The following is a 55,464-nucleotide window of genomic DNA, read 5'->3' on the forward strand; positions in this document are numbered from 1 at the left end:
AAAACATTTATCACTAGTATAAATCAAATTAAGCTACCTTACTGAAGTGTGCTGAAATATTAAAAATACCTCTTAAAAACTTGTAGATCAAGTGAAAAAACTTATGCCTGCAAATAAAAGAGTGAAATAGTTATCATTGAGTTTGGTTAGAAGATTTACACAATTAATGAGCTTCAGAAATCTATATCGGATTCTGAAAAAATTGAATATAATCACAAAAAAGAATTAGGGAACTGTAGAAGTCTTTTAAGAGACTGAAAACTTGAATACCATCAACATGTGCTTCTAATAAGGCACCTAGACCTAATGGTTACATTCTGTCATTAAAGCTGGTATGTTTATACACTAATGTAAAATGACCACAAAGCATCACAAAACAACTCTCATTCAAATGGAACATTCAGTTACCTGGTATGTATAACACTAATTAATGCTACAAGTAGATTTAAATAAAGGTTAAAATAAGAAATAGAACACACATGGTTAAAATCCAAGAGTTACTGATTGTAATCACCGTAATTTGAAAAACAAAAACTACAGAAAATACGGTGAAGATACAAAAGCAGATTATCAAGCACTAGTCAGTATCTATGTCTTCTTCAAACTCTTCCTCTTCCTGATCCTCTTCATCCTCCCCAGTTTCCTCGGTTTCATATTCTTCAAACTCTTTCTCTTCCTGATCCTCTTTGTGATTCTCTTGCAATAAACCATCATCAATGGGTTCATATCCCCATTTGGATCATTTAAGAGTATGTCTTCATCAATGGAAATAGTCATATCTATCTCGTGTACTTCAACTTCATCAACTTGGAATGGACCATTATGTTCTGAAGTTGTCTTCACTCCCTCATCAGGTAATTCAATAACATTTCGAGGTGTGACCTTCAATACGGCTACCCAGTCATCTTTGGCCTTTTCTTGTTGGGATACGACACATAACACACTTGAGTTGCTTGCATTGCCAGAATAAAAGGTTCATATTTTTTATATCGACGACGTTGATTAATATCAACCAATTTGTACTAATTATGCCTTTTGACACCAACATCCATAGTTGGTTCAAACCATTCACATTTGAATAATACAGTTTGCTTCAAAGGTGCTTCAGGGTATTTCCCTTGTATAATCTCTTTTATCCGTCCAAAATAATCACCAAAATTTGAATCCGAGATACAAACTCCACTATTCATTGTTGATCTTACGCTAACATGACATTTTGTGTGAAATTTGTATCCATTAACAAAATAAACAAAATGACATGTAGCACTTATTAATGGTCCACGTGCAAGACTACTCAAGAATTTATTCTCTATGGGATTGCATCAGACCTATTTTGAAAAAAATGTAAGACTTAGTAAAATTTGCGATGTCAAGTTAAGCACATTACCACATAAAAGATAATAGTTTTGAAATCTTACAAATTCCTTGAACCATGTAGAGAAATTAGCATCAAGGCTCTCATCTATTTGACCCTAAGATAGATTCGGAAATTCTTCTTGCTAACGTTGCATGAACATACTTTATCATAGTAAAATAAGTTTAATTTAATTGTCGTGAATAACGATATGTTTATATCATTAAGAAAATACCTATAACTTTTGTTACCTCACAAATGGCTCAACCTCCTCACAATTTAGTAAGATATAAGTTTGGGCAGCCTTGATTTCTTCAAGGGATAAATCCCTTTTTTTTGCTTCTCTCCATACTCGACATGGATGGGAAAATATTGATAAATTTCCTTCAAGATCTTCCACAACACCACCATCATCATTACGTTCCACATTATGATTACGTGTCATGACATAAGGTTCAAAATAATGAGAAAACAATTGTGTTGACTCTGTCATTAAGTACGCTTCACAAATAGAACCCTCTACACTAGCTTTATTCCCAATCACCCTTTTAAGAGTTCCCAAATACCTAAATAGAGAAAATGGATGGAATGATACATTAGAAAAGCAATGTATGGCAAACTAGTCATCAGTGACATAAAGTTTCACATTTACCTTTCAAAAAGATACATCCATCGATATTGCACTGGTCCAGCTATCCTTGCTTCATATGGAAGGTGCACAGGAAAATGTTCCATTGAGTCAAAGAACCCAGGAGGAAATATATGTTCTAACTTGCACAAGATTTGTGGGATATCTCTCTCCAATCTCTCCATGTCATCCAATCGTAGAGTGGTGAAAGTAAGATCTTTAAAAAATAAGCTCAGCTGTGTAAGTGCCTGCCACACATTACTAGGAAGTAGTTCACGAAAAGCAATAGGCATTAGTCGTTGCATGAACACATGGCAATCATGACTTTTCATGCCAAACATCCTTTTCGCATTTGTGTCTGGACATCTACCCAAATTCGAAACATACCCATCTGGAAACTTTAAGCCTTTCACCCAATTGAACAAGATAGCTCGTGCTTCCTTGTCTATTATATATATAACTTTGTGATATTTTCCACTATTGTCTTTTGCCAATTGAGGTCGATCACAATAAAATACCATATCTTGACGTGATTGTGGATTGTCTTTGGTTTTGTCATCAAAATTAAGAACTGTGTTAAACACATTATCAAAGACATTTTTCTCAATATGCATGACATCAAGATTATGTCGAATCATGTTAGAACTCCTATAAGACAAATCCTTAAAGATGCTTTTCTTTTACCATCCACAAGACTTACATAATCTTCAATCAACTTCGTTTGCATCTAACTCTATTACTTTCCTTATGCCCAAGTAACAAATTTGGTTCAATAATTCTGCTCCTGTTCTATAGGGTGGTGGTGATCTTTGGACAGTCTTGCCTCTACGAAAGTTTTTACGATCTCTCCTAAATGGGTGATTTTGGTCGAGAAACATCCTATGACAATAAAACCATGATGTTTTTCTACCATGTTTTAATCAAAGGATTATGTTTCCTCCATACAATAGGGACATGCTAAATTACCCCAGTACTCCATCCCGATAACATAGAATATGTTAGAAAGTCACTGATTGTCCACATTAAAGCTGCCCTTTGTTGAAAGTTTTGCTTTTTTGAGATGTCAAATGCTTCCACACCTGTCTCCTACAACAAAGTCAATTCTTTTATCAAAGGCTGCAGATAAACATCAATTTTATGTTTGGGATTGGTTGGTCCTGGAACAATAATTGTTAAGAACATATAAGCCTCTTTCATAAAAATCCCTGGAGGTAAATTGTAAGGACTGACAATCACTGGCCATGAAGAGTATTTACTCCCAGATTGACTAAATGGTTGGAAACCATCAGTACATGACCCCAATCTTACATTTCTTGGTTATGCAGTAAAAAACGATGAGTTTCATTGAAGTGCTTCCAAGCCTCGGAGTCTGATGGATGACACATTACACCATCCTCTTTCGTATGCACATGATGCCATCTCATGTCAGCAACAGTAGCAGGGGATGCATATAATCTTTGCAATCTAGTAATCAAAGGAAAATAATACATTTTCTTATAAGGGATCAATTTCCTTTTACGAGAGCCGACACGACGCTTGTATCTCTCATGGCCACAGAATGTACAACATGTAAGGTGTTCATCATCATCCCAATATAACATATATCCTGATTCACAATAATCAATTTTTTCAATCGGTAAACCCAAGCTACGCACTAGCTTCTTGGTCTGATAATAACTATCAAGAACCATATTATTTTCGGGTAAAGCCTCTTTCAACAATTGCATCATTTGATTAAAACTTCTCTGTGACATATTGTTCTCCATTTTAATATTTAACATCCAAGAGACAAGTGCAAGTTGAGAGAGAGAAGAACTGGGATACAATTTTTGATCAGCTGCTTGTAGCAAATCATATAATTTTTGAGAGTCGGGATTAGGATCTTCCTCCATCAAAGGTTCACAGGGATGAGTTTGCTGAGGTTCAATATTGCTAGAAGATTGCCAACTTGAACCTTCGGGAAAGTTGGGACACGAAGCATCTAAAACCATTTGTCGGTATGGATTATCATATGTTAATTATGGTTGAGCACTACCATTCAAATCTTGACCTGAAGAAATCTTATTGATCACATCTTTTTCCCATTGATGCTTCAAACAAAATAATGATCAACAAATCCATTCTTATAAAGGTGATGTTTAACAATTTCAACATCCATGAATTTAAAGTTGTGACATTTTTTACATGGACATCTAACTTTGTCACCACTCAAGCGATGCTGTTGTGAGTATGCAAATTGGATAAATTTATCCACACCGGTTATAAAACTAGAGTTTATAGCCCCTCGACCATCCAACCTCTCATACATCCAACCACACTCTAGATTATTCATGTTCCTATTAATGCTTAAACAAATAGAACTATTAGTAAAAAAGTACAATTTGATTTACCAAAAGGTACTCTAATTCAGCTTACAAAATGCATTCTATTTCCAGAAACATCAAAAATATCCATTCCTAATGAGAGAATTCCACCAAGTCTTTGCAGCGGCATCTACTTCCCCAACAATGACTCTAACTAGCAGTATCGCACAATAGAAATTTTAATTGCTAAATGATAGTACACAACTAGTAGATTAATACTATAGATATTTCTCATAAGAAATAACATTAACAAACTTGTTCTTTCAAAATGAAATTAATTTCTTTTATGAGATGGTTGAGGCAACATTTTCCTTTTCTAACTTTAACATAAATTCTTTTCATGAGATCTGAAAATGGGAACAGTAGGAAGGATGATGACGGAAAGAAGATGAAAAAGGGGAAATAGAACACTTACTAGATGTCAATGTCTTTCTTCGAGTTTCACATACACCGGATGTCAATGTCTTTCTTTAGAGATGGAAAGCTGAAACGAAAAGCTGAGGGAGAGAAAAAATTCAATCAAAACGCAATTTTAAACCCCAAATCACCTAAATCAGTATATTCAACACCAAAATACTCAAACTAAATTAGTTCTACAAATGAACCATACAACACTAACCAACTGAAGCGTGATAGATAAAACCAAAAATCCTTCCTACTTTCATTGAATCAAATCATTTCAAGGTGAATTTTAAAGCATAAAACGTATTGTGACAAAATAAGTAAATAACAATTTTGACTTGCGTGCATGAATAAGAAAGATATATTACAACTTTGGTTACTATTCTACATTTTTTATGAATTTCTACTCTAATAGAGGGTAGGTATTTGTTGTTTAGAACTCCAAAACCGAAAAGGAATTAAAAAAAATATGGTATAGAAACATAGTCTATATAATTACAGTTATGATTTAAGAGTATACATTAACTATAGTCTAAAAGATATAGACCATCAATCAGTTGATTTTATCTCAATCTGTAGGTTTTTCATACACTTAGTAAAAGATTGCAATTAAAATAAAGAAACAATTTATCTTTCCAATCCAATCGAAGGAAGCGTTTTGTGACAAAGAGTGAGCTCGAACCACCGATTGAATTTAAGACATACTCATCCACCTACTCACACAGAAATCCACTTACGTATGGGACATAACATACTATTCTTAATTAACCAACCTAATAGTGGAATCATGAATTTAGATCAAAGCTTCAAATATCTATCTGAAAAAGAAATAAGAAGTAGAAGCAGAACATATTACAAATAAATGTACTCTACCAAAATTGGTTTTCTGATTAAGGACATAATAACAAAAACATTTGCAGCCTTTTTCTGTGATTGGGCACCAACATAGAAACTCGACCTAGATATTATGTCACTATAGGCAGTTTAAGTCCTTTCAAACGATTGTAATACTCAAATGAATAATCAGAATTGGAGTTTTGAGAATCTGTTTTTTTAACTTTGACTTATTTACTGAATTTGGACGTTAAACAACGTAGAAAAGGACATCGACTACCATGCTTATTATAGGATGCCCCAATCCGACAACTTATGATTTTTACTATCAAACATGTTTATCTGAACTTAACTATTACAAAATTCTTCTAGACATATAATTAGGCTTAATATAGTTAAACTACGACAAATCCTGTAATGACTACCAACGATTCACATAGTTGACACCAACTAGTTTCAGAATTGGGTTTGAGGCATTATTGATTGATTCATGAACCAAAAGAGCCAAAATAAGAACATATCAAACCTCAACTCAGCACAGGACATATACAGTTTGCTCATATGATTCAGATACCACCAAGACTTCACCATCAACAAAGATACAACAAGTTAAGAAACACAAAATCTGCAACTCCCCACTTGGGTAATAAAGCAATATCCCTAAAAATTAAAACTTTAAACAAATAACACCCATACCACAAGCACCATTATAATCCAAATCTAACAAAGCACCCCATAAATGAAACATTTATCAGTATAGAGGAGATGAACATCAATATATTTTGTAAAAAGCATCACCAAACAAAACTCTATCTCCAATGGTAAGAATTTCAATTAAAATGAAAAATATTTTATTTTCTCTTGCAAATACAACTTCCACCCCTTTCAAGGGTTTCTAAAGAGTTTTGCATCCCGGCAACCATAAATCTCGGCAAGAGAATCACGGCACAACCATGCCTTGCATAGAGGAGATGAACATAGATGAACAAAGAGAAATTACCTTTCACCTAAGGCAGCAGAAGCGTGGGAACATTTCTGAGATGGGAGCTGAGACAGGAGCTGTGATCGGAGCTGAGACCGGAGCTGAGACGGGAGTTCACCTGAGGAAGAAAACCCATTTTTTTAGGGAAAATGTTCCTTTTTGTTTTGAGTAGAAGCGTGGGAACATTTCCTTTTTGTTTTGAGCTAAGACTATAAGTTAAGAAAGTTCAAACAAAGTTAAAAAATATTTGCAACAAACTTAGTGCCGGATTATGACATCCGTTGCTACTAAAAATAATTATTTATTTAGAATACATTTTAGCGATGGAAAATTCCGTCACTATATAACTTAAAATCCATAAAAATATATTTATTAATCTAGCAACGCTTTTCCATCACTAATTCCGTCGCGAAATATTAATAAATTTCATCACACCTACTTTGTTGCAAAATTCGTAGCGAAAATTAGGGCGCCAAAGTTTCGCGCTATTTTATAGCGACCAAAAAAATAATCCGTTGCTATATTATACCACAAAAAATTATTAGTATTTTTTGCAACAGAATGGCTATTTCGTTGCTAATCCATTGCTATTTAGTGACGAAATATACGTTGTCACTAAAACACTATTTTTTTAGTTGTGCTAGCTGATTCCTCCACAAAAATTTCACGGAAGCAACTTCTTTATTTCTAAACTTCTTGACTTGCCGGTCTAAAATCTCAACCGGTACTTCCTCATAAGAAAGATTCTCCTTAACTCTCAAATCTTCTAAGGGGACTATAGTTTTCGAATCACCAACACATTTCTTCAAAAAGGAGACATGGAAAACTGGATGCACCGATGCCAATTCATTAGGCAATTAATGTTTATAAGCAACCTTACCAATGCATCTCAAAATTTGATATGGGCCTACATATCGGGGACTAAGATTCCCTTTCTTACCAAACCTTATTACACCCTTCATGGGTGAAATTTTTCAGGTACACCCAATAATTCACATCAAACTCAAAATCTCTTCTTCTAACATTGACAAAGGACTTTTGTCGACTTTGAGCCATTTTTAACCTTTCTGTAATAAGCCGAACTTTCTCCAAGGCCTCATGTACTAACTAGAGACCTATCAAAGCAACTTTACCCACCTCAAACCAACCTATAAGAGGCCTATACCTCGTACCATAAAGGGCCTCAAATGGAGGCACACCAATACTTGAGTGATAGCTATTGTTATATGGAAACTCAATCAAAGGAAAATGGTCATCTCAGTTACCCTTGAAGTCAAGTACACATGCTCTCAACATATCTTCCAAAGTTTGGATTGTACGCTCTGCTTGCCCATCGGTTTGGGGCTGAAAGGCCGTACTAAACTTGACACAACTACCAAGACGCATTTGGAAAGTTTTCCAAAATTGAGAAGTGAATTGAGTACACATTCGGAGATAATGGATACATGCACTCTATTCAACTTTACCATTTCCCACAAGTACAACTTAGCATAGTTCTTCGCCGAATAAGAAATCTTGACGGGAATGAAATGAGCCGATTTCATCATTCGATCCACTATAATTCGAATCGAGTCATGTTTCCATCGGGTATTAGGAAAGCTTATGATGAAGTCCATATTCAAATCTTCCCACTTCCAGGTAGGAATGCTAATGTCTTGGGATAAACCTATAACACCCCAAAATTTCTATGACTTAAGTTAGAGCCTCACCTTATGTATAATGACTTAAAAATAGTTAAAATGATGTTTCTAAACCTAAAGTAATGTAATTGACTTGGTTTGGAAGAGTAAAAGTCTAAACGTCAAGAAACGACCACGACGTCCGGAAACTAGAGAAGAATGTGTTCTAGTGTGTCCTTAGGTTTTGGGCAGGTTTGGGAGTGTCGTATGATGGTATAATCTAGATTAAAGGTTTAAATTAGGTAAATATATGTTTATAGGGTTAAAACGTTCGAATACGACTCCCCGGGGCTACCCTAAGGGGCCCCGAGAAGGACCCCAACCTTGGCCAAGCAAGCTTGCAAATTAAACTTACAAGGAAGAAGTGCGCGTCACGGACTAGATTCCCCAAGGAGAAAAAGTTTAGTTCACGACGCAGTCGTGTCGCAGACTCTACTATCTCAAAATTTAATTCCAAATATCTTCAGGGAACAGCTCCGCGTCGCGGACTTGTTCTGCGACGAAAATGCAGAAATTAGAAATCGTTTTTTACTTCATTAAAGAGTCCACTAAGTGAGGGGTATTTAGGGTACTTTAGGGGACGTGTACATAATGATTTTAAAGTCAATTTACCTCACTTTTATCACTCAAACATAACACCGCAAAGTTCTAAACCTAAAGTTCCTCCGTTTCCCTACTCTATCTATCTCTTCTCAAGAACTCCATCGAAGAAGATTGGAGCTTCAAGAAGAAGACAAACTCTCCAAGGTTTCAACTCGGATTTTTGTGGTTAATTCATCAATAAGGCATGGTTGCTTATCACTCTTGGGATTCCTTTCCCCAAGAGGCCCTTTCAATATGAATTTCAAAATCTCCAATTTCTAGGTTTCAATCCAAAAATGTGGGTTTTCTTTCTAAAGTGAAATTGACGTTATAAACTGACTTTGATTGATGTTATACGAACAATTATGAATGAATTTATGTTGTATTGGTGGTTTCAATCAGAATTCCCCATGAGACCCATGTTTCTCCTTCTTTTCCTAAATCTAACCTTAGTTTGTGTTGGATATTGATTGAAGGCTATGAATTGAATGTGATGTTATGTAATTCATGTTTGTATGATGATTCTACCCTAGGTTATGTATAATTTCTATGAAATTAGGGTTGACTCTTTGAATGAAGCCTTGAAGTCTATGAAGGGAATATGTCAATTGCTTATATTAGTGTTGATTATGTTATTACTTCATGAATTACCTTGTATTATGTATTGGTTATGAATTGCGGGTAATTGAAGTATAGATGTCCCACAAAGGGAAAGAAGGTATGAAGGTTGGTTCTTCTTTGAACTCAAGTATGAAAGGTGAATTACTTAGATTGTAATGATGCTATACCTAATGTGTTGTTATGGTGTTGATGACCTAGTTTCCTCATCCTTAACCCTCTACACTTGAATTAGTTACGAAGTATGTATGTATGTTATGGTATGATTGTTGTATGATTGAAAGGTAGTTCTCATGATTATAATGTAACGTAAAGTGAAAGGGTTACTCACTTGCTAACTGTTTCTAAAGTGAAAGGATTGTTACTCACTTATGAACACAGATGAGCTATTATGGTAAGATGTCTACATTAGAGTCTAGTACAGGCTATTGTGAACTTATGTGATGACTAAAGATGATTACAAAAGGGAATTAGATACTTAGCACCAAAAGGACATGTAAATGATATGGGGATCTCACGTTTAGTAAGTCCGGCTCCTCACATGGGTTTCCTCACATTTAGTAAGTCTGGATTACCCACGGTATGTGTTGTCTCATGAGATGGCAACCCCCACGTTTAGTAAGTTAGGGTTTCTAGAAAAAATCTTCTTGACCCTTAACTATGTGCCCACATAGGATTCTAGCTTAGTGGATCCAGCTAGATAGCTATGTACGAATGGTTACACCTTAGGCAAGTGTTAACCCTCTCTTTTTGGTGTGGGTGTAGAACACCGGATTCCATGTAGCTCTCATGGTCTATGTCGGTTATTGCAATATTTCCCTAATGTAAAAGTAAATGAAGGTATGAAAGGTGTGAACTCTTACTAGGGCTTTCTTAAGGGTTTCTACATAGTGTAAGGGAGGGTATGGGACTTCTCTTGCACATTGCACTTGTGGGATCCTAAGAGATGGTTGTAGTAGTGTTCTCTTATGATTATGATGATTATGACTTATGTATGTTGAAGCTATGTTATGTATGATCATTATGAATATTGTAAGTTATGATGAAATATGATCTTTTGAATGTATGCATGAAGTAGGTTGCTTAATGTGATACTTGGCTTTGAATAGGATTATGAGGTTCTATTCTTTGCATTGCACTAGTATTGCTTGGGTTGTCTACATGTTGAGATGATATTATTTTGGGTTGGACTATGATGCTTACTTTGTGTGCATATTGGATTTACTTGGTAAAAAGCATGTATTGACTAAATATCCTTTTATGCATGTTTCAATGGTTTTTATGCATAGTATTCATACTTAGTACGAGTGTTGTACTAACCCATATTTACTCCCTTTTCCCCAAACATTTAGGTTCGGGCCGTTGAGGATTCAAGCTTACTTCTCAAGACACTTGGAGTTGCTTCCCTAAGTTGGTGAGTCCTCAAGTCCGAGGACAAGACCCTATGATCTTGCTTCTATGTTTAGTTCTTTGCTTATGTTGAAACATAGTTGTACTTCCTATTTTCAAGACTTCTTATTGATGTAAGGGCTAAGTCCCATTTTCGATACTTCTATGTCTAGATGGTGCATTGTGACGAAGTTAGATTCTATTTTTCATCTATGAAGTGAAGTTGAACTTCCAAAGTAAAAGTTTTAAATTTTCCATGATTTTATTCTATGATACATGTTATGACGAATGCTAAGGGCTTGTATAAGACCTCTTCGTGGTCGAATACGCCGGTAACGACTAGGGGATGCTCTCGGGTCGTTACAAACTTGGTTTCAGAGCATAAGCTTGAGAATAATGTATGATTCATGTCACAAGATACCACGTCGAGTAGAGTCTTGTTCATGGGTGTGAAGCGTGCCACTCTTATGAATGAGAGGCTACGAGATGCTTAGGAACTTTCACTCTTTTGTTATTCCATAGTCGTGCCTAAGAGTCTTAACTCTATTTAGTCCTTTTGTTCTAATCCTTCTTTTGTGATTATAGGCAATGAATACAAGAAGGAACAATGCAAGGAGGGCGGGTGAGGAGAATTTGAATGAGGTGGTTCCCCCTCAAGCTCCTCAAAACCTTCAAGTTCCTATTGAAGATGGGGCTATGTCTAATGTTGAGATAAGGTTGGCTATTCATAATTTGACTCAAGTTTTGGCCACTCAAATTGCTAGGGATGCTAGGGTGCAAGTGAACCCCAATGCTAGCACTACCGCTTCTAGGATAAGGGATTTCACAGGATGAATCCCCCTACTTTCTTTGGCTCCAAAGTGGAAGAAGATCCACAAGGCTTCATTGATGAAGTGTTTAAGGTTCTAGAGGCTATGGATGTGTATTCTCAAGAAAAGGCGGAGTTAGCCGCCTATCAACTCAAAAATGTGGCACAAGTGTGGTATGAACAATGGAAGGAGGGGAGACCTATTAGAGAGGGTCCGATAAGTTGGGCTACATTCAAGATGACTTTTGTTGATAGGTTTTTCCCCTTGGAACTAAGGGAGAGGAAAATGCAAGAATTCATCAACCTTCGTCAAAGGGGTATAAGTGTGAAGGAGTATGGCCTCAAGCTCACTCAATTGTCCAAGCATGCTCCTACTTTGGTGTCGGACTCTAGAGCTACAATGAACAATTTTTTTATGGGGGTATCCGATCTTATGGTGAATGAATGTAGGTCGGCTATGCTAATCCCAAGCATGGACATTTCTCGTCTTATGGTTCATGCCAAACAAATTGAGGAGCAAAGGCTTAAGCAAGTTGGTAGAGAATTGAAGAGGTCAAGGGCCGATGATGGAAATTCTTCTAAGGTTAGGTTTGAAATCCAAGAAAAGCCAAAGTTCAAAAAGAGGTTTTCCAACCAAGGTCCTCCTAACACTCCAAGGGTCAACAAAGGTAAAGTGTCTACCCCCAAGCCTCAAGAAGCAAGAGGTGGTGGTCCTTATGTTGACAAGCCTATTTGTACAAAGTGTGGTCGAAAACATGAAGGCAAGTGCCTAGTTGGCACGGGTAATTGCTATGGTTGTGGTAAGAGCGGCCACATGAGGAGGGACTGCCCTATGCTAAAGGCTCAAGGAAGGGAAAATGCTCAATCACAAGCAAGTGTCCAAAATCCCGATGCTCCTAAGAAGAGTCACTTCTATGCTCTCCAATCCCGAGGTGATCAAGAGAGCTCTCCGGATGTTATGACCAGTATGCTACAAGTATTTTCAATTAATGTTTATGCATTGTTGGATCCCGGTGCCACTTTGTCTTTTGTAACACCTTTAGTGGCTATAAAGTTTAATATGCTTCCCGATGTCTTAGATAAACCCTTTTCGATTTCTACCCTGGTGAGTGATTCCATTGTTGCTAAAAGAGTTTGTAGGGGTTGTCCCATATCTTTGCCCAATAGAGTAACTTTGGTTGATTTGATGGAACTTCATATGTTAGACTTCGATGTTATATTGGGGATGGATTGGCTTCATGCTTGTTTCCCGTCCATAGATTGTAGAACCCAAATTGTGAAGTTTCAATTTCCTAATGAGCCCATTTTAGAATGGAAGAGAGGAAATTCCGTTCCCAGGGGAAGGATCATTTCATGTCTAAAAGCTTGTAAGTTGATTTCTAAGGGTTGTCTCTATCATATTGTGAGGGTCAAGGATCTTGAGTCTGAGATTCCTCCTTTGGAGTCGGTCCCCGTAGTGAAGGATTTTCCGAAAGTCTTTCCCGATGACTTACCCGGGATTCCTCCCGAACGGGAAATAGATTTTAGCATAGATTTATTGCCAGATACACAACCCATTTCAATCCCTCCTTACCGGATTGCCCCGGCGGAGTTGAAGGAATTTAAAGCTCAACTCAAAGATTTGTTGGATAAGGGTTTCACCCAACCTAGTATATCTCCTTCGGGTGCACTGGTGTTATTTGTGAAGAAGAAGGATGGATCTCTTTGTATGTGTATTGATTACCGACAATTAAATAAGGTGACCATTAAGAACAAGTATCCACTCCCTAGGATTGATGACTTATTTGATCAACTTCAAGGAGCGAGTTACTTTTCAAAAATTGATTTGAGGTTGGGTTATCACCAACTTAGGGTGAGAGGTGTTGATGTTCCGAAAACAGCCTTCCGAACAAGATATGGTCATTTTGAGTTCTTAGTGATGTCCTTTGGTCTTACAAATGCCCCGGCGGCTTTCATGGACCTTATGAATCGTGTGTATAGAAATTTTCTAGACTCATTTGTTATTGTCTTTATTGATGACATCTTGATATACTCTAAAAGTGAGGATGATCACATGAATCATTTGAGGATAGTATTGCAAGCCCTCAAAGATCACCAACTCTATACTAAGTTTAGCAAGTGCGAGTTTTGGATAAGATAGGTTGCTTTCCTTGGTCACATTATTTCTATTGAGGGTATAGAAGTTGATCCAAAGAAAACCGATGTGGTCAAAAGTTGGCCTAGACCTTTGAATCCTTCCGACATCCAAAGCTTTTTGGGTTTGGCCGGTTACTACCGGAGGTTTGTTAAGGGATTTTCATCTATTGCATCTCCATTAACGACCTTAACTCAAAAGAAGTCCAAGTTCAAATGGTCGAAATCTTGTGAAAAGAGCTTCCAATTGTTGAAAGATAAGCTCACCTCCGCTCCGGTTTTGACCTTACCGGAGGGCACCAAAGGGTTTGTAGTATATTGTGATGCTTCCCGAGTGGGTTTAGGTTGTGTCCTCATGCTGCATGGTAAGGTTATAGCTTATGCCTCGAGACAACTCAAGTTGCATGAGAAGAATTATCCAATTCATGACCTTGAGCTAGCGGCCATAGTCTTTGCTTTAAAGATTTGGAGACACTATCTCTATGGGGTACATGTGGATGTGTTTACCGACCACAAGAGTCTTCAATATGTTTTTAGCCAAAAAGAATTGAATCTCCGACAAAGGAGGTAGTTGGAACTCTTGAAAGATTATGATATGAGTGTCCTTTACCACCCCGGAAAAGAAAATGTGGTTGCGGATGCTTTGAGTTGTGTATCTATGGGTAGTGTGTCACATGTGGAAGAAGAGAAAATGGAGTTAGCTCGTGATGTACATAGGCTAGCTCGGTTGGGTGTCCGACTTGAAGATTCCCCAAAAGGAGGTATCATGGTTCGTCATAATTCTGAGTCATCAATTGTTGTTGACGTGAAGTCTAAGCAACATCTTGACCCTATTTTGATGGAACTAAAAGAGTCGGTTCTCAACAAAGCAATAGAAACTTTCTCTCAAGGAGAAGATGGGGTGCTTAGGCATTAAGGGAGATTATGTGTGCCAGATCTGGATGGCCTAAGAGAGACAATCTTAGAGGAGGCCCATGGGTCCCGATACTCCATTCATCTGGAAGCCACCAAAATATATCGCGACTTATGTGAGATTTATTGGTGGAACGAAATGAAAAGAGACATATCAAATTTTGTGGCTAAGTGCTCAAATTGCCAACAAGTCAAAGACGAGCACCAAGGACCGGGAGGTCTAACTCAAGATATTGATACCCCCACTTGGAAGTGGGAAGAGATCAATATGAACTTCGTGGTAGGTTTGCCTCGAACCCGTAGGCAACATGATTCCATTTGGGTCATTGTGGATAGATTGACTAAATCAGCCCATTTCCTTCCCGTCAAGGTTTCTTATTCGGCGGAAGATTATGCTAAATTGTACATTAAGGAGATTGTGAAATTGCAGGGGGCCCGTTGTCGATTATTTTGGATAGAGGAGCCCAATTTACTTCCCATTTTCGGAGGCCTTTCCAAAGTGGGCTTGGTACTCAAGTGAAACTTAGTACCGCATTTCACCCTCAAAGGGATGGTCAAGCGGAACGCACCATCTAAACCCTAGAGGATATGTTGAGAGCGTGTGTCATTAACTTCAAAGGTAATTGGGATAATCACCTACCTTTAATAGAATTTTCCTACAACAATAGGTACCGCTCGAGTATTGCTATGGCACCCTTTGAAGCACTTTATGGTAGAAGGTGTCGATCTCCGGTTGGGTGGTTTGAAGTAGGTGAATTTGCTCTTCTTAGTCCCGAGGTAGTCTATGAGGCTACGGAAACAGTTCGACTTATAAGGGATAGGTTGAAAATGGCTCATAGAACGGCTCATAGTCCGCAAAAGTCTTATGCCGATAATAGAAAGAGAGATCTTGAATTTGAAGTAGGTGATTGGGTCTACTTGAAAATCTCACCCATGAAAGGGGTGATCAGGTTTGGTAAGAAGGGGAAGCTTAGCCCCCAGTATGTTGGGCCTTATGAGATCTTGAAACGTGTCGGAGAGGTCGCTTATGAGTTGAAATTACCCATCGAATTGGCCCCGGTTCACCTGGTGTTCCATATTTCTATGTTAAAGAAGTGTATAGGTGACCCGGTGTCCGTTCTCCCTCTAGAAGGTTTTGGGGTGAATGAGAACCTTTATTATGAAGAGGTTCCGATCGAAATCTTAGATCGACAAGTTAAGAAGTTGAGGAATAAAGAGGTGGCCTCCGTGAAAGTCTTTTGGATAAACCACCTAGTTGAGGGTGCAACATGGTAGGCCGAGTCCGACATGAAGTCCCACTACCCTCATCTTTTTCCTCCTACTCCTAGCCATAGTTGAGGTTAGTAGTCTCTCTTAATTAGGTATAAATTGAAAATCATGTGTGTTGATGATTATGACATGATTTCCTTGTATGTGCATATTTTTGTGAAAATTCATGCTTAAGTTGTATTTTGAGTTTTCATGAATTATGTTTCTCATGGTTGAAATTGCACCCATAGATGTTGTGTGATATTGTCTTCATGATAGTTGTAGTGAGCATACTTGATGTTGTGTTGTTAAAGAAATGTCTTGTTGATTGCTTAATATATATGTTGATGTTTATTGAATATGGAGAAGGTAGTTCCTCCTATACTTATGTGAAGTAAAGAGTTTTGAGCATAGTGATGTTGTGGATTAAATTCCTATATGATATGATGATATGATGTTGTTGATGTGACTGGTTGTTGTGCTGCTAGTTTGAGTCATTATCTCCCTAGAAAGAAGTCCAAGTGACATTCGGGGACGAATGTTCCTAAGGGGATATTGTAACACCCCGAAAATTCTATGACTTAAGTTAGAGCCTCACCTTCTGAATAATTACTTAAAAATAGTTAAAATGATGTTTCTAAACCTAAAGTAATGTAATTGACTTGGTTTGGAAGAATAAAAGTCTAAACGTCAAGAAACGACCACGACGTCCAGAAACTAGAGAAGAATGTGTTCTAGTGTGTACTTAGGTTTTGGGCAGGTTTGGGAGTGTCCTATAATGGTATAATCTGGTAAAAAAGTTAAAATTAGGTAAATATATGTTTATAGGGACAAAATGTTCGAATACGACTCCCCAGGGCCACCCTAAGGGACCCCGAGGAGGACCCCAACCTTGGCCAAGCAAGCTACCAAGGCAGCTTGCAAATTGCACTTAGGGGGAAGAAGTGCGCGTCGCGGACTAGCTCCCCCAAGGAGAAAAAGTTTAGTTCGCGAGGCGGTCGTGTCACGGACTCTGCTGTCTCGAAATTTAATTCCAAATATCTTCAGGGAACAACTCCGTGACGAAAATGCAGAAATTAGAAATCGATTTTTACTTCATTAAAGAGTCCAACTAAGTGAGGGGTATTTCGGGTACTTTAGGGGACGTGTATATAATAATTTTTTAAGTCAATTTACCTCACTTTTATCACTCAAACACAAAACCCCAAAGATCTAAACCTAAAGTTCCTCCTTCTCTGTACTCTCTGTCTTTTCTCAAGAACTCCATTGAAGAAGATTGGAGCTTCAAGAAGAAGACCAACTCTCCAAGGTTTCAACTTGGATTTTCGTGGTTAATTCATTAATAAGGTATGGTTGCTTATCACTCTTGGGATTCCTTTCCCCAAGAGGCCCCTTCAAGATGAATTTCAAAATCTCCAATTTCTAAGTTTCAATCCAAAAAATGTGGTTCTTCTTTCTAAAGTGAAATTGATGTTATAAACTGACTTTATCGATGTTATATGAACAATTATGAATGAATTTATGTTGTATTGGTAGTTTCTTGAAGAATTCCCCATGAGACCCATGTTTCTCCTTCTTTTCCTAATTCTAACCTTAGTTTGTGTTGGATAATGATTGAAGGCTATGAATTGAATGTGATGTTATGTAATTCATGTTTGTATGATGATTCTACCCTAGGTTATGTATAATTTCTATGAAATTAGGGTTGACTCTTTGAATGAAGCCTTGAAGGCTATGAAGGGAATATGTCAATTGCTTATATTGGTGTTGATTATGTTATTACTTCAAGAATTACCTTGTATTATGTATTGGTTATGAATTGTGGGTAATTGATGTATGGATGTACCACAAAGGGTAAGAAGGTATGAAGGTTGGTTCTTCTTTGAAATCAAGTATGAAAGGTGAATTACTTAGATTGTAATGATGCTATACCTAATGTGTTGTTGTGGTGTTAATGACCTAGTTTCCTCATCCTTAATCCTCTACACTTGAATTAGTTATGAAGTATGTATGTATGTTATGGTATGATTGCTATATGATTGAAAGGTAGTTCTCATGATTATAATGTAATGTAAAGTGAAAGGTTTACTCACTTGCTAATTGTTTCTAAAGTTAAAGGATTGTTACTCACTTATGAACACATATGAGCTATTATGGTAAGATGGCATAAGAGTCTAGTAAAGGCTAATGTGAACTTATGTGATGACTAAAGTTGATTACAAAAGGGAATTAGATGCTTAGCACCGAAAGGGCATGTAAATGAGATGGGGGTCTCATGTTTAGTAAGTTCGGCTGCCCACATGGGTTTCCTCACGTTTAGCAAGTCCGAATTACCCACGATATATGTTATCTCATGAGATGGAAACCCTCACGTTTAGTAAGTTAAGGGTTTCTAGAAGCAATCTCCTTGACCCCTTACTATGTGCCCACATAGGACTCTAGCTTAGTGGATCCACCTGGATAGCTATGTACGAATGGTTACACTTTAGGCAAGTAATAACCCTCTCTTTTCGGTATGGGAGTAGAACACCAGATTCCATGTAGCTCTCATGGTCTATGTCTGTTATTGCAATATTTCCCTAATGTAAAAGTAAATGAAGGTATGAAAGGTGTGACCTCTTACTAGGGCTTTCTTAAGGGTTTCTACATAGTGTAAGAGAGGGTATGGGACTTCTCTTGCACATTGCACTTGTGGGATCTAAGAGATGGTTATAGTAGTGTTCTCTTATGATTATGATGATTACGACTTATGTATGTTGAAGCTATGTTATGTATGTTCATTATGAATATGGTAAGTTATTTTGAAATATGATCTTATGAATGTATGCATGACGTAGGTTGCTGAATGTGATACTTGGCTTTGTAAAGGGTTATGGGGTTCTATTCTTTGCATTGCACTAGTATTGCTTGGGTTGTCTACATGTTGAGATGATATTATTTTGGGTTGGACTATGATGCTTACTTTGTGTATATTGGATTTACTTGGTAAAAATCATATTTTGACTAAATGTCTTTTTATGCATGTTTCAATAGTTTTTATGCATAGTAGCCATACTTAGTACGTGTGTTGTACTAACCTATATTTTCTCCCTTTTCCCCAAACATTTAGGTTCGGGCTGTTGAGGATTCAAGCTTACTTCTCAAGACACTCGGAGTTGCTTCCCCAAGTTAGTGAGTCCTCAAGTCCGAGGACAAGACCCTATGATCTAGCTTCTATGTTTAGTTCTTTGCTTATGTTGAAAGACATGGTTGTACTTCCTATTTTCAAGACTTATTATTGATGTAAGGGCTAAGTCCCATTTTCGATACTTCTATGTCTACATGGTGCATTGTGACGAAGTTAGATTCTATTTTTCATATATGAAATGAAGTTGAACTTCCAAAGTAAAAGTTTTAAATTTTTCGTGATTTTATTCCATGATACATGTTATGAAGAATGCTAAGGGCTTGTATAAGACCTCTTCGAGGTCGAATACGCCAGTAACGACTAGGAGGTGCTCTCGGGTTGTTACAAAACCTCCTTGTTTCTGATGCTCTACTTTCACTTGTTGACAATTGGGACACTTAGCCACAAATTCTGCAATATCCTTCTTATCCCATTCCACCAATAGATCTCTCGCAAATCACAGTACATCTTGGTGGCTCCTAGGTGTATGGAATATTGAGAACTATGGGCTTCTGCTAAACTCTTATCTCTCAAGTCATTTATATTGGGAACACACAAACGACCTTGATATCTAAGTACTCCATCTCCCCCTTTGGAGAAAGCCTTAACATACTTTTTAAGGGCTGCTTCTTTTAATTCAACCTAGGTCGGATCAAGACCTTGTTTGGCTTTCACCTCTGCCACAAAAGATGATTCTGAACCACTGTGAACCATATCCCTACCTTTAGTAGAGTCTACTAATTGAACACCCAACTGGGCCAACCTATGAACATCTCGAACCAACTCTTTTTTATCAGCTTCGATGTGAGAAACACTACCCATAGCTAGTTGACTAAAAGCATTCACCACTACGTTCGCCTTTACAGGGTGATAGAGAACATGTCATAATTCTTCAATAACTCAAACCACCTCCTTTGGCAAAGATTTGGATCCTTCTGATTAAACACATATTGCAAACTCTTGTGGTTGATAAAGCTCAACTACAGTTCATCCGATTTTAAGTGTAGGTAGTCACTAACAAGTATAAACCCAACTAAGAGTTGAGGTCGATCCCACACGGAGTGATACAGTAAAGAATTTGATTATGAAGTAAAATGGTGTTCTAATTGTTTGTAGATGTAGACAATTTTGCAACAAATAAAGTAAATGAGAAGGTTTTGACAATTAATGTGAAATGGGGGGATTTGGGTAAACAATTAACAGCTACAAATAACCGGAAATAAACAAGTAGAGAGGGTTTGTTAGGAGTGTGATAAACTCAATGCCAATTTCGCTAAATAGGTGATTATTATTGACTAAAAGTCGTTGAACCTCAGTGAGTAGGTTAGGCTTTAGGTGCAATAGTCATTTCTCAATCAACTATCATGAATCAAGCGAGTTCTATCGAACCTCGACAAGCAACAAACAACTTAGCAGCCTAATACCTTAATCAATCTACGTTTTCAAGCTAGATTTGCAGGATTGCATTTAAACCACTTTTTAAACACTATAAAAAATTATGGAAATAGCAACAACTATATTATTGTTGGCTTTTAATTGTTGGTATATTTTTTAATTTTTAACCACAATATTTTTGTTGTTGTCAAATATGTTAGTATTGTTGTAATATTGTAGTGTTAATAATAATTAATATAATAAGTTTCAAATATTAAAATATTGAAACAACGTTTTTGCAACAATAATGATATTGTCGCCCAACTTTAATAATGGCAACAATTTAATTATTTGTTGCTATCTTAAAAAATATATGGCAACAATATTTTTTATTATTGTTGCTAATATATTTAATTTGACAATAACTTAAAACATTGTGGCAAAAAATAGATTACTTTTAGTTTTCCGCCAATCCAATCATGGTTTTTTTTGTTTCCGCCAATTTGTTTTGTAGAAGTTACAAAAATTTTATTTTCCTTTGCCAAAACTTGCGCCTCTTCAGTTTTGAGGAAAACTGAAACTAGGTTTCTCGTTCTTGTTTTACTAAAGAAGACGTTCTTGAAGTCTATCTGGTAGTTTTCTTTATGATTTAGTTTCTTTTCACAAAGTTTGGTGAATTCTTGCATATGATTTTCTTATGATTTAGTCTCCTAGGTTATTTTGTAAAATTTGATTTGCATTGTTAAAGTTCAATTGCTTTTGATCTAGTCTCTTTGGAGATATTAGTGGGATGGGATTCCTAGTTGTATTTAGGTTTGCCTGGAATGGTGGTGGTACGAAATCATGATTTTGCTCTACCGACTTTTGATAAATCTGAGAGCTACAACTGCATTAATGGGAATTTTAATTCAAACAACATCATTGAATTATATGTTTCTTCCATCTCTTAGTTTCAGTGTATCAACAAGAGTGGGCAATGAGTTAGGTGCTACACAACCAAACAAATCAAAATTGCAGCAATTGTTGGCCTTGTTGGTAGCTTCATATTGGGGTTTTCTGCTCTATTTTTTGCGGTTACAGTAAGGAAAATTTAGGCAAAAATGTTTACTAATGACCAAGACATTCTGACATTGACATCTCTAGTTTTGCCGATAATTGGGCTTTGTGAAATTGGAAACTGCCCCCAAACAACTGGGTGTGGGGTGTTGAGAGGAACTGCAAGGCCGAAAGTTGGTGCGAATATTAATTTGGGTTGTTTTTATCTAGTGGGAATGCATGTGGCTGTTGATTGATTAATGTGTGTCTTATTTTTTATTTTAAGTGCAAGATTTGTTTAGGTTAGTGTCTGCTGTTGCTTTTTAAACTTTTACAAAATTTAGTTTTTGATCAAAAACTAGTCTATTCAACATTTTAAAAAAGAGATAATTATCTTTGGTATCTATTGGTATAGTTTGACATCGTGATCTTCATTGTCGAGTTTCCAAACCCATTGATGGTTCAGAGTCAACGATTATGTTTATGATACATTGTGCTGCTACATAGCATTTGAAAGCTTGTTCCTTGTACTATATTGCACCTTTTCTTCTAACACCTCATTTGTTTTAAGGTATGGTCTCTCAAGACTGAATTTTCTTTTCTTCTCATAGGTGATAGCATTTTTTTGGTTGAATAATCTAAGAATTTAGATTAATTATACGAATATTCTTAGCATGGTTTATTGTTTTGTAAGGTCTCATCTTCCATCTATTGCCACAACTAAAGCTAAAGTTGTAGCTGCTGGAGCAATACTGCAACCTGTTTCCAGTGGTAAACAGGTGTGATCACAATTTACTCTTTTATTTTAGTTCTTCCTTACATTTTGAAGTGATGTTGATGTAATACAGTTTGGTCATGTGTATGCTTGTCTGAAGATTTGGTTGACCAACTTGTTGCCATTGGTACCTATGAATTTATTATATTCTCACTTAAGATATGCCATATAACTTGCCTGTATAGCTATCTTTAGCACACTTTCTTATAGGTTATTTTCTGCTATATGGTAAAGATACACGTGATATGTCCTAGTACTAGTTGCACCACTCATTTATAAGCCATCTTTTTTAAGCCAACTTTATAGGAGTATTTCCAACTCCTATAAATTCATAGTTGCACCACTCATTTATAAGACATCTTTGTTTTAAGTTGCTTATATTGGTATTGAAATATCACATGTAGATTTGAATTTAAATTGTTTAGCTATTCTAATCTTATCTATTTTATACTCTTTTGTATGAGAGGTTGTAGATATATGAATGATTTTTGAAGATGTTCATAGATATAGATATATAAAAAATAGAATTACTGGTCTTAAAAGCACTTTCTAGTTTTTATGTTGACCTTTCATAATATGAAGTTTTTCTCTAACACTTTCTTTCTTTATTTTTTTATTAAAAAATCATATAACTTTATATTTATTGATTTAAAATTATTGTAGGTAAGTATATAATGGGTAAAAGTTGGATACTTATTGGAAATAGAGCGTTACCACAATATTTAAATGGTGTGGAGAAATTTTTGAATTTTGCATTTTCTAATCTTGAGGTTGGTGTAAGAATTTAATGTCCGTGCATAAAATGCAATAATGTTCTTTGGAAAATGCGAGATGAAGTGAGAACAGATTTATGTAGGTTGGGAATGAATCAAACTTATAAAAAATGGATTCATCATGGTGAGCTTGATCTATCTTCAGATGATGAAATAAATATTAGTGAAGATTCAAATTTAGAAACAATATGATGCTCCTATTTTTGAAATACTGCATGATATATATCATGGTGTTCCCAATAATAGTTATGACTTTGATGAGACAACTGAATCACCACACGAAGAGCCTAATGCAGAAGCTAAGAGATTCTATAAGTTAATGAAGGATGCAGAAACTCGATTGTATCCAAGTTGTGAAAAGTTCTCCAAACTCTCTTTTATAGTGCGTCTTTTTCAAATGAAGTGTATGCATGGATGGAGTAATACTTCATTTGACTCTTTGTTGAAATTACTTTGTGATGCTTTACCTAAAGAAAATGTGTTCCCAAATTCTATTTATGAAGCTCAAAAGATAATTAAAGATGTGGGTTTAGATTATGTGAAGATAGATGCATGCGTTAATAATTGTATCTTATATAGAAAGGAATATGCAGATCTTGAACAATGTCCTAAATGCGGTGAAAAAAGATGGACAATGAGAAAAGGAAAAGATGCCAATAGTGAGGTTACTTCAGGTAATTTGAATAACAAAAAGAAAGGAATTTCTAGAAAGATTCTTAGATACTTTCCTATTATACCTAGATTACAACGATTGTTTATGACAAAAGGAACCGCAAAAGAAATGAGGTGGCATAAGAATGTACGAGTTGATGATGGAGTGTTACGACATCCTGCTGACTCTTTGGCATGGAAAAGTTTTGATGAAAAATATCTAAATTTTGCTTCAGATCCTCGTAGTGTAAGACTTGGACTTGCTTCGGATGGATTTAATCCTTTTGGTTCAATGAGTAATTCATATAGCATATGGCCAGTTATCTTGATTCCATATAATCTCCCCCCATGGCTATGCATGAAGCAGTCTAATCTTTTGTTGTCTTTACTTATTTCTGGATCGAAAGGTCCTGGTATGGATATTGACGTGTATCTCCAACCTTTGATTGATGATTTGAAAATCTTATGGAGGGATGGAATTGAGACTTATGATGCTTTTATGAAACAAAATTTTCAATTACATGCTTCTTTGTTGTGGACAATCAATGATTTTTCTGCTTATGGTATTTTATCTGGTTGGAGCACTAAAGGTAAATTAGCTTGTCCAGTTTGTTATGTGTATACTTGCTCTGCTTACTTGAAACATGGTCGAAAGCAATGCTATATGGGTCATCGTAGGTTCTTGGAGATAAATCATCCTTATCGTCGAAATACAAGTTTTTTCGATAACACAAAGGAAGAAAGAATTGCACCACATGCTTTGAGTGGTGAAGACGTGCTTGTGCAACTTAATACCTCTTCACAAAGGTCCAGCGTTGACAACACAAGAAAAAGAAAATGACATACTGAAAGATATAATAATTGGAAAAAGAAAAGTATATTCTTTGAACTTCCATATTGGAAGACTTTATTGTTGAGACATAATTTGGATGTGATGCACATTGAGAAGAATAATAGTGAAAGTGTGTTAGGTAGGTTGTTGGATATTGAAGGAAAAACAAAGGACACCCTGAAATCTCGATTGGACTTACAAGAAATGAGGATCAAAAAGTCCCTCCATCCCATAAAAAGTGGGGATAAATACATACTTTCTCCAGCAAGTTATACAATGTCTAAGGCGGAAAGGATTTAATTTTGTCAGCTCATCAAAGAAGTTAAGTTTCCTGATGCTTACGCTTCTAACATTAGTCGTTATATCAAGGAAGCTAAAATTTTTGGGCTTAAAAGTCATGATCATCATGTTCTTGTTCAGCATATTGTACCACTTATCATTAAAGAAATTTTACCAAAAGATGCACATGACCCATTAATTGAATTGTCATTATTCTTTAATGATTTGTGTTCTAAAGAGTTATCTATGGAGAAGCTAGATCAGCTAGATAAAAGCATACGAGTGACATTATGTAAATTAGAATGTGTGTTCATGCCGACGTTCTTTGATGTTATGGTTCATTTGGCAAATGAGGCGAAGTTGGGTGGTCCTGTCATATTTCGATGGATGTATTACATTGAAAGGTTGGTTTCTTACTTTTTAAATCTATTCTTTTAATTTAAATTTATTAAAATATTAATATTTTTATTCATATATTTCTGCGAACCTTGAAAGGTTATGTACGCAATAACTATCGTGTAGAAAGATCAATTGCTGAGGGTCATATTGCAGGAGAGTGCATTACATTGTTCTCTAGATATTTGAGTGATATGGAAACGAAGCAAAATCGTCCAGATAGGAATTCTAATTCTTCTAACATTGATCACAATAGCTTATCTATATTTAATTGTCATGGTAAACCACTAGCAGGGGGTTCCTGGACAAATTTGAATACTCTAGAAATCAATCAGGCTCATTTTCACATTCTCCAAAATTGTGAGCAAGTCAGACCTTGGATTGAGTAAGATATGTTCTATTTTTTTTACATCAATTTCTTACAAACACTTAACAATTGTGTTCTATTTTTTTTATTTTTTTTTCAAATCTCCACAATCTATAGGGAACATTTAGAATTTTTAACAAAGGAGAATAATAGAAATGTAGCAAAGAGACATAAGGAGGAATTTCCTTTATGGTTTGGAAAAAAGGTAAAATCTTTCATTTGATGATTTGTAAATTTATTTTTTAAAATAACATTAATATTATTTGTGATTTTGAAATTAAAATACTACAGGTGATACAATTAAAGGAAAATGGTGATAACCGAATTACTGAAGAATTAATAATTTTGGCAAGACCTCCAGATCCTCAAGTTTTTTGTTATAGCGGATATATCTTGAATGGTTCTCGATTTTGAACAATGGAATCTGAGCTAGGTTTGGAAACTCAAAATAGTGGTGTGGTTGTGAAGAGTGATGAATATACAAGAAATGTTGATTATTTTGGAAGGATAAGAAGAATTTTAGAGATCCAATATATGAACAATAAATCAGTTATGCTATTTCAATGTGCTTGGTTTGAACTTCCTCCTCAAGGTCGTAGTCAAAGTAGAGGTTACAAAAAAGATGAATATGGATTTGTCTGTGTAGATATAACAGGACTTCATTACACAAGTGATGCATTCATTCTAGGCTCACATGCTCATTCAGTGTATATGTGAAACATGGTCAAAGTGAAAAATGGCATTTAGTGATAAGGGTAAGACCACGAAATTTGTATGATCTTCTCGAACAAAAAGATGAAATGGAACAATATCAACTGGTTGACTTAGTTGAAAGAGGAGAAACAAATCAAGAAGTACAGTTGGAGAATGATAACATCAGAATAGAAAGAGAAGATATTAATGGAGTGAGTGTTGAAGCACCTTCTCTCAATAACGAGGAAGAAGCCGACTTAGTAGTTATAGATGAGCCTGATCATGAAAATGTAGATGAATTCAGTGATTCTGCAATAGATGAAGATACTAGTAAATATGATGAAGTTGAGGATGATGATTGGTTTTGATTTTCAACTTGTCATCAAGATAAAATTTGTTTGAATTAGTTTGTCCATAGAAGTTTTGTTTTTCACTTACCGAAATAGTTAATTTCTATTTTCTACTTTTCCCATATTTCTTTATCTTTTTGCTTAGAAGCTTTATTTGTTTCTCTCAATTTTTGAACACTATTTTATTACTTTATCATTTTGGCATTGCTTTTGTTTGTTAATTGCTATCTTTTACTTTTATGATTTGTAATTTTGACTAGTATTTATTTATATAATATTATAGTATGTTGCAGCTAATCATGCAGTAGGATATTACTCGGTTTGTTGTTGTTGTGGTTGCAGGCAATCATGATGAAAAATATGCATATTTCTAATGATAGTGAAGCTGCGGATGTAAGCGCAATCCTACCTCCTGGTAAGTTTATCCATTTGTTAAATTGTATCTCTTCAAAATCTCTAGATCATATATGTTTTGTTTACACATATTTTAATAACTCTATGTATTGTTAAAGAAAAAAAGAGAAAGGGAAGAGGAAAGACAACATAGCTGTCAACCCAAAAGAAACGTAAGGAAAATGACAATGGAAAGTTGAAGGTGATAATCCCACCAGATCGAACAATTGCAGTAGGTCCTAGAGCTAAAGATTTTATTACCGAGCTCTCAGTGAAAGTTCTCCATAATGCTAGACATGATGTCAAGAATTGGAAGGGAGTTCCTGATCTAGCAAATAATAGGATTATTGCTTATATGCTAGTAATGTACTTTTCTCTTTGTCATTTTTTGGTTGAAATAGTAAATGGTTAGTAATGATATCTCTGACTATCTAGTTCTCTGTCTCTTTTATCTTGTCGAAGAAGTTCAGCTATTTGGCTTTCTTTTGCATTATAGTTGTTTTTCTGATTATCGTCATAGCTCCCTGACTTCTTTGTTTGTTGAATTGGTAAACGGTCAGTACTTGGCCTTCTTATGCATTCTAATGTACAAAAACTGATCCTTCAATGTAGTTTTTTTTTCTAGCATTTGATCATTTTCTAACTGATAACCATTAACAAGAGTTGTGTTATTCATTTAACTTGAAATTTAGAGTTGAAGCTAGTTGTTGATGGATAGCCAATGCCTAAATCATTAGTTGTGTTTCTTATTATCGTAGCTCTCTGTCGTTTTCTTTTGTTGAAATAGTAAATGGCCTACAGTAGTGTTTCTGGCTTTCTGTACCTTTTTGTTGTTGTTGAAATGGTAAATGTTCAGTAATGGTATTTCTGGTAATGTAGTTCTCTGTCTCTTTTATCTCGTTGAAGAAGTTCAACTATCTTTTCCTTCAATGTATTTTTTCTTTCTTTGTAGTATCTTGATCAGTTTCTAGTTGTTTTCTCAATAAGCATGTACACCAGGCAATCCAACTTTGATAAGTTGGATTATCCCTGCTTATGATAGGGTCTTACCATCGATGTGCTTACTTTAGCTGTGACTTTGTTGACCAATGGTTTGCATTGTAGAATTGTTAATCTTCTGGCAGAGAGAGGGACTACAAGATACCTAAAAGGCAACTCTCCAAATTCATACCCTAGTATTCCCAATATCCTCTGTTGAATATGACTACTTACTCCTCCAAAATAAGCCTGACTTTTTGTTAAGTTTGCCTGGAGTCCTAAAGCTACTGAAAATAACTCAAACTTGTTGTTGAGTCATCTCCTCTTGCCTAGAGCCCTGTTTGAGATTAGGTTTGCCTGGAGCCCTGTTTGAGACCTCTCTTAACTTTAATAGTTTTTTATTAGGCACCATTGATATGAAATGTATTGCTGACAGTTCTTATAGCCAGTTAACCATCATACTATGAAATCCAATCCTCTATTACATTTGCTCAATGAAATGCCACTCAATTGAATTCAATCTCGTATAACATCTTCTTCACACTCTTGTTGGCTGAATCTTTTCCTTTGACCATTCTCCCAATCTAACGTTTTGGTTCATTTAAAGAATATCTCAATAGGGCATTATCTCATCGAAGAAAGTTTGGCTACTTGACCTCAATATTCATTGTAATATGCATCAACTGTTGTTTAATGTAGTTTTCCTTCTAGCATTTGATCATTTGTTTAATGTATTCCTCACTGATTTTGTACCTATGGAATATTTTTCTCTCGTGTTTATCTTCGAATCTCATCAAATGAAATTCTTTAGCTTCTTTATTAGTTATTCTTCAACTATGTCTAGAGAACATGCTGTTGAAAATCTTAAATTTTTCCAACACAGACTGTCTTGAACAAAAATAATTTATTAGTTGATCAACTGTAAATGAACTCAGGAATCATGATAGCATGAAAAGAATCTGTAATACTAAGTTAGATATCAACAAAGTATGTTCAACTATATCTCCATATTCTGGTTCAGTAGCTACCTGTTTCTTCAAAGTTACTTCTAAGTTTTGTGAACTAATATTTTCAGTTGTTGTTGAGACCAGTAACTGTTAAAAAAGAACACTCCATGTCCAGTTCATCTGTTGCAGATTACTTAGAAAATTTGTGGGGCATTATGAAATATTGGAAACTTGTTCCAATCTCAACCCTTCTAATCTGTGACACGATAGCACCTCCCACGACCATAGCCAAAAGAACAACACCAACTCATTTCAAACACCCATGTCCATGAGACAACCTTGTTAACAATATTTTATAGTACTTTTCTGCATCTCTGAAGTGCTACTGGTGACCAGTTAATGATTTCTCATTCTACAAGTAAAAATGAAACAAAATAGTCATTAACTTCTATGAGTTAAGGTGTGTTGCCTCAGTTAGCATTTTCTATATGGTTACTTTACATAACATTTCTTTCTTTGTTGATGAAGATAAAATTACAATGGACCTTCCTTGCATCTAAATAAACCTTTATTTTTTTCCTCTTTAATGAAGCCCATGAATATGAAAGGAAAAGGAGGTGACCCTCTATGAATGCAGCCAAGGCCTCGTGTTCGTGAAGGTCTTAGATTGTGACCTCCTGCATTCAGTGTTGCACCAACAAAAACCCAAAGTCAATGGTTATAATGAATTACCATACAAAATGCTAAATGCCACAAAATCATCCTAGCTGCCTTGGGAACCGAATCAAAGGTCATTTGAGATGAAACTCGACGTGCCAGAGCTAACCGCGCTAATGAAATTTCATTCCGAGCGTGTTTACTAAGAAAATTGACCGAAGGAAAATGTAAAACTAGCAACAACTGTGGAAAAGAGTCCTTCAAATGCACTATGTTAACTTATTTAAGAAAAGATTTGAGCGAGAAATTTGATATAGAAGATGTTGAACTATTGAGAACTACAGTTGGCCGGGTTGGGAACTAACTAAGACACATTTTATACTATTTTGATTGCAGGACACCTTTCAGCTTCCGGACATACAACTCAATCGGGATACGATTCTTCAAACATCAAAAAATTTATATTGATATCGTCGGAGTAGACATCATGATCATTTCAAGAAATTTGCTACAAAAGAGGAGAGTCTACAAAACATACCAACAGATGTTAATGAAGTTGAATGGAAATTCTTGGTAGACTACTTTAGCTCTGATGATTTTAAGGTAGTTAAAAGTGAAAAATTTAACCTTTTATATTGTTTTTTTTCTTTTTTGACTTCTTATATACTTAGATCAAAATAAATTTCTAAACTCAAAATCAATGCAGAAAATGAGTGAAAGAAACAAAAATAACAAGGCAAAACAAGAAGTGAATCATATTTGCGGCAGAAAAACTTTTCAAGCAGTGTCTTATGAAGCGGTGAGATATATTTCTTTCTTTTGATCGATTATAGTTACAATTTCAAAAATAACATAATTTCATTTGTTGGGACACAACCACTGGAAAAGAGCCGAATTTTCAAAAACTTTGGGAAATAACTCACATGAAGCCAAATGGGCAATGGGTTACTAATGCTTCTGCTGAAGTGAATGTACTTTTTTAAAACTTTATTCACAGAATGAGTTTATTCAAATAAATATGGAGAGTTAAAGCTAGTATAACCTTTTTTGTAGGATAAAGTGAAAGATGTTGTTGCTGAAAAAAATTAAGAAATTGAAGAGGTTACCGATGTGGATCCTATTATTAATGCTGCATTTGTGCAAATAATGGGAGAAAAATCAAAGTACATTCTTGGTCAAGGATCTGGAATTAAGTTAGCAAGTAGAATATCTAGAAATGAAATTCAAGAACAACTTCAAGCACAACAAAAAGAAGCAGAAGAAGAATGTCGTAAACGAGAGAGCGTAGAAAGCAAGCTAATGGAAGTTAAGAATCAACTTGAAAATGAGAAAAAAAATCGAGAAGTAATGGAAGTTCATTTAGTGCATGACCAAAAATTGTTAAAGGAGAGCATGATGGCGCTAGTATCTCATTTGCAGAATCCAAAGGTATTTATTTATAGTATACATTGCTAAATTAGTAGATGCTACATTACTACTTAATTTTTTTTCACTCTCACTATACATCTTCACCTCTTCCTCTTTCTATTCTTTTTTTATCGACATACTAAGTTATTAATTTATACCATATTTAACAGAATGGCCTTCCTGCTTCACTTTTCAATATCATTACAGCTTCAACGAGTTCAAAGGAGACAAGTTCTGCAAGTCTAATGAATGACAAATGGTTAAGTAAATGTCTCATATCTATTGTTAATATTCTCAAGGGTAAAAATTTAGACTTGCATTGGCTGCTGTTAGGCGTGCTTGATGTGATCCTCTGAACACGACCTCTTGGATTATCCTCCGGATTACCTTACGGGGCTCAGTTTTCATAGCCTTGAACACACTATTATTCCTTTCAATCCAAACATAGTAGACACTGGCAGCCAAGGTCATTTTATAGATGGCATCAACAACTCTACTTGTCTATCTATTCCCAACCATTGTAACAACTTGGACCATATGGTAGCAACATATATGTACATTGGAAAAATAGATGGTCTATACTCTCAGGTTGTTCAGATAGAATTTCCCTTTAAGTAATAGCAGTGGACCCACTTGACCCATAACTTATCTTTTTTACAGCACAAATTCCATAGAACCTTGCATATAGCTCTCTTGTTCCAATAGGCAACATCTAGGATGTTTAGTCCTCCTACCTCTCTTGATAAGCAAACTCTAATTACTATTATTATTACTACATGTTGAACTAGTGCTATTGTCGAGTATTTCTCATTGATCACAAAACATATGTTGTTAGTTTGTTCGAGCATCACATTTGGTAATTAGATGAAAATAGTATATGTTGCTGAAATTTTGTTTTTGTTTACAAGGATATGTTGCTGGTAACTAGATGAAAATAGAGATTGTTCTTTTATGTTAACATTGACTTGCTATATTATTATTGGAATAGATTTTTCATCTCCTTGTGTGTTGTATCTTTATGCATATCCATCTATCATTTTAATTACGACAGAAAAACACAATATGTAATAAATTTATTTTAGATATATATTTATTTCAAGCTTATAATCTTTGTATTGATAAGCAGTTGCAGGAAGATTTACAGGGAAAGCAAAACCAAGAATCACATATGCAAAAAGAATTGGATAACTTGAAAGATATCTTGACTTTTGAGAAGCAAAGCTTAGAAATGGCTATTTATGATTGTGATAGATTCAGTTCGTTGTGCAATGAAAAAGATGTAGAGCTTAAGGTATTTTTTAAATGTTATTAAATTTGATTTATTAAGGGGACAATCATTCATTTTATTACTCCATTTCTTATAGGTTGCCCTATCAGAGAAGCGAAGCTTAGAAATGCAACTTCCAAAGTTGAGTTCTCAAGGTTCAAAGAAAACTATTGCAAAAGAGTTGGTTGACGAAAATAATCAGGTAAAGCTATAAATTATTATTTGGCCTTCATATTTTGTCCAGATTAGTATCCACAAAACACAAACTCATGTGAGTTCACTTGCAGGTTTTTGAAAAGATCCATGAAGAACTGAAAGCTCGTTCTATGTTGCCTGCAAAAGAAACAAAGAAGAAGCTTTTGAGTGAAAAATCATCAGTTGAGGCAAAAATTGTAGAGCTGGAAAAGAAGAAATCAAGTGAGTTACGTTTCCTAAATATCTCTTGTTCCGCATGGATCATATATTTGATATAAAGTGGAGTAATATTATAGTATTGAGCAAGATAGAGTCTAGTAGTAATTCAATTACCTCTATATTTAATAGTAGTACTGTGGCATCTTGAAAAGTACTCCCAGCATAAACTATTTAGTTGTTATAGGAGTCCCAAACAACTCGAATCCACCTATATTATTACTTTTTTTTCTTAAATGCAAATGAAATAAGGAGATTTATCAGGAGATTAAAGTGTGTTTGGGTGTATAAGTGAGTGCATTCATATGAATATCTGTCTTTTAGATTTATATTTGTGTATTTTGATAACATACTTTGTCAAATTATAATTATATATAACTTTTATTTGCAGGATGGACATGCATAATTGAATCGTTGCTTCAATACATGTACAATTGGAAGATCGGAATATTCAAAAGTTACTAGTAGGATTAGAATATAATTAATGACTTGCTTATTCTTTTTTCTTACAAGTACAAACATGCAGAAGTATTTAGTTTTTTGGACTATCAATCTTATATTGACCTTTGCAAATTTATATAATTCGTAATCTAAATATTTGTGAAAAAATTCTATAAGAAAAGTGTATTGTGTATATAGCAGTTATTCACAAATTGTTGCTAAAAGTGTAGAAAATATTTGTACAAAATTTCTAAAAAGAAAATGTGTATTATGTAAGTAGCAACTACTTACAAATTGTTGCTAAAGTTGTATAATAAATATGTATTGCAATAAAAATTATTGTTGCTAAAAGCCTTCTAACAGATTATTAACTAACTTTTTGTCAATTTTTTACAACAACTGATATTGTTGGTAAAAAAGTTAATTTGTGGCAACATCAAATTTTGTTGCGAAATTTTTTATAAGCCACAACTATATTAATGTAGGGCAACAATTATTTTGGTTGCAATAAGTTAGTTTTTGGCATCAATATATTTTGTTGTTGAACCTTTTCGCATCAGCGTTTATTGCAACAACATGCAACAACTTTTATATTGTTGCCAAAGTACTTTTTGCAACAACATCTGATATATAGCAACACGAAAAATTGTTGGGAAATGCCTTTTTTCTTGTAGTGAAAGCTAAATCCGCAAGAACACAATCATTACAATCATCAACCAATAATTTCAACCCAGTACTCCTTTCTCAAGCAAGCTTAGAGCACTCAATTAGAATTGCATTTGCAACTACAATTAATCAATTAAAACACAAACTATTAATTGTGCCCCCTTTTATCGCCTTCTTGGCTTGTCTTTTCACCAGTTGCTCTGTAACATTCGGAAAAGTAATTTGGGCTCGCCGACCTAATCGGCGAGGCGCTGAGTGCTCCTCTTCTCGCTTCCTTAACATGGCCTAGCACCACTTCTGTCTGTAAAATTTGGTGAGTTACATTAGCTTCGTCGAACACTTTCGCCGACATGCTGAAATGCTTTTCCTATCGCCAAGTTGGTCTTGTCCATGGGCTTACTTTCTGGAACTTTAGGCTAGCTGAAGATCCACTCGGCGACTCGCTGGGTGGCTTTGGCGAGTGTCAACTTTTCATCTTTTCGCTCCTTTTTGCCTTGTAGTGCCCTTGCCTTGCTCTTTTGCCTTCATTGTTGCAAATTAACATTTTAACATCAGTTATGAGCGTGAAATAGGCATTGAGGACACTATACCTTTGAATATTAAGCACTAAATGATCGAAATCCCCGACTCATCAACACCCCCAACTTAAACTTTTGCTTGCCCTCAAGTAAACAAGATCAATCAGTTCAACATAGATATCTACAAATAGTGTTACTTGAGACTCAACATGAATGCACATGAGGTTTAATCTACCCAAACAATATTCAATTGTGCACTACAAGTTTCAAGCTATGACTAGTCATCATCAAATAAAAGTCCAACTCACAATGCTTGCTTGAAATGCAAATTCAAGTTCAACAAAAGTATTTAAATGCCCTCACATCAAGAATGATTCCATGCCCACACAAAGCTCATCAAAATTTAAGAATAAAGGAATCAAAATCTACTCTATCACTCTTAAAGATAAACACATGCATTATTCTGCCCATAGGCTTGCCCAACCAACACCACATTCAACTCAATCAAGATCACTAAGGTCTTTCAAGGCTTGTAACGGGGCCGAGGGTAAAGGTATGATCATTTTGGCTTAGTGAATTCTACTTTCATGAATCATGGCTTGCATTTCACTTCTTCTCCTTTTCTTTCACTCTTTTTTTATTTTCACAATCCACCCTAAGTTCTTTCAAGCACAGAGATTCTTATATGACTCATTGAACACCTCTTTTCTTTTATCCATGCACAAGTTTCATTGCAACATTCTTTTTCAATATTTTTCTTCTCGGCGATGCGCCAAATGCTCCACTCCATCCCTTTTTATCTTGAGTCATCACCCTTTTTGTACTGTGATTTTAGGCGATTGAGGTCGGGCTCGCCGACCTGATTGGCGATGCAGCACTTGTCTTTTCTCATCACCGTTTCTGCTTGCATTTTCAATAATTGATTTTTAAATTTAGGCATAATGAGACTCATTCGCCGATCAAATTAGCGTGTCACCGAAGGACACGTTCCACCACCGAGTTGCCCTTGTCCAAGGGCTGGTATGTTGTAACTTTAGGCGAATCGCCGAGTGGCCTTGGCCATCCTCAACCTTGCTTTTCTTCAACTGGTTCAAATTTTCTACTTTCTTTTGCCCGGTAATGTCCGTGCCTTGCTCTTTTGTCTTCCTAGCTACGAATCAACACATAAGCATCAATTTAGAGCACAAAATAGGCATCGAGGACACTAATATTATGAATAACAAGCCCTAAATGAGTCAAAATCCTAGATTCATCATCACATCCAACTTAAAACTTTTGCTTGTCCTCAAGTAAAACACAAGATCAATCAGTTCAACAAGGATGTCTACAAACAGTGCTACTCAAGACTCAACGTGAATGCACACAAGAGATTCAAACTACTCATGCAATGTTCTATTGTGCACTCTAAGTTTCAAATAGTGACTAACTATTATTAAATAGAACTCAAGCTCACAATGCTTGCTTTAAATGAAAGTTCAAGTTCAACAAAAGCATTCAAATGCCTTAACACCAAGAATGATTCCATGCTCACACAAAACTCATCAAATTTCCAAAATTTTGGAATCAAGCGCAACCCTCACACTCCCAAAGATAAACACATGCATGACTCTACCCATGGACTTGCCCTTATTTTCCAATAAACATTATTTTCATGAAACATGTCCTGCATTTCAGTTTTTCTCCTTCTCTTTCATACTATATGATTTTCAGAATCCACCCTATATTCATTTAAGAATGACTCATTGGATACCCATTTCTTTTGTCCATTTCACAAGCTTTATTTCAATAACTTTTTTCTTTGTCAATCTTTTTCTACTTTCACATTTCTCTATTTTTTACATAGAGGGATTCCATCTTTTTCAACATGATCCTTGATGCTTATCGTGACCAACGATACTATCCTACGATATAGGTGTCTACGATCGTCAATAATATAATAACCCAACCGAGGGTTGGGGTTGTGTCCCAATGGAGCGGTTTTGAGAATTAATAAACAATTAGAATTTCATTCAAGTTAGTCGTAGTTAAAGACATTTGAGATAAAAGACATAGTATATTAAAAAGAGGTGACACAAAAGTGTCAAATATTAAAGGGGGTTTTGTAACAAGTACTAAAACAACAAAATTAACAAGAAAATCAAGTATGGGGAAAGGTTCTTGAGATGTGACCGTAATACAAGTTGAGATAAATTGCTGGGTATATGCTTTCAATAGGAAATTTGCAAGATAATAGTGACTAGGCTAAGCTTTAAATGGAAATAAGTTCCCTCTCGGGCAACTTACCCAGTTTCAAATGCATTCCTCTTGAACACCCATTTGCCGCATGAAAACCAGCCTATGCCTTACCTCACTCACTCTCTCGAGTTGAATGTTAGGATATGGGACTAGGGCTCACCCTCTCGAGCTGAACCTCATGTCAACCCACTCCTTAGGCTATCAGTCTAGTGGTTTTGGTTTCGCGACCTCCCTCTCGGGCAAGCCGAAAACACATGGGTGTCTTTGTATTTGCAACTACAAACCCTTTAGATTAAACCACAACCACTAGGTGAAATCACCATTAACATACATCTAACCTATCAACAAGCAAGACCTAACAAGAATATCAACCCATATTTGCTAAATCACACCCCAAGAATGGGAGTTTTTAGCCACACATCAAGAAATAAGAAATTATACCTAACATGATAATCAAATCAAGGATATAAGAAAGTAAACCTTGAATTAAGCAAAGGAAAGTGAATAGAGAAGACCCACTTCCAACTTGGGGAAGAAGAACTCCTTTCTTCGAGTCTCCACAAAACCCTCTCCAAGCTTGAGAGAAAAATACAGAAAAATACTATAGACTAATAATTATTTTTTACTCTAAAAATGTTCCACACTTAAGACTACAATTCTAACTAATATTTATAGTTTTCACAGATTGTGCTGCGGAGGATTGTTCGGTGACATTAGTCGAGATCGCCGATGAACTCGGCGATCTGCCTTTTGGTTAGCTCATCGCCTTCAGTGTCTTGCCTTTAGCATCCTCACATTCTGGATCATTGGGCGGTATGGTGCTGCTTCGCGGAACTAATCGGCAACTAGCCGACTGCTCCTTTCCTCGCCTTTTGATCCACTTCCTTCAAATTCAAGGCTTCGCGTACTGGAACGAAGGGCGGTTCATGTCGTTTCGGCGACTCACCAAGTTGAACTCGGCGATCCGCAGGATTTCATTTCTTATTCTTTTCAGCCCTATTTGCTCCGTTTTACGCCTAAGTGCCCATGCTTCCACTAAAACATTAAATACCTGAAACTTTAGCATTTTAATCAGATATTGAGATAAAACAAGCATTCAAGGACACTATTTCTATTAAAATAAAGCCCTAAATGAGTCCAATTTGTGAACTCATCAATCCTTCAAGGACGAATTTCTCAAACTTATTGATTTTCCTCCTTTTTCACCAAACCCCAACTTAGCTTTTTGGCCTAAGTTTGCTATTCAAATGAACCAATACTTCAAGAAGGTTATAGGTGATGGGACATAGAGGTCAAAGTTGTTTAAGTTTCATCCAAAGAAAAGGATAGGCTCAAATGGTGCCAAGCTAAGTCACACTCTCACAAGGTGGTCACAAAGTGGTATAACATCAATTTTGGTTCACTCTTCACAAATTGTAACTAAGATTATCTCAATCGTTTGCTTACATTAATCAATTGTTAGATCTCAATCGTTTGCCTACATTAATCAATTGGACTAACAGAGCAAGTTCTAGGTATTACCAAGCATATATTTCAAGAAATTCTTACCACACATGGCATTCAACAAAATCATCAAACAAGTCTATACAACTTTTAGCTAGCGTGCAACGATTATCACAAGAGGTCAACTCAACAACCGTCTAGTCACAATGAGATGCTAGGAGTTCACATATGACTTATGCAACTCAATTTGCCTCATTGGAGTCATACACACATATCGTTCAATTGAGAGCACTATTCAAGTCATCAGTATTGATCACAACCGACACTCGAAATTGTAAGAGAACAACCACATTCACAAACATCAATAGGTGGTATCAAACCCCTACCCCACCAAATACATCTAACACTGTCCTCAATGCAAAAATGAAAAATAAAAACCAAATTTATAAAGGAAAGAGCACTGAATGAAAGGAGTAGCGTCAGAAGAACTCTTCACTATGTGGCCAATCGACAAAGATTGCTGAAGACTGCCGAAATGAATGTGGCTCGCAAAAAATTCCAGAACACTGGCCCTTCAGATAGGACCAAAAGGCGAGTAAGATCGGACTCGCCGAACCCATTCGGCGAACTACCAAATAGGCTGGTAGCTTCGCCAAATTTTCCCCAATGATAGTCCTCCAGTCAGGCGTAAAAGGAGAACAAATTGTGACCGCCGAACCACTCGGCGGATCGCCGAAATGGTCGTACTATTGCACAATCAACAGTCCCTGCACATTCAATACACATTATTTAAAAACAAATAAAGCTTGGGTTGCCTCCCAAGAAGCGCCTTATTTAACGTAGTGGCACGACATGGACATGCTCTCAAGCATCTTCCAAATACACCACTTCAATTGCTGATATTTCATGACATTCTCCAAAATAGAGCTTCAGACGTTGCCCATTTACTTTGAAAGGTGGTCCATCTTTACCTTCCACTTCAATTATCCGATTCGAGAAGACTCGAGTTACTTTGAATGTGCCAAAGCACTTCGATTTGAGTTTACCCGGGAAAAGTCTCAAACAAGAATTGTAGAGCAAAACAAAATCACCAACTCGGAACTCTCGTTGAAGGATTTTGGCGTCATGCCACCTTTTTATTTTCTCCTTATATAGGGCTGAACTCTCATAGGCTTTCAAACGTATGAAATATTATAATTCAGAGAAATTATTCTTAAGTACGGAATAATAATTAAATCAACTCAAGAATTATTCTCATAGGCTCTCAACTAGTTTTGGTTTATATATAAGTGTCCTATTCTAGTAGGTGAAGTATCGATAATGCTTTAACATAGATATAAACCCAAATATACTTTACTAATGTAGGACCATTGTTCTTTATCTTAAGTGCATCCACTAGCTAGACCTATGTGGGCACATAGTTATGGGATAGGGAGATTGCTACTAGGTACCCCACCTCAACTCAGGGATGAGCATCCATCTCAAGAGATTGCTACTAAGTACCCCGCTTCAACTCACAGATGAGCACCCATCTTAACCATATCCTCTCGGTGCTTAGCATTATTCCCTACGGAGTACATTACATTCATTACATTAGTTCATTTTGGGATAAGGGATTGTTACTAGACACTTCGCCTCAACTCCCGGATGAGCATCCATCCCAAAAGCAACATTCATTCATTCATTGGAAAGCTCATAGAGTCAAATATGAGAATAGCCTTTCACCTAAAAATCCTCTTATTATGAGAAAGCGTTTTCACAACAAGTCCTTATCATTCATTAGAGTACAATTGAGAATAGCCTTTCAATAAGTACTTCATCATTAATATTATCATTGAACTTCATTCATTCTTCATTCAAATGTGTGTGTGTGAGAAAAACCTTTCACATAATCATTATCATTCATATAATTGCCTTCTAAACATGATCACAATACATTCATAGTAATCACACACATCTTTACATCACATTATGCATAGTAAGTAAACACCTCCAGCTTTCAAGTGGATTAACAGGTCAAGCACAATTTTACTTCAACAAGTAATTAGGTCATAACTTGCCCTTTCAAGGCCATGATCAAAAGTCACCAACACACCAACAATTTACTACAATTAAGGCATGTATAATGATACAATTCAACAATCTAAATCAATTTAGGCATATTCCATCAATATTCATTCATGGTCAACAAACCCACTTCATAAAGGCACAATTTAGGAATTGAGAGAAATCATGGGTTCATAGAGTATTTTCATCATAAATCATCAATTAAATACTAATACAATCATAACTTATCATTTAGAAACCATTTGAAAACATTTGATGGAAGAACCCATGAGATTGAGTAAAACCATAGATTTTTTTATGATTTGAAATCATGTTTGAATTGGCTCCTTGAATGGAAATTTAGACAAGGATCAAGACCGCCATACCTTTACTAAGAATCCCCAAGCAATTTGAGGAATAACCACCTTGGAATCACCAAACCCTAGCTTCAATGGTTTCCTTCTTTTTCTTCTTCTCTAATGGAGGATTTCTGCTGAGAGAAATATTTGAGAGGAGGTGGGTTTTCTTTTGATTCTATTTGGAGTGAGTTAAATGAAAGGATTTAGGTCTAAAAAGGTTTTATAGTTGTTATGAAAGGAATAGCATATGGTGGACTCAACTTAGGAAAAGAACTAAGGACCCTTAAAGTTACAACTTAAAAATCTGCCCCTTTCCCGCCTAAGCTCACCCTTTGGACACTTAGGCTCGCCAAGTGCACTAGGCGACTCGCTAAATGCACCCTTGGCTCTCCCAAATTTCCAGTGAGCTCACTAATTTGGGTAGTCCACTTGGCGGACTAGGGGGAAATGGGCGACACGCCAAGCTGGTTGGCGATCTTGAAGCTAGCTCGCCCTTTGGTCCAGCATCGTGTCCAAATGGGGCAGCCACTAGGCGAGCCCAAGAGCCCAAGAGCCCAAGGGAGACTCGCCCAACCCCTTGGGTGATCAAACAGCCCCATCGCCAAATAGCCCCTCAAGGAACAAGGCTTCTTTCACCCTATCTTGCTAGTCTAGGACCTTGCTTGCACCCTAGGCTTCCACCTTGCTCTATTTAGGTTCTAACACAGCCTACACATCAACCTAAAGTCACACTAACCCAAACGTTAAGTTAGCTCTAGTTCTACCAATCATTTTTCCAGTCATTACACAAACTTTACAACTGTAAAAAAAGTTCAAATTGCTACTTTTTTCAATGGTAACATCTGTATTTCTGACAATTCTTTAATGGTTCGTTTGGTAGAGTGTATATGCAATTAATTCTTGTATTAGTTATAGTTGGATTAGTTATAGTTAGATTATTTATTAAGCATCGTTTGATTTGGTGCATTAAAAATAGTCACAATTTTTTAGAGCACTTCCTTCTTTAATCATTTTCTAATTCATACATTAAATCATTGCATTACGAATACCATGAGTTTTCATATATTAATAATTTTCATGTATTAATAATACATAGCTTAATAGACAATGTACAAAATGTATGTCATCTTTTAATTGATCTATATTAGATCATGAGTAATTACGATAATAGATGACAATAAACTGTCCAAAATGCTGGCAGGAAAAAAAAAATAGTAGCTTGATTACAAAAAATGATTACAAAAACAAATTCAATCAACAAATTCAACCAAGCTTAATTAAGATTTGTTGTTGTTCACACATGTGGTTCTCTTGTGTCCGGTTCTCTTGCAAATTGAACATTTGTTCATTCTCTTGCTTTTGAAATTCTCACCGACACCTTTGACATGTTTTCTTTGTTTTCTTCCAAGCTTGGTATCGACAAGAGGTGGAATAATTTTCACATTAAGAAATTCTTCTGGCACACACCATTTCAACTCGAGAGGGACAACATTAATAGAATCTAAGTATGCAAGGAGGTACGATTCAACTTTATACAAAGGAGAAGAGTACTCATAAATGCTCATACCATACTCATTGTCATGCTTCGATCGCAAAACGACCATCGCGTGAGTACAAGGAATCTTGATCAAGTCATATTCCCTTCAAGAACATGACTTTTCCAGTAGGTCCACTTAGGCAATAGCACGTGCACCGAACAAGGTAAATTTGATTTCCGTCCCCAGTTACGTTCTCCACATATAAGGAGTCACCCTCGATCAATTTTTTTCTTGTGATTTTTTTGGCAGAAGGTACCATTTGATTACCCATTGATTTAAGGATATATGCATGCCTCTCCTTGAACAATTCTCCAAATCTCTTAGCAATCGAATTAAATATTGATGCCATGGGATACTCCCTTTCGTCTATCAACATAGCATTGAGTGACTCGGCGATATTTGTGGTCATCACATCATATCTATTGCTAGGAAAATGTTCCCTGCTCCACTTCTCAAAACCAATATCATACTCAAGGACAACGGCTACCGCGGGACATTTGTTCTTGAATTCTACAAAATGATTGCCAAACTCCTTCAATGAATAAACCTTTGCCGCATTGTAGTAAAGATAAAGGTAATTCCACAATGATGATTTACACATAGATTTTCACCGAGGTGCCTCATACAATATCTGTGGTGAGCATGATTGTAAACATTCACAATTTTGTTGGTGATGCTCTTGTGTCTATCGGAGATAAAGCACAAATTTGGTTTATCGACCACAATCTCCTTCAATTTCTCAAAGAAGAATGTCCAAGATGCATCATTCTCTTTGTCCACGACACAATAAGTAATTGGATAAACATGATTTTTCGTATCTTGTGCAACAATGCTTAACAACATGCCCTCGTATTTACCATGTAAATGATACCATCAACTGCAATTACCTTTCTCATGTGGGCAAATCCCTTAATTCAAGCACATAAGAAATAATACATGAACCTATGACTATCCTTGTTTACCATGATACATAGCTAGAACCAACATTAAGTGTCTCGAACATGTACAAAAAAGTCGGTAAGCATGAATATCCGTTCTCTGCTGTCCCTCAGACCATTTCCTTGGCAACCACACCTCCCTTCCAACATTTCCAATAGCTTGGACTACAACAAAAAGAATTAAACATAACCCTTTGAATCTCTTTAACATTTGGACCCTTGCCATCACAATACATATTAACACAAAGTGAAGCAATGACTTTGATTGAGATTTCTCTATGGCTATTGTTGGCATGTTCAACGCCACAACTATGCTCGCCAATGTACTTGTAGTTACGAAATCTATTTGGACACTCATATTTCCTCGCCCGTACCATCTATGCACAATTTTGAGGTAAACATTTCACCTTTAAATATTTAGTACAACTCCTTAAAGTAGCAAAATCAAAATACTTCTTTGCCGCCGCTTCGAATAATAACAATTGCAACTCATTCTTGTTACTGAAAGTTTGATTTATGATCTCAATTCCTATCCTCCCTGTATTTCTTCACAACATTCACATTCGGGATCTTCCGCATCTACTGGCTAATTTTCCACATTAGTTGGATCATCATGTATATTAATTGAATGATCACCCAAACTCTCCTTTGAATGATCACCCAATCTCTCCTTTGAATGATCACCCAATGTTTCATTTCTAATAGAATCATTGTCATCGTTAACTAAATTTGTTAGTTCAATTGGAGGCCTCACATTGACGTGTATCCTCAATGTAGGCCTAGAGCCATCTATACCAATATCTAATATGTATAAGCTAATATGCCGATTATTTTTTATGAATGTGGGATGAATTTTCCCCTCCCATTCATTTGATAGTTAATCACCAAGTCATTTGGCTCGCAAGTTAACTGACCGGCCTCAATTACGCTTGCAATCATATCATCATATGAACCGTTGCAGCGCAACGCAATGGGCACTGTCGTCTTACTAAAAGATTTTCAATTCCAGCTTTAGGGAGTCTCCTCCCATACTGCCATATAATCACCACCAGAAACAACAAATTCAGCTACTACCATTATAGACTACAAAGACAGATACTAGAATACAGTATCAGTCGTTAACGATCGATGAAGTATGACATCCGTACAGAAACGCGACAGAATGAGATCATGGTTCAATATTCAGCTCATGCAATGGCGAAACACAATTTTAATGCTTTTAAACTACTAAAATGTATCTATAATGAGTTATCAAATGATTATTATGAAAGATTTCTCAAATTTCTAAAATTGCGGGAAAATCATTTTGAAGCTTGGTTTTTGAAAGAAAATCGAGTAAAAATAAAAATGGAGTAAGAGATGATGATAATTTTACCTTGAAAATGGATATTTTGACAGGAAAACTCGTCGAAATCGTCAGTTTCGACAGCAGCAAAAATGAGCTGCTCTTCTTCCCGTTTGGCTTTTTTCTGTTTTTCTAATATAATTTTTAACAAATGCAAATAGATATATATTATTCCAAATTAGTTGGAAAAGAAGGGGGGACCAAAGTGGAGATATGGAAACATAGTGAGGTCTTTTGTTTGTGCTAATTAGGGCATGTGGATGATGTCATTAATAGTGGGTATACCACAAATTATTCAAGTCTTGTGACTTAATGTCACATTAAGTCTTTAAGGTGGCTATTTTGCCAACTCTCCCCTCTTTCTCGCTGGTGATAATTTACCTGATTCACATCAGGGAGTGGCATAGAACCAACGGATTGACATTAATGATTTTTCATCAATAGGTCGTTATGTTGTTCAGTAATAAGAAGATGTGAAAGTGATTTAGAATATTTTTTAAAACCCATTTCTCGATATTGCTACTACAGGAGCATACTCGAGGCAGGAAATGTGGAGTATGTTTTCTCAAGCTTAGCATGTTTAGTGACATTTTCTCCGCGTAATTTAACTTTGATATAATTCTATACATGGAAGAATTATAATTAGGTATACTTTTAAAGTCTAGTAACCTAAAATTGAACAAATCATGGCGCGCTTTTGGAAGAATGACCAACTTCAGGTGGTCACATATATCTTTCAAATTATTCAAAGTATAAGGGGATTTTTAATAGTGAGGTGTTACATTTTCAACCCCTTGTCAAGATGGTGGCGGAGAAATATCATAGCTTTGGCACGATCTTGGTGGGATGCCTGGTAATTATCCTTGATGGTGTCTACTAAACCATCGCATCCATGTGGATTTCAGCATCTAGTATCTTTGACCAGTATCCTTTGTCCGATATATCAAAGTCAAGAAAATCAAGTTTAGAAATAGTAGATATTTTTTAAAAAATAAAATCCTTACCCGTTTTACCTATTTATGGTAACTCGAGTTGTCGGAGTCTCGTGTTGATAACGTGTTATAAATAACTAGCTTAGCAAACTAATACTAATAAACTAAATTGAAAATAAGAACAAGAAAAGAGAGAGGGTAATGTGTTGCAATCTATATATATTTATTTTCATGAATGAAGTAATGGCTATTTATAGCCAACAAGTAATGTACAAACTATTACTTGGCCATTAAGAAGTTATCTAATTGGCCAATTGATGGTAGTCTTCAAATGGGTGGCCCCTCACATGGCATTCATTTAACATTGCAAGTGTTGACACTTTGTAAATGGGTGACCCCACATGACATCCATTTAACATTGCAAGTGATGACACTTTCCAAATTTGGTGGCCCCACAGGACATCCACCTTAGTTTTACAACAATTTCTACTTTTTTGATACATTATCTTTACACTTCTGCATATATTATTTATTTTATTTATATTTTATAAACGTTATTTACATTGTTTCTACATGTCCTTGGTTTTCCTTACAAATTTGTGTACATTTTCGTTGTTATACTTACAAGTATTTTCTTTTATATTTTTCGTACCAACATTATCATAACACCTCACATATCTCTTTATCTACATATTTTTGTTAACTAATGTTATTTACATTTTTTTTTACATTTGCAAGCGCTATACATTTGGCCAATGAAAAAGTTTCCGTCACTTTTGAGGCCTCCACAATAAAAAGACATTCATACACATTTATAGCAAAAAAAAAAATAAAAATTGGACGATGACGAAACTATATATTATTAGGACAAGATAAAAATTTTTACATTTGTATCTTGGCGAGGTGATTTTGGAGAGTTGATTATAAGAGCAACCATTTCGTAGCCATGACATATCTAAGACTTTGTAGAGTTACATATCTGAGTCTACTCTACAGTAAAAATATATTTTTTGTAATATATATATACATAGATATATTTTTCATTTATTTAAATAATTATTTATTCATTTATATTTTACCAAGTGTTTATACATGTATTCGGAGATATATCCCGAAAATGATATTCAAAAGAAGTTTAAATTCTATATTTATGTTCTTACAATTGTAAAAAAAATTTGAAAACTTTACTTTTGGGGCTTCGGGCATAGGTATCCTCTGAAAACTTTACTTTTGGGGCATCGGGCAGAGGTATCCTCATATTACAAAATCTATTGCTACACGCCTAGGCAAATTAAAAAAAATATATAAAAAAAAATAAATAAAAAAAATAAAAATATATATATATATATATATATATTAAGATAATATTACACCGTATTTTTTTAAAAGTAATATTTATTTTATTTAGTATTTGTAATCTAGTTTCTCGTTGAATTTTTAAGGTAAAAAATATATATTATTTGAGAATACTATTTCTTCAATTAAAGTGTATTTTTCCACACAATGCAAAATGTGTTTTTCTTTTCATAAGGTTAGAAGTTCCTTTCTTTCCATATTAAAAATAGTACTCCTTTTAGCATTGCATAAAAGGTACCCTTTTTTCTCACATATTTTATATACGTTTATGTCATCTTTTAGACATTTCTATACACACATTCTACAATAATATACATTATTTGCTTGATATATACTCTTTTATACATATATTTTTATATGATTTTAGTATATTTTTTTATATACATATGTTATACGTGCAAATAATAATTTTCTAAGCTCTCTCTTTGATAAATTAAGTCGGATACCATATTATGTGGATTTAGAAGGGTTCCTAACACCTTCCCTTTGGAATAATGTAAATTGATAGTAACAAAAAGTAGAGAACCAAAGAAATAGAACAAAGCAAGTAGATTTACTAGCGATAGTTTGTGCTTAAACACAAATATGCCAATAAAGTTTTTTGTACGGAAGGAAAAAACTCCAGAAAATAGTAGTTCTGATTCTTTATTACATAACACAAATAACTAATCCTAATTACATATATATAGAGAGAACATAAAAGGATAACACTAGGTCAACTTCAAATGACTATATCTTTTAGCACATAAATAGTTTGGTGGTCCATGAGGTATCAAATTGAAGGTCTTTGAGTCCTCTTTTCAACGCCATGTTTTCCAAAGTCCGAGCTCTGAGTAAAACGTTATGGGTGTTTGAGTGAAACCTCTCTAGTTAAGACTTTTCATCCATTTAAGGAAATAAGTATTTTGGTCTTTTCCTTAGCCTACTAGGCTAGACTTCGCTTTACCCACCAAATTTAGGAGTCTAATCAAACACTATTATTTTTTCATATTCCTAAACACTTAGAACTTTAGGGCTATGTTTCAAGAAGAGGAAAAGAGGGTTTTCAAGTGTTCACTCAAGAGTTGAGTAATTTCGCCAAGAAAAATCATTCTTTCCAGGTATGTGAGGTTTCCCATAGTGATGGAATTGTTTGTCCTCACGCCAAATATGTAACTCTTTGATTAATAAGTCCATAAAATCGTTTATGTAAAGATTCTTGAAGAGTTCTTGAGTTTTAGACCCATTCTTAAACAATGGTGGTTTTGAGTTCTTGAGGCAAGGTTCTTGAGAATAAGTGTTGTTTCTTGGTAGATTTTGTGTGGAATTTCAGTGAATTCATGTTGGGTTTGTGAATCAAAGATAATTTGGAAAGAACCAATCACTTCTAGATGAGCTAGGACCTGAAATTGAGAAGAAAAATTCATCAGATTTTGTGGGTAGGGGCTGGGGCAGCGCACAACCCATATTACTAAGACTTTTGCTCTGTAGTTTAGGCCCTAGTGTGACGCACCAATAGTGCTCCAAGGCCTGACTTCAGCAGTTCAATCCCTGGGGCATAGTATCGAGCACCGAATTGAGTTAGAGTCTTTTATAACTCGCAAGTCTCATAAAACTACGTAGCTAGTGTAGGATAGGATACCATTGATTCTTCATGCGACTCCTCACTACCTTTGAGAAGACTTATTAGATGGATCCATAGTCACAATATCATCTTATACCCTGGCAAGGTATAGGATGACCCTTGCAACGTGGGCAAAATGTTGTATCATTTCTAGGCTCATGGTAATGGTTGTAGGTTAGAGAAACTCCCCACAAGGTAAAGTATAATATTTTCATGTTGTTTTTATTGTATACCTTATTGTAAAGTTTAAATGATTTCACTTCATATTCATGTATTGAACCAGTTATGTTATTTTCAGTCGTTCAAGTCAATTAATTGTTTACTCTAACCCTATTCACTTACCAGTAGTTCAAGTCAATTAATTTTAAAATGATAGTACTTAATTTGGATTGGTTTTATCAAAAATAAATAAATAAAACAACTAAACCAAATCGATAAATTTATAGACTTATATACTACCTTAAAAGCATGAACATCCCTAACTTGAATGTTAAATGGCTATAATACCCCCAACTTAAACACGTATTTATTTATTTATTTGTTCTATATTATATTACTAAAGCCTTTTCACATTGATGGGTAGTGACTTCTCCGAAGGGTTGTGAAATTTTTAAAGAGTTGTGACTTTTTCGATGAGTTATGACATTTTTGAATGGTTGTGATTTTTCTGAAGGGTTGTGACTTATATGATAAGGCACAATAAACCTCTTTTCATACTATCATTTGTTGTCTATAAATAAAGGAGTTTTCTCAAATTCTTAATCTACAAATTTTGTAAGTTTTATGTTCTTCTTCTTCTTCTTAAAACAATGAAGATTGTGAGAAAACACCCATATATTTCTTTTTGAATAGCATATTTGAATGGTTGTAACTTTTTTGATGAGTTGTGACTTTTATGAAGAGTTCTTCCTTTTCTAATGAGTTGTGACGTTTCAAAAGGGTTGTAACATTCCCAATAGATTGTGACTTTTTTGATAAGTTGTGACTTTTATAAAGGATTGTGACTTTTCAGATAAATTGTGACTTTCTCAAGAATTTTCACTTTTCCGAAGGTTCATGACTTTTCAGATAAGGCACAATAAGCACATGTTCGTACTATCCTTTGTTGGCTATAAATAGAGGAATTTTGTCTCATTTTCAACCACAAAAAATTTCTAATCTTACTCTTCTCTTCTTACACATGAAAATTTTTCTTGTGATTATTGTCGTTGAGTGAGTTTGAAGATTAGTAGAATCTCAGGTACCATTATTCTAATGAAGTACATCATTCCATCCTAAAAGGATATATTCTAGAACCTCGACTTCTTGAAGGAAATAATTTTTTGTGATATAATAATAATTTTTTTGCTTATTATATACAATAATATGTAGTGGTCCAACATATGAAGCTAGTGTGTAGTTTTAATTCATTTGTTTTTCTTAACAACTTTTCTTGTGATGCAGATGTAAGCTTTTGAATATCTTAGTTAAAAAATTATTGAACTTCTCATGAGTTATAGAATTGTCACAAGTTGTTTTGTTAATTCTCAGATCATAAGAAGGACTTTATTTACAATGATTTTTATGGTAAATCGGGAAGTTTTCTTCAAAATAGTTACTACTATATAAACAATTTTCTTTCGTTTGACTTATTTTTTAAAAATATGTATGTATTTTCTGTAAAAGGTAAATTTATCTGATTTATAATGATGCTGGATTGAAGGGTGTATAAGTTTATTTTTTATTTTTTTTTATCAATTACTAATTTTTATGATATAAATATTTTTATTATATGCAAATCATTATATATAGATATATATATTTGGGCATGTATTATTATTTCAATAAAGGTATTATATATGTAACAAATGTATCATCAAGTTAACAAGATTTTCTAACTCCAAAATATATTATTTTTAAATTGATCTCCTCCTCTCTCCCCCCCGCCCCCCCTTCCCCTCCTCTACCTCCTCCTTCTCCACCCCCTATCCTCCTCCCCCCTCCTCCTCCTCCTCCCCCTCCCCATGCCCTTCCCTACCTCTCCCACCTCCTCCTCCACCCCTCCCCCTCTTCCTCCACCTCATCCTCCTCCCCCTGCCCCTGCCCCTCCACCCCCTCCTCCTTCCCCCTCCTCCCACCCCCTTTCCTCTCCCCTCCTCCTCCTTCCTCCTCCTCCTACCCCCTCCCCACCTCATCCCCCTCCTCCTCCTTCTCCTCCTCCTCCTCCTCCCACCTCCTCCTTCTCCCTCTCCCCCTCCCTCTCCCCCTCCCACTCCCCTTCATCCCCCTCCCACACCCCTCCCCCTACGCCTCATCCTCCTCCCCCTCCCCCTCCCCCTCCTCCTCTCCCCTATCCTCTTCCCTCCTTCTCCTCCTACCTCCTCCTCCTCCTCACGAGAAGCTTTAAAATGCAACGCTGGATTACCAATTTTCCCCTACACAAAATTCAAATTTAATTAACTAACTATTTTTCCCCTACACTAAATTACAATCTAATTAATTAGAAATCCTCTTTATTTAAGTAAATGAAGAATAAATAAGAAATTCAGTTGTTGCACTTTCATTCTTTAGTTATTGCATTATAAATTCTCAAAGCTATTACTAATAATTGCAAATGTTATTCACTCTTTTAAATTATAATATTTCATTATAACTATAACACCCCGAAAATTTCTAAGTTAAGACTTGAACCATTCTTAATTTACTTGTAGGGTCATATCAGGTGATTATTAAATTGCCCATATATAGGTAAATTATTTAATGTGTAATGATTTTGGATATCAATTAAGGTCACTAGAACTCCTAGCACAACGTAGAGTTGAAAGTTTCCTTATCAATTAAGTTTTGAAAGATTCTACTTGGGTCAACTTCGAACGACCATATCTCTAAGAATATAAAGATTTATCTGGCCTATAACCTATTAAATTAAAGTTATTTGAATCTACTTTCCAACGCCACAAATTTCGCAACAATTTGATTTTTGAGTAAAAAGTTATGACCATTTTAGTAGCCTGATACAGCGCAGTGACGAATTAGCCGACGGGAAAACATTAAAAAGGGTCGTTTTTGTATTTTTACCTCTAAGAAAACCCTAAACAAATTTCTTGAATAATTAAAGGCTCAAAATAATTAGATTTTCATCTCTTAAACCATCATTCTCTTCTTTCTCAAACCCTTAGGCAAAACTCAAAGTAGAAGAATCCATTCAAGATTCTTTTAATCTTTTTCAAGATTCTTCTTCAAGGTAAGTCTTTCTCCAAAAATTCATTTCTTTCCAACTCGAATTCCTCCATACAATTATGAATCACTAAGGAAAATCATAATTTTTGGCCATATAATTTCAAGAAATTAATTCAAGAAATCTAAAGAAAGGTTTTCTTGATTTTTCTCCTTCAAGCTTGGGTTTCAAGGTTTCTAATCAAATTCTTCTTCAATATTCTTCAAGAACTTTGTTCTTCCAGGTATGTAAGGCTATCATAGTGTTGTATTAGTTCATGCAGATGCCCTACATCTACTTTCAAATTAGTAAATGAGTAATCTAGGATTTTACCCACAAATTTGAGTACTCTTGAGATGAGTTGATTTTGAGTTCTTGAGTTCTTCTTTCTTTTTGAAATTCTATTTCTAAAATTGAATTGCTATATGTTATGCATTAAAATTCTTGAGTAGATTCGTTCATGTCTATATTTCAGCATTAACCCTATGAATTGAGTATTTTTTAAAGGAGAAATATTGTTGAGTTATGATTTTCGAGTTCTTGAGTCTTGAGTTTCGAGTATTGAGTTTCCTTATTGCTATTAAAATCCCTGAGTTGAGTCGTTCATGTCGATAATTCCACATGAACCCTATGATTTGAGTTATAAATTTTTAAAACCTTTTTAAAGACAACACATGAGTTCTTAAACTCAGTTTTGAGAAAGTAAAAATGAGTTTTGAGAAAATAGTTTCTAAAACATTATTAGTATAACAATCGAGTATGCCATCAATGCATGAGAAGTATGGTATCCAGACATAAGATCAATGTTTATGAAGTATGACTTCTCAATCATTAATAATTACATTAAAATATGATTTTGAGAAAAAGTTTTCAAGTATGAAATGAGTAAGAGTATAAGGGGACTATGTATTCCCAAAGCTATCAATTTTTACATTGATAAAAGAAAAACTGAGATTTCTGAATGAGTTATGAGTTCAATAGATATTTCAAGAGCACTTACCTCTTTTAAGAGGGTAGTTTGAGCAAATATCTCAAACCAGAGGAAGAGTTATGTTTTCAAACATATGAGAATGAGTATATATTATTGAGAGTAGTATTAAGCACCGATATGGGGAAGAGTTCAGATAACTCAAAGTCGTCATAAACCATATTTGCCAACATGGGTAAAGGGTCATACTTTTTAGATGATAACTTATTGCTTTTTCAGCATAGCTTAGTGGATCCACTTAGTTGAGGTGTTTTATACCCCGACAAGATATAAGACAATTCTAGCAGCGTGGGCGAGATGATGTATCATCATGTAGCTCATAGTTATCACAACCAAGGGGTACCCCTACATGTAACATGGCGTATAAGACCCCGAGAGACCCCATACAAGACAATTAGCATTCATAACACAAGAAATAGCATAAAAGAGTAAAGCAATATTTCAAGTCTAGTAGTTTTATAAAAGTAAAGCGGGAGTCTAAAATAATTGTCTCAATATCTATCTAGTACAATAGAATGAAATTAGGCCTAGCCCATACATCATGTCCAAATTTGAAATACAAGAAAGAAACTGAAACAATAAAAATCCATACTCTGTAACGACCGGGTTCTGTCATTATGGAAAAGCCAATGGGCACTACAACAAATTTGGCCTATGGCAACACTTATTTTAGACCACACTTTAGAAACGTTGCAAAAAATATTTAAGGGCACACTTTTGAGGCTTTACTTTTGATCAAACCTTTTGGCTACAAAATAATAGACCATGCCTAATAAACGTGCCCTTAGACAATATGGGTTACACTTTTAAGTGTTGCCCAATCATAAAATAATTGGCAACACTTTATTATATATTTTGCTACGCTTTTTAAGTGTTATTAATTTTTAATTATAATGACAACACTTTATAATTGTGCCTTAAATATTCACTTAAATTTTCAGCTAAATTTATCATTCCCTCCATATATTGGGTTTTAAGAAAAATTAGCGCGGTCCTCTTTGTCATTCATCATTCAGAGAGTGAAGAGTCACTCTCATCCCTAAAAACTTTCTGAATCAAATCTGGGAATTTTTTTTGCCATTCATCGATTAGAAAAGAGTTTGTTACTTTCTTCAAAACCATAGTGAGGCAGATCTGTTGAATCTTCCACAAGCGTTCATCTTCGAGGTAGGGTTTTGAAAAACTTTGAGATTTCATCATAAATCAACGCCTACTTACGGGTTTCATTATTACACTCGGTAATCTTAAATATCCTTCATCATATTGTTTTAATTTGTGAGCTTTTGTTAGTGTGAACAAAATTTGTGCTTCGGGTTTTAGTGTGAACAGAATTTGTGCTACGGGTTTGAACTTTTTAGGGATTTTTTTTGGGTTACAACCAATATTATGTTAGTTTGTCAATTGGGTTTTAGAGTTTCTGTTTTTTCATTGTGATTTCTCGATCTACTTTACTACTTAGGAGTTCTTGTATTTTTCCTCAATGTTAATTTTTGTAAGTATTTTCTACAGGTTTGTACTTGTTATTATATATATCTTGATGTTTAGATTTTTTCAGTTTTTGCTTTAGCAGAAAAGATTATTTGTCTTTGGTGGTGAGCTTGCTACTTATAAAAAATAGTTTTCTGTGAGCTTGGTAGCGTATGGTGCAATGTTAATAGTTTTTTGTGATTTTGTTAGGATTTTCTCTGTGAGTTTGGTAGCATATTTATCATGTGAGCTTGGTAGCATATTGATTTTGAATAATACTAATTTCAATTAATTTTTTCTCCTATAAAACTATCCTACACGTGAGAAGATTTAGTGGACTTGAACATGAATTTTGACTTAACGTAATTGTCATGGTTGGGTAAGAACTTCTTATCCTCTCTATTTTCTTATTGTTCTATTTTTATACTATATATAATGTTGAAGAATCAGTTTCAATTTTAGGATCTATTTATATTGTTAATGCATAAATTAATGTATATCTTGGAGATTTTACATCAGCTTTTAATAATTAGGATCTCAAATAATTTATCTAAGCGTTGGATGGATTATCCAAGGTATAGTAAAGAGTATATTGATGGTGTTCAATCTTTTTTGGACTTTGCTTACTCTGTTGGAGATCCTCAAGGAGAACAAATTCAATGTCCATGTTCAAAGTGTTGTAATATCCATTGGTATCGAAGGAACGTAATATATGATCATTTAATATGCTATGGCTTTGTTCAAGGCTATACAAGATGGATCAATCATGAGGAATGGGAAATACCGAAAAATGTTGATACTAACATGGATGAAGCTCACTCATATGATGATATTGATGGATTGTTGAATGATACCTTTAGAGATATTGCACAAGATGAAGGATCTTATGAAGGCCCAAATGAAGACGCCCAAAAATTTTATAATTTAGTTGATGAGGCAAGCCAAGAACTATATCCAGGTTGTAAAGGTTTCTCTAAATTATCATTCACAATTCGTTTATACTTGTTGAAGTGTCTCCATGGATGGAGCAATGCTTCTTTTACTTCTCTCTTGGAGTTATTGAAAGAAGCGATTCCTGAGTTGAACATTCCTGAATCTTACAATAAAGCCAAGGCCGTGGTAAGGGATTTAGGTCTTGACTATAAAAATATTGATGCTTGTCCTAATGATTGTATGTTATTTAGAGGTGACCATAAAGATGATGAGTATTGCCATGTTTGTGGAGCTTCTCGATTTGTTGAACATCCTGCAGTAGATAGTGAGCTTGAGTCTTCTAAGAAACCTCATCATGTTCCTATTAAAATTTTGAGACACTTTCCGTTGATTCCTAGACTTTAAAGGCTATTTATGAGCTCAAAAACAGCAGAATCATTAAGATGGCATGACGAGCAACGTTCTAAAGATGGAAAGTTAAGGCATCCTGCTGATGGACAAGCATGGAAAGAATTTGATAACATGCATCAAGAATTTGCAAAAGACTCTCGTAATTTGAGACTTGGCTTAGCAAGTGATGGATTCAATCCATTTCGAACCATGAGCATATCTCACAGCACATGGCCAGTTATGTCAATGGTGTATAATTTACCTCCATGGATGTGCATGAAATCAGAATACCTTATGCTTTCTTTGCTTATACCTGGACCGCGATCACCTGGAAATGATATTGACATTTATCTACAACCATTAATAGAAGAGTTGAAGGAGTTGTGG

The 55,464-nt window shown here is 35.2% G+C and overlaps 2 protein-coding genes and 1 pseudogene across 2 annotated transcripts; 2 read left to right on the plus strand and 1 right to left on the minus strand.

The window, feature by feature from the left end:
- The first annotated feature begins 26,380 nt into the window (after positions 1–26,380).
- LOC125842762 (uncharacterized) lies at positions 26,381–31,361 on the plus strand (annotated as a pseudogene).
- Positions 31,362–32,015: 654 nt separating this feature from the next.
- LOC125843351 (uncharacterized) lies at positions 32,016–33,419 on the plus strand. Its single transcript, XM_049522592.1, has 4 exons — positions 32,016–32,296; positions 32,370–32,474; positions 32,560–32,693; positions 33,075–33,419. The coding sequence occupies exons 1-4, from the start codon at positions 32,174–32,176 to the stop codon at positions 33,091–33,093; spliced, it is 381 nt and encodes a 126-aa protein (XP_049378549.1). The 5' UTR covers positions 32,016–32,173; the 3' UTR covers positions 33,094–33,419.
- An 8,604-nt stretch (positions 33,420–42,023) lies between these two features.
- Positions 42,024–42,530, minus strand: LOC125842764 (uncharacterized). Its single transcript, XM_049522079.1, has one exon. The coding sequence runs from the start codon at positions 42,528–42,530 to the stop codon at positions 42,024–42,026; it is 507 nt and encodes a 168-aa protein (XP_049378036.1).
- Positions 42,531–55,464: the final 12,934 nt, after the last annotated feature.

The sequence above is a fragment of the Solanum stenotomum genome, chromosome 10, assembly GCF_019186545.1.
Source record: "Solanum stenotomum isolate F172 chromosome 10, ASM1918654v1, whole genome shotgun sequence".
Lineage (NCBI taxonomy): Eukaryota > Viridiplantae > Streptophyta > Magnoliopsida > Solanales > Solanaceae > Solanum > Solanum stenotomum.

Bases quoted from the DNA above. Each gene is read 5' to 3' on its own strand.
- LOC125843351 (XM_049522592.1), top strand. From the start codon at position 32,174: ATGCAAAAAGAATTGGATAACTTGAAAGATATCTTGACTTTTGAGAAG. The intron at 32,297-32,369 runs GTATTTTTTAAA...CATTTCTTATAG, and splicing joins AAAAAGATGTAGAGCTTAAG to GTTGCCCTATCAGAGAAGCG. The intron at 32,475-32,559 runs GTAAAGCTATAA...GTTCACTTGCAG, and splicing joins TGGTTGACGAAAATAATCAG to GTTTTTGAAAAGATCCATGA.
- LOC125842764 (XM_049522079.1), bottom strand. From the start codon at position 42,530: ATGTGTAAATCATCATTGTGGAATTACCTTTATCTTTACTACAATGCG.